This window comes from Beta vulgaris, chromosome 8 (genome assembly GCF_026745355.1).
Source record: "Beta vulgaris subsp. vulgaris cultivar EL10 chromosome 8, EL10.2, whole genome shotgun sequence".
NCBI classification, from domain to species: Eukaryota; Viridiplantae; Streptophyta; class Magnoliopsida; order Caryophyllales; family Amaranthaceae; genus Beta; species Beta vulgaris.
The window spans coordinates 31,174,145-31,246,233 of NC_079209.1; the positions used below are offsets into that span (position 1 = coordinate 31,174,145).

Below are 72,089 nucleotides of genomic sequence, written 5' to 3' on the forward strand. Positions count from 1 at the left end.
GACGGATGCTAGGGAGTACCTGGAAGCCAAGAAGGCAGCCACTCTTTAGCGTTCTCCCTCAGGGTCTACCCCTTATATGAAGGATCCTCCATTAAGGCTGCCATCCAAAACTGAAGGAAGAAGTCAAAGACCTTCGGTTGTCCAGCCGAGGCAAGAAAAAACAGTATTGCAACCTATGGTGTATAGGCGTCAAGGCCTGGCTAACACCTTCTCGAATTTGGTGTTAATGGAATATCGTCGAGAGCACATACCTAGTGAGGGACATGCTGGGGTACTCAAGATTAACTGGCCGACTCCATTCTCGGCCAAAATCATGGAGTCTCCCCATACCCAAAGGTTAAGCTACCCACGGTAGAACCCTTTGACGGAACTACTGATCCAGACGATCATCTATCAACATACAAGCATCAGATGTATGTCCAAGCAGTCGATGATGCTACTTGGTGTAAGAATTTTCCAGCTACTCTGAAATGAGTAGAACGAAAATGGAGTCTCCCCATACCCAAAGGTTAAGCTACCCACGGTAGAACCCTTTGACGGAACTACTGATCCAGACGATCATCTATCAGCATACAAGCATCAGATGTATGTCCAAGCAGTCGATGATGCTACTTGGTGTAAGAATTTTCCAGCTACTCTGAAATGAGTAGAACGAAAATGGTTCAATAACCTTCCTCCTAACTCTGTGAACAACTTCACATAGCTTAATATTCTGTTCACTGGTCATTTCGTAGCAAATCGGCAGGAACAGAAAACCAGCATGCATTTGCGGAAGGTCATCCAAGGAGAAAATAAAGCTTTAAGAAGTTTTGTGAAGAGGTTCAACCTAGAAGCATTGTAGTTTCAGGATCTGAACACGGGAGTGGCTTTTGACGCCTTCATCAGGGGTCTAAGGCAGGAAGTTTCAAATTTGAGCTGGTGAAAAAGAAGATTACCACTCTGACCGAAGCCCTTCGGGAGGCAGAGGCATTTATCCATGCTACGGAAATATGCGCAGAAGCGAAGCATCCTGAAATAAAAAAGATTGAAACTTGGGCATCGACTTCAATGCCAACCTCATCCAAGAGAAGCAAAAAAAGTGAACCAGCAGAAACTGTGGAACCTATAGAATTCAGGAAAGATCAATATTCCATTCTTATGGAGATAAAAGAGCAGCATGCACTAAAGGCGCCTGCTGAAATGAAAACTCCCTACAGAAACAGAGATGAAAGCAAGTTTTGCCACTTTCATAAAGATTGTGGTCATGAAACAAATGAATACAAACATTTGAAGAGAGCTTTGGAGGATTTAGCTCGTAAGGGGAAGATGAACTCATATCTACCTCAAGGAGGAAGAAATTTTCAGAAGCGGGATGACCGTCAGAACCGAAGAAAAGAAAGTGAAAGCATTATTGACGAAGATGTAGTGCTTGTCATATCTGGAGGTTTTGCAGCAGGAGGTGCAACCAACCGGGGACATAAGAATTACTTAAGGGAACTTGGCCAGATCATGCTCACCAATCAGGCAGAGTTTGACCCCTTCCCTAAGGTAATTGTCAGTAAGCTGGATCGCGGGAAGATAAGAACCCCCCATGACGACCCTTTGGTTATGGAAATGAAAATTGCCAATCTCAGAGTAAGAAGGATCCTGATTGATAAGGGGAGCTCAACCGATATCATCAGTGCAGATTGTTTGTCAAGACTAAAATTCAATGAAAATGACTTGGTCCTAGTCCACCATCCCATCATAGGGTTTGGAGGAGGAGTAATCCACCCTATGGGAACTATCACCTTGCCCGTTAGGGTACGAGATAAAGAGGCATCCGGAACATTGTTTGTTAAGTTCTCGGTGGTACTAGATTTGACGGCTTACAAAGTTATTTTCGGGCGACCCACCTTGAACCACATCAAAGCTGTTATTGTGACTCATTTGATGTTAATGAAGTTTGAGTGTGATGGAGGGAAGATTGGATCCCTATATGGAGATCAGCAAGCAGTAAGAGAATGCTACCTCACCACTCTTAAACCTTCATCATGGAAGGGAGAAAAATTAGAGCAGCCAAGGCAATAGATGAACAAAAGGTCGAGATGGTGAACAGTTTGATAAGTGACTTAAAGAGCGAAGTAAAAAGAATTCATACGAAGCCCACTCAAATGAGTAAGCCGTCTGTCCTCTTGTCGAGCAAGAAGAGGAAGTGCATGGCCACCAAAGAAGAAAAGGCTTCGTCAGAAGAAGTAATGACCATCATGGGAATTGGACTAGAGCGGCCGAAGCCAGTAGAAGTGCCGGCAGAAATTTGTTTGGATGAAAGACGTCTGGAGATGACGCTGAAAATTGGGTCTGTTCTAGATCCTTGGATCAAAGACGAACTGATCAAACTGTTGAAAGAATTTGAAGATGTTTTTGCTTATTCGGTAGAAGTGATGCCGGGAATAGATCCCGAGGTTTCCATTCATAAGCTAAACATAGATCCTAATCAAAAGCCAATCCGGCAGAAGAAGAGGCACCTGGGTCCGACCAGAAATCAAGCTGTCGATCAAGAAGTCCATAAGCTGTTAAAATAAAAAATCATCCGAGAAACTTATTACCTGAATTGGATAGGTAATGTAGTCATGGTCCTTAAGCTAAATGGAACTTGGAGAATGTGTGTGGACTACACTAATCTAAATAAGGCTTGTCCAAAGGACAGTTTTCCTCTGCCAAAAATAGTTCGGTTAGTCGATTCCACGATTGGGCATGCACTATTAAGCTTTATGGATGCTTATTCTAGTTTTCATCAAATTCCAATGTGGCCAGAAGATCAGGACAAGACTCCATTCATTACTGAAAAAGGGCTCTATGGCTGGCTGAGGATGCCCTTCTGCCTTCGCAATGCACCAACCACTTTCCAGCAATTAATAAACAATGTTTTCCAGCCACAGTTGGGACAGAACATGGAGGCTTACATTGATGATATGATTGTCAAATCCGAAAGGAGCTGAATCATATTGAGGACCTTCGAGAAACCTTCCTGACACTTCGAAAGTTCAAGCTAAAATTGAATCCACAGAAATGTGTGTTTGGAGTAGTGGCTGGAAAGTTCTTGGGATTCCTGGTCGACCAAAGAGGAATTGAAGCAAACCCTAATAAGATTCAGGAAATTCTAAGCATGACATCCCCGTCCAAAGTTAAGGAATTTCATCGTCTGACAGGGTGCTTGGCGGCCCTAGGGCGCTATCTTTCCAAATCAGGGGACAAGTGTCATCATTTTTTTTCAACAATCAAGAAAAAGGCAAAAAATTTGAATGGAGACAAGAGGCGGAGCAAGCTCTCAAGCAAGTTAAGGAGCATCTCCGGCAATTGCCTCGATTAATAAGCCCGGCCGAGGGGGAAAAAGTTATTTGTCGATTTGGCTGTTTCACCACATGCACTGAGTGTCGTCCTCCTGGTCGAAAGAGATTCAGTGCAAGTTCCCGTCTACTTTGTGGGTCATGTGTCGAAAGATGTCGAATGTAAATACTCGCTGGTGCAGAAATTCGGCCTAGCATTGCTCATGGACAGCCAAAAATTAAGGCCATACTTTCTGGCTGATAGCATCCTCATCTACACTAATAAGCCCCTAAAGCAAGTTCTGCATAAGAGGGATGCTTCTGGGCGAATGCTAAAATAGGTCGTAGAGCTGAACATGTTCGACCTACCATTTGAGCCCAGAAAGGCAATCAAAGGTCAAGCCTTAGCTGATTTCATCGTAGAGCCTACCCGGCCTACGGTTGAACCCATCCAGGATCCAGCTAGGGGAAAACGGCATTGGACCCTTATGGTGGATGGGTAATGGTTGCGGGGCTGGAATAATCTTCCGATCTCCAGAAGGGGACAAGTTTGAGTATGCGATCAGATTTCAGTTTCAGGCATCAAAGAATAAGCGTAATATGAGGCGTTGTTAGCCGGCATTAAAATGTGCAAAGCGGCTGGAGCCTTAGAAATAGAGGCAAAAACATATTCCCTGTTGGTTGTTAGTCAAGTAACTGGCGATTTCGAATGTAAGGAGGCGTCCATGAGTAAATACATGACGTTGATTCAAGAAGAAATAAAAACATTAAAGTGGTTTGTACTCGACTAGATTCCAAGGTTTGAGAATCATCAAGCCGATGCTCTCTCAAAACTAGCCAGTTCGGCCAAAGGGGATGTGACGCGAACTGTGTTTTGGGAGGTAAAGCCAGCAAAGAGTATTGATCAAGAGCAAGTTATGTTCCTCAGTCGAGGAAATGTTTGGATGGATCCCATTATTGAATTCAAGAAGACTGGACGCCTACCCTCAGATCCCTTCCAAGTCAAGTAATGAAGGCAAGGGATAAGTGGTTCGAGCTTTCGGATGAAGCCTTGTACAAAAAAGCATTCAACCGGCCACTCCTGAAGTGCATTACCAGGGATGACGGGTTGGCTGTCTTGAAAGAATAGCATGAAGGAGCTTGTGCCTCTCCCATTGGGGAAGAGCATTGGGAGAGAAGGCCTTAAGGACAGGGTATTTTTTGGCCCACCTTAAAGGAAGGCACCTTGGTCTACGCGTAGAAATGTGATAGCTGTTAGAGGCATGGCAACATGTATCAGAAGCCGTCCAATTGTCTGACTCCAATTCTTTTTCCCCTTCCCTTCTCCAAATGGGGGATGGATATCTTGGGGCCGTTTCCTGTAGCGGTCAGCCAGAAGGAATTCGTGATAGTAGCAGTAGACTACTTCACTAAATGGGTCGAGGCTGAGGCTATGAGAGGGATCACCACTAATGATGTAAAATGTTTTATCTAGAAGAACATCATTACAAGATTTGGTATGCCTCAGTCTATTGTCTTCGACAATGGACCGCAGTTTGAGACGCCTAAGCTCAAGGAATGGTTGGTCGATCAGGACATTAAAGTTGACTTTGCTGCCGTTGCTCATCCTCAGGAAAACAGAAAAGTAGAAAAAGCTGGACAATGCGAAAGCTTTATGGGTAGAGGAACTACGGTTAGTTCTTTGGTCAATTAGAACTACCACTAAGAACTCAACTAGGGAGACTCCATTTATGCTTGTCTATTGCTCAGAAGCCGTCCTTCCCATTGAAATAGAAGAGCCCACTCTGCGAGTTATACTATATTCAAAGGAAGCCAACTGGGCTGCCCTTCGCACGGCCTTGAACCAAGTTCCAGAAGTCAGGGGCAATGCTCTATTAAGAATGCAGCTATATAAATTGTTAATGGCTCGTGAGTTTGACAAGAGAGTGGCCAAACGACCATTAAAGGTGGGGGATCTTGTCTTAAGGAAAATGGAAGCAGTCGGCCGTGCCAAAGAAATGGGTAAGCTCACGCCGAATTGGGAAGGGCCTTACAAGATCGTCCAAGAAGTCCAAAGTGACACCTTCCGTCTGGAGGCTATGGATGGCAGTCCCAATCCTAGGACGTGGAACTCAAACACTTTGAAAAAGTAGAAATGTATGCATATATCTTGGCTCTCGGCCAAGCAAAAATCATATAATACAAATCTACTTTCGCTCTATGACTGTCTCTTTACTGGTTATGCCTTGCTATTTGATTAAGGGCACCCTATCACCGGCCAAACCGGTGGTCTAGAACAAAATCTTCAATAAAGAACAACAAAGCAAAAACACCTCTATTAGGAGATCGGCCAACATGTTATAACCCATTAAGGTTTACACATGATGAAAGCCACCAATTGATAAACTTATAAAGTTAACATCAATATCCTAAACGAAGACGGTCGAAACTAACAAACTTTAGTAAAGGGGTCTTACTTTTCGTCCAAAGGCCACTCACCGTAATAAGCACCTTAGTAAAGGAATAAGTTATTACAAACTTTAACAAGGACAGACGGATTGCCAAAATCCTAGATTATTCTGCCTTGCAAAGTATATCACTATCACGTATGATCTTTCTCCTTCCCAGGACGAAGAACTTACCAAAATCTCTTCATCCAAGAAGGGGGGAGGGAACCATCACATAGTCAATACACTAAAGCAAGTAGCAAATCGTCCTTGTACAGAGAAGCAAGCCCTTGTACGATTTAGGGTGAGTTCTGACGAACAACTCTAGCATTTGAGGCCGAACAACTTTGGCACTGGGTGTTATAATTCTTATGCTTGGATTAGTTTGTCCATGATTGGACTGTCCGCATCTTAGGCCGAACAACTTTGGCACTTGTTCATATAATGATTAGATTAAATTCATCTGTTGTTGAACGCGTTAAAGTTATAATTCTCTTCGGCTAGAGCATAGATTGAATTGTTTAAGTTATGATTCTATTCGGCCAGAGCATGGATTGAATTGTTTAAGTTATGATTCTCTTCGGCCAAAACAATTTGCTCGTAATTGTTAAAGTTATTTGGATTGAATTATTGTAGTTATAATTCTCTTCGTCTAGAACAATTCGTTCATAATCATTCAAATATAACCAAGTTTGTATAGGACTTGGTGAAAAGTTTGAGCAAGTTGAAAGCAAGAGACAATAAGTGAAAAAATTATAACAGTATGAAGAAGATTACAATCTAGGTTGGAAAAAAAAACCTATGCTAAGTACAAAAGGCCCGTGGCCAAGATTTAGCAGAAACAAAACTAAGTGTTCAACTCGGGAGGATCGTTGGTGTTATCGGCTTGAGTCTCTTGATCGACCGCCTCCTCTCTTCTTCATCGTCTGAGGACTCTTGAAATATTGGGAGCTCCCCTCCGGCCATAGTAGCTTTGTGAAGGCTTTCCTGAAACTCTAGACGACGTTCGTATCTGGGAATGTCGTCAGCTTCGGCCAGCATTTCAAATGCCTTCACAGCCCAAGTCTTAGAGGTATCTATCACCTCACTCAAAGCCTCCTTGGAAGACTCAAAGGCCTCAGTGGCCTCCTTCTTCAGCTCATGATTTTTCTCTCGGAGATAGCAATTCTCTCTCCAAAGCTCAACGACCGTCAGAAGGGTCGTGTTCCTTTTGTCGTTGAGAGTCCCCTCAAGGGCAGCCTTCTCGTCCAAAAGTTCGGTAAGCTGAAGGAGATATTTTTTGTTGGTCGATTCCAGCTTGGCTGAACGCTTCTCCCAAGCCTCTCTCGACTGGCGATGCAGTACCTCCTGCTCGGCGATGGCGAATTGAGCCTTGTCCCATGTAGTTGTAGCATCCATGACGAGCTACTTGTTTTCTTTTCTGAGCAATCTTGCCCAGTCCTCAGTTATTATGCTGCGAGCAAATAACTGAAAAATGGAAGGTCAAAGCATGTCAGGACGATCATAACAGAAATCAAATTGACAAAGTATGAAAGAAAGACGATAGAAAGATAAAGGCTATATCTCAGCAGCTATTTGGGACATGTAGCCTACATGCCTAGATGAAGCACCTCTTATGCCTTTAATGTAAGGCTCATAAAAGCATTTTAAGAGCTTCTGTTTGAGCTTCTCTCGATTGGTCGAACTCATCCTCACAAAAGCGACCAAGGAGTCATCGTCCGATAGAGTCGGAGAACCATCATGAGCTGCTTCAGCTGCTTCTTTGCCTTTATCCAAAATGGTAGATTCGTTAGTATTTCTGACAAGGATGACGACAGCTAGTCTATTAGACGGACTTATCGGACTCCCGCCAATGCGCAAAGTCCTAACAATGTTAGACTAATAAGACTCACCAGAAGATCGAGAGGCCGATCTATAAGCCCGGGGCATCTGCGATACTAGCTCCGCTACTCGCCCGGAAAAAGTCGAGCCGTCCAAAGCCACGTCCGGCTGAGAAGATATTTTTTCCGCCCCTTCGGCCTTGTCCAGAATCATAACCGCGTCCGGTTGCTTAGTGGCAATGGGGGGTGTCAAACCCGTTTCGCCAATATAAGGGGCCATGGCCGTCTCCTTAGTAGAAGGAGGAATTTCGATTTTCGGCAGGGAAGGCCGTTCAACCTTCTTCTTTGTCGTGAAGCCCTTAGATTTCTTTGGAGGAGGAGCATCTCCTGTAGTGGCCAGCCTCTTCTTTGTGGCCGCCTTCTCGGCCAACGCTTTAGACGTTGGAGCGTTTTTCTGAAAAAAGGCAAGTTAAATATGTAAGCATCAAGAGAAAAGGTAATCATCCTAAGAATAACAAAACCCCAATTTGGACAGGGCCTGCCCGAAGAAGGAGATCGGCAAGATCCAACTAAGTTGGCCCGTGAACGAGGCCCTACTAGAAAGGGAGACCGTCATCGAATTCTTTCTAGCTAGGTGAGAGTTCGTCCAAGGAAGTTAAAAAGCGTTATGGACGACGCCTCCCCCAGGAAGAAAATTGGCCACCAAAGATTAGGTCGCCTTTCTCTTGGAAGCTGCGAGCATCCATAAGAAAGAGCTTGTCTAGAAAATCAATAAAAATATTGATTCTCAAGTTGAGAACCTGCAAAAGAAGGAAACCGACCATATGAAGTTTGGCCGTCTTCCTCTTCGAAGTAGGGGGCGTCCAGATGTGGTGGCTCGTCAATGAAACCAACACTCTGATTCCGTGGAAGAGCCTCATGGGTTAGGGAACACCGGCCTGATGCTTCTTGGAAGCCTTTCGTTCTAGAGAAGGGTTCATCCAAGAACGAAGCCGGTCAAACAAAAAAAAAAAGGAAATTTTTACTTACCAAGGTGTCCGTCCTATTTTCCGAGTCGGACTTACTGTACTCTTTCCATAAAGAGCTGGTGAGTTTTGACATGCTAATGTCTCCCGTCAAAGATTTCTTCGGTACGACTCGATCAGAGGCTGCACAAGGAGAGAAACATTGATTAGATAATCATAATCATTGAACGAGGACATTTACTTGGAAAAAGCAGAAGTATACCTCTATCCTCGGCCTGCGGCAAGCCTGCAGCAACAGGAAGTTATCATTGTCAAACATCTCCTTAAAGGAAATCCAATTGGACGGACCTTTAAAGGAGGAATTGTTTGGGGTGGAACATTCTGAAGTATTTCATCATCTCCTTAGCTGAACCGTCCTCCAGCTCTAAGTAGGATGTTGTTCGTCTAGTATTGGTAGTCGCCCGGCTATAATACCGGTATCGTCTAGCCACGGCTTCGTTAGGGGATTGGACGAACAGGAATTATGCCCTTCAGGCATGCATCTTGGACGTCTTATCCCAAGATGTCAAGAAGCCATGACGGTTACATACACTAAACCAGGCTCCGTCCACTAGGAACTTTAGATACATAATGTATCTGGGAGAAGGCGGTCAATGAAGGGGTGACACCTTTCAGCTCGCAAACGGCCAAAAAAGTCAAGATGTTTTGCCAGGAATTTGGGGCAAGATGGTTGTGGTCGGTGCTGTAATACTGAAGAAGTCGGCTTATAAATGGATGCAAGGGAAATCGTAACCCTGCATTCAAAACCAGCCGATAGACAGCAAAATGGCCGGATGGGGCACTAAGTAAAGTATCCTCTCGGACGGGAAGAACAAAGCGGTACCCCGGCATAGGCATGGCCGAGGAAAAGTGTTTAAGGTCTGGGCCTACCTGTCCACGCCTACTATTGTCGGCCAGGATGAACCTAGGGGTCTGACAGAGGGCCTAGGCGGCGTCTAATTTCGAAATATGTAGTGGACGGCTCCTCCGAGTCATAGGACGGGTTGGAGGAAACCTCCACTTCGTTGGCCCCGTCCATCATCATACCTTGTTCGGACGGGCTGGCTTCCGAAGCTCTTTTATAGATTGTGTCGTCCTAGACGTTTTCAGGAGAAGAGGTTATGTTTGCTGGTCAAGCGCTTTGAACTTCGCGCTCCCCCTCAGCAGGAATTTGGCCTGTTGATGCCTCTATTTTCAAGCTAGAGGCCGGGAGATTCACCCCTCGTCTAATACAAGTTGTTTGCTTGACGCGCGCCAGATCACCCTGCATAGGTAAAGACTGGGTCGTCTGATTTTACCGTCCATGTCCATAAAAATAAAATGCATGATCGGCTCGAATAGGACCAACCCTTAAGCGGCCGGGAATGTTTGATGAAGAGGACGAATCCATTGTTCTTAAAAAGAATGTGAAAGAAAAGCACAAAGTAATAATTAACATAAGAGAGGGATACATGTTAAATTACTTGGACGGATCGAGAAAACTTAACGAGACCTTGGACGAATTGAGGAAACTTAATGAGATCGTGGATGAAGGCTCTTTCTCTCTCTAAAGTTCAATAAAAAATGGAGCAGTCTATCTCTCAAAAAAATTCTCTCAAAGATGTGAAAGTGATTTCAGAAAGGAAAAGGGGACATATTTATAGGGAGGTAAAAATGACCTCCCCCTCCGGTAAAATAATCGTTGTGTCCCCAAAAACCCTTGAAGGTTGACCTGTTGAGACCGGCAAAATGGCGCCCTTTTCATCTTGAAAAAGATAGGGCAGTTTCCGTCGGTTAAAAGAGAATTCCAACCGTATAAGGGCCCAAATGGTAAAAATCCTCTTTTAAGGGGCAAATGTTGTAGCCTAAAAATAGTAACGGCTATAAATGAGACACTTGGCTCCATCGCCACCCTACACGTAGCACTTTGCTGCTGCAGTCAAGTACTTGGCCCGAAAAGGTACATGGTCTAAAGTACACTTTTTTTTATAAAGAAGGTTGTACTAGCCCTCTTCTGGCCTAACCTGTACTTAGGTCCAGTATAAGCAAAGAACATCTTTATAGAATGGATGATGTGTACTCTCCAATCAATGATCACCACGTGTCATAGTATTATTGCTTAGCCAATCAGATGCTCGCAAATTAGGATGACATCAAGGTACAACAGTCTTTTTAGACACTATAAATAGTCCTTGAAATCAGGGGAAAGGTACTTTTTTTAGAGCAGTGTACTGTTATTTTTCCATAAATTCTCTCTCTCTCTAAAAGTTTCATTTGCACTTCTGATACCTGACTTAAGCTTCCGAGGGGGAAATACCACCCAAACCTCCAGGGTGGGTCCCTTTTTGCAGGTGAAGGCGGAGCTCAGGTTCAGGTTTTGAGTCCAAGTATTGTTGCACAAGTCTCTTATTATTAAACTTGCTGTTGGAGATAGTAGTATTAATTTACGATTTTAGCTCTACGTAACAAAGAGCATCTTCTTTTAATTGTTCTTCTTCATGAGATAAGATCAATTAAAACTAGGGGAGTCCCAAGGGAGATTTTCTTTTGATATGGTGTTCGAGGAGTAAGAAAGAAATTTGAAGTTCTCAGTAGGATTATTTAGTTCTTATTTTTGCATAAATATTTGTTATGGATGATGATTAGATCGACCTATTTTTACTGCCAAATTGATAATAGTATCTGCACAGGTTTGTAGTCATAAACTCTAATACCCCAAATTTTTAACTAATTTTATTATTTACTAATCATGTTTATTAGCTTAATTTTGTCCTAAATATTTTCTGAAACGATCATGGTAAGATTATATTATAAAATATACTACATTTAGTTTAATTATTTTAAAAGTTATGTTATGATGGTAATGATTTACTTATAATATAGTGTATAGTTTTCATATCTTCTTGACTTTGGAAAATCACCATGATCACACATTTAATCTTCTTCCTCAAGCTCCATCTCCTTGCTCTCCAATGCTTCTAGAAGACTCTGTTCTCCAAGTATTCTTCACCATTAAGTCTTCATTATTTTAATGGAGTTTTTCTTCCTAAAATCAATATACATAGTACCATTTCTTACCCACTTGAAAATTACAAACTATAACCACAACCTCCATTTCACCATCAAATAAAAATCTGAATTTCCATTGATGTGTCTTATTCTTGTTGAGTACCCATGAGTGGCCCTAAATACCTACTCTCTTTCTCCTTTGATTTTAGGTTGTCATACTATTTTTCCCCAACATCTTCTTCTTACTGTCATAATTTGCATATACTTCCTTAATGAAATTTATAGATCGCGTAAAGTATTGAATTTAGACCCAAAAATCATCTAATTTGGAGTTCAGAGTAAAGAGTTAGACCCTCTGTAAGTTTTATATTGTTATAAAGTTCACTCTACTTCATGAAAGAACCATACAACCTAATTATAGTTTTAAATAGATTAAGACATAGTCACTATTACTACACCTTAACTACTTGAATGGTGTTTTTGGTTAATAAACCTATAGTTTCATGCTCACATAGTTGTAACTTAACTCATGTATTATAAAGTAATACTAATTTAGCACACTTGGATTGTAAGTATAATGTTAGTAAGCTTATTTTATATACTGAATAATTATATTTCCACTTTTTAGCTTAATGAAATGGATATCACTTCTTAAGTTGTAAATTAAGTAAGTCACTTATACATGGACACTAACTTGTAGGAATATCACTAATACAAGCCAGAGTTCAACAATTAGTTAGATAATCACTTGACTATTAAAAGTCTAACTAAAGCATAAAAGTTCTATAATCATACCTTCAATAAATTAAACATGAATTTCCATGAATTCTATAAGTAGTGGTTGTTACTAATTAAATAGTTTCACATAAGTTAGTAACCCAGTTACCAAAGTCAAGAATTATAGTTTAAATTATAAATGCTGATAATGAGGTTTCATAACTATTAATTTCATAAACTCGCCATAAAGTCATAATAAAGAACTTTCCATAATAGGCACATGATGGAAATGGATCATAGAGTTTAGATCTAGAATAAAATATTAATAAGTCGTCCTTTATTAATTCTTGAATAGATTGGAAAGGAAAAGGGATATTACAAGCCTCCCCCGGCTATCAAGTATAATAATCGCGACTCGAGGTAACGTCTACTGCTAACACCCGCACTCCCCTTCCAACTACGTTTTATGACGCTTTTACATAATGTTTTGATGATATGTGTTTATGGATTGTAGGATATGAAATGTTTTGTCAACTGATATTTACGATATAAATTGGCTTTCATGATGCTTATAAGATATTCTATGAAAAAAACTTTAAAATCACGAAACATGATAAATGAAAGTGAAAGATGGTTTATGGCAATAATATGTTCTTTGGGCCGTGCATGTGTCATTCTGTTATATGGCGGCAACGCAACCTTCTGATGGGGGACAACGTCCTCGGTGGTACCGGCATTATGTTTGGCATTATATGCCACCTTCTGATGGGGGACAAAGGTCCTCGGTGGTTTTGCCTTATGTTCTGATGTATGGCTTTATGCCACCTTCTGATGGGGGACATATGTCCTCGGTGGCTTAGCAATTTGTTGTACTCGCCAAGTAACCAAAGGAAGAGATCTGATAATTAATATGATATAATGATGAACGACAATACGAATATTTCTTTTGAATTCCTGGTATCAATTATTAAATGGTTTAACTATATTCTCTTCTCTCTGTTTGCAAATAAAATGAGTTGAAATGAATTTACGCTGTTAGAATAGTATGTCATTGGGCCTCGGCTCATGACCTTTTGTTTTATGCTTTAGGTATGGCAAAACATATGCAAGGGTGATATTATAGATTATGTTGAAGTGACTCTACATATATTTGGGATATTTAGAATACTATGTATTATGAGTAATCATTATTACTCTAGTTGAGAGGTTATATATTTTTAGAGACCATTTTAAGGCTATTATTTTATTTATGGGCCCATAACCCACATCTTAAGTTCGATGTTCGTTGAAAATCATGAGCAATTAAGGTTATAAATTTGCGAGGCATTACATAGACATATATATTTACTAACTACATTTTGAATATAACATGGGCAGTGTAGGCGTGATTTTTTTGGTTATGCGGTGTAAGCGTGTATTTGACTATCCTGTTGTTAAAGTTTTTTTAAATATGTTTTCGAAGTCACCAACAAGTATTTAAAGAAAAACTTATAAACCCAATTGGATATTTAGGAAACTATAAGGATAAATTAGGGACTTATCCAATGTACCCTGTCATGACTCCATAGATGGTCAATGAACCAAATATTGAGTTCAGGCGTGAGGGTACGAACGCGGTCAGGAACCATGTCACCCATTGTTGGCCTTTACTAAATATGATTCATATAAAGTTTTAGGCAAAAGAATAACCACATAATATTTTTCATGCCTGTTAAAATATTAGTCTATGTTGGTTTAAAAAAACACAAAAAGACTATTTTTTTAGTGACAAATTGTTTAGCAATCATATTACTGGGTTCCTAGCAAGTTGTCCATATTATCTGATTTAGTTAGAATAATTATTTAGGTCTTTATTAACAATAAATAAAAGGTGATAAATATTTCAATCAAGCATAAAAAAATAATATGTTCATGAAAAGAAATAAAAATGAGAAAAGAAAAGATTGCAGGGAGTTAGTATAATATATAATACTTACAGTAGTGAAATATGTTAACAATATACATCATATATAGAAGGTTAGCGACTTCAAAAAAAAAATAAAAATAAAGAAAGAAATAAAATAAAGGTGGTTAATTTAGTTGACCCTCATAAATCATACTACTGTCTGAGGTCTTTGATTTGTACGAATCTTGGAAAATTGAACGTGGGAACGAGCCTTTAGAAAAAATAGTGGTTATTGTATTGCATTATATATTACGTGTGTTGATGCTTTACATGAGCTTCACAGGGATTTGGAGAATTTTGGTGGTGGAAAGATTTGGTGTCTCGTGTATTACTTTAAGTGGAGTAATAATTGTACTGAAGGGATGAAGGTCTCTTCTATGTCAATTTGTTCATTGCCTTTATTAGATAGTCATGAGAATTATAAATTTATTTTCTTTAAGGCGACGACTGTGATTTTTATTCATTTTCACAAATGCAAAGTTAGAGAAAAATAAATACTCGTTTATTGATTGAAAATTATGAGTACAAGCAATAAGAGGAAAATCTTATATTAGACTTGGCACATTAAAGAAATAGAAAGAAAAACAGAAAACGAAACCTTAAGTCTAGACTCCTACGTCGCCTGATGATACAACTTTGTTCCTTTGATTTTCATGAGGTCTCTTTTTAAATGAAAAGAGAAAAGATGTATATTTCCATGCTAATTGGATCTAAGCGAGTCCAATGTTTTAGTAAATATATGTTATTGGGGCTGGAGATATGTCTACGGTGTCTGGATCTGATAGCAATTGAAGTATTTTGTCATCGATTATATCTTGGATAATCCCCTGAAGGCCCTTACACCCTTCAGTATCTTGACCTCTTCCCCTGTGGTATTTGCAATAGGAGTCTTTACCCCATATCGAATTTCTTTCCCCTTTAGGTGGATCTTCTAAGGGTCCAATTGGGAGATCGCCCCTTTAGCTCGGAGTTATTGAAAAATTTGAGTATAGGTCATTTTTAGTGGGATGAAGGTCCTTTTTCCCCGTCGGGGTTTTAAATAACCCTTTTGCCACCTATGAAAAGAGGCGAACTTTCAAAGACTGTTTTGATGGAAGGATTTATCAGCGGACTGTTATAACACCCCGACAATTCTCTATTTTCCAAAAATCCTTTTCAATATAGGCTTCGAACCATTGCTGTGTAGCAGCCTTATAGGCTTCGAACCTTAGTTTCTTAATTGGTTGAACCCAAATCTTCCCTCATTACCACTCCCATTACCTATCTACTCTTTTCTTTGCTTGGTGAAGCACTCATACTCTCTATGCCCCTTCTTTTGGCAGTAGTTACAGGTTACTAGGTCTCCCTTACAATCTCTACCAGGGTGGTTCTTGTCACACTTCTTACAGTTGTAACTCCTTTCCGACTGACCCTTATTATTATAGCCTTGACCATTTATCCTTTGAAAATTCCCATTGCTATTTCTATTTTTCTTAAAGTTCCCCTGATTTCCTCTAGCATTGAAATGCTTTCGTTTCTCACCCACTACAATATTATTCTTGTGACGCCTCGACTGAAGACCATCCATACACAATATCTAGGGATGAAAATGTCTCACCACCAAACCCCAGTTTGATTTCCTTAGTCAAACCTTGCTCAAATCTTTGAGCATTTAGCTCTTTAGTAGCCTTTTAGTATTTAGCTCTTCGGTAGGTGCAAACCTTGACAATACTATGAACTTGCTATAATACTTAGAGAGAGTCATACTCCCATCCTAAGGTTTATGAACTCTTGAGCCTTTTGTTCCCTCATGAAAGCAGGATAAATTTTTCCTCTTAAAGCAACAATAAAGGAATCCCAATTAAACCTTCTGTTGAACCCTAGTTTTGATGATGACAAAGAAACAAAGATGCAAACTAAGTAGTGAACTAATGAATTATTTAAGTGTATGATGTTTAAGGTATCAATGAAAGGAACTGGGAGAATACGAAGTCAAGGAAGAAGTCAAGAGAGGATTTCAAAGGCTAAGTAAAGAAGTTTCTATGTTGATACTGGAGCAAGCATTGGATCAAGAAGAATAAAGCTAGGCGTTTTATTTTCTAGTTCCAATGTAAAGGAACAAAGAAGAATGGTAAGGAACGTGGCAGTTATTTGAGAATGAGAGTTTGTTCCTTTTAAGGAACAAACTAAGTGGCACTAAACGAATTGTTAAAGGAACTTGTTATAAAGGAACTAGACTTAGGCGTGCAAAGTATAACGGTTAAATATGATTGAGTAAGTCATGCCTAAATTATAGGAAATTAGTTTTATCTAATTTCAAATGTATAAAATCAGTTTTAAAAAGAAAATCTGTTTAAGAAAGATTTTTTTTCGGAAAATAAAGAAAATAATATCCGGTTTTAGAAAGATTTTTTAAAAGATATTATTTTCTTAAAGATTAAAAATTCAGTTTTAAAGATAAAAAGTGTTTTTATAAAACTGATTTTCGGATAAAGCTCAAGGAACTCCTATTACTTAGGAGTAATGTGCTAAATATATCCACGTTCATTTAGTTCATGGGATCATGGGACATGATGTAAAACGTGTTCCTTAGGGGAAGGAACATCATGGGTTAATGGACTTAACATGTAATCATTTTAACTCCCACGTTCTTATGATTACACTATAAATATGAAGTCTAGATAAGTTCCAAATGTGTCTGACTAAGTAATTAAGTGAGTTTAACTAATTAAGTGTCAGTGCCTTCATTCTCTCATAATAGCCATTTGTTCTTTGCCTTTTACTCTAATTCCACTAAGCTTATTTCGATCAATTGTATTTTGGTTTTTGGGGTAAGGGAACTTTGAGTGAAGTTCTGTAAGAGAGAGGCTTTGAGTGAAGCTTGTATGTGAGAGAAAACTTCGAGTGAAGTTGAGAGGAACTGCTGTTAAGGGAACAGTGGCTCAGGAACTTGAGTTTAGGAACTCAAGGTGTGGCTCGAGTTAGAATTAGGTTGTAACAAAGTTGTTTGGCCTAATTAGTGAAAGGGTTGAGTTTAAAATCCCTAGTGGTCGAGGTTGTTTCTTCTTGTTGGGCCCAAGAAGTTTTTCCTCGTAAAAATCCCTTGTGTTCCTTAGCTTGTTTATTCGTTTAAGTTTTAATTTACACAAAAATTACGTTTATTTCTACACCCACAATTCACCCCCCTCTTGTAGTGTTCCTAGAGAAATAACAATTGGTATCAGAGCTAGAACTCACGTAAGATAGGAAACCCTATTGAGAAAAAGACCAAGGAACAATGAGTACCACCGAGAAACTTGAAGAAGGTTATTCCACTCAAAGGCCTCCTATGTTCAATGGGAAGTACTACAACTATTGGAAGAACCGCATGGAGATATTCATCAAGCTGAAAACTATCAGGTATGGAGAGTCATTGAAGTTGGTGATTTCGAAGTCACAACTACAAATGACAAAAATGAGGTAACTCTTAAACCCCTCTCTGATTATGACAAATCTGATTTTGAAAAAATGGAAGTAAATGCCATGGCTATTAAACTTTGCATTGTGGACTTGGACCCCATGAACATAATAGGATCATGGGATGCAAATCCGCAAAAGCATATGGGATTTACTAGAAGTAATCGAAAATTGATTTACTTATGAATCAATATGAACTGTTCTGCATGAAATCAAAGAAAGCATCCGAGACATGTTTACTCGTTTTACTAACATTATTAATGAGTTGGCTTCTCTTGGAAAGTTTATTTCATCTGAGGAACAGGTTCGAAAGGTTCTTAGGAGTCTTCCTAAGGACAGATGGATGGCTAAAGTCACGCTCTTCAAGAAACAAAAGACTTCACTAAGTTCAACTTAGAACAGCTGGCAGGGTCACTTATGACTCATGAGCTTCACCTTGATACTGAATATGGTGAAAGCTCCAAATCAAAATCAATTGCTCTCAAAGCAGATGATGAAGATGATTCGGACTTCAGAAGAAGAAGAAGCAGCCCTCATGGTTCGAAAATTTCGAAAGATGTACAGGAACATGAAGAATGGAAACTTCAAAGGTAAAACTAAGAAATTTTCTAACAAAGCTGCTTGTCATAAATGTGGTAGTACAGATCACTTCATCAAGGAATGTCCTCTTTGGGAAAATGACAAAACCAAAGAAAGGAACAAGGAACGCTTTGCTGAAAGGAACAAAGAATCAAAGCACCTTTCTCTAAGGCAAATGTGCGCAAAGCTATGATAGCTGCTTGGGGAGATTCAGAGACGGAAGAAGAAGAGGAACAACCAACTGAAGAAACAGCAAACCTTTGCCTCATGGCAAACACTGACGAAAAAGAAGATGAAGAAAAATTGAGGTAAGTCAACATGGCTTGAGTCAGAACTAGATGGTAAAACTAGGCTGAAATATATGATCTTCTTTATGATGCAATTCTTGAATGTAGAGATGAACGTGAAAAATGAAACAAACGGAACAAGCCTTAAAGGTTTGCAAGGAACACATAGAATGGCTTAAGAAAATGAGAACAGATGTTGAAACAAGATTTCTTTGATTTATTTGATAAAAACTTAAAAATCAAAGAATGTTATGAAAGTTTGAAAAATGAAAATTATCTAATTAATTTAGAGATTTCACACTTGAAGGAATTTGTCCCTGTTCTGAGTTCCTTTGATATAAGATCAACCCCTTTGAAAGGATACAGATCTGAGATTGAAAAATTGAAAAAGAGAAAAATATTTTAAAGGAACAGATCTGTAATCTTAAAAAGGAACTGGTTGTCGCAAGGAACAGAGGCAAAATCATGAAAGTTCCTAAGTGGATTGAGAAACCACAGACCAAAGGAAGGAAGGTCTTGGTTTTGAAAACTACAAGAAAAGGAACAAGACAAAGAAATATGTTGATCTACCTAGTGATAATTTGTATGTATTGTGGCAAGGTAGGTCATTACATAAATCAATGTCAACTAAAATCTGAGATGATTGGGAAAAATGTGACAATAAGTAAGAAAAAATGGGTTGTCAAAACAAATCCTAGTCAAGAACAGGAACCCACGAAAGATGGGGTTCCTACTAACACCTAGTTGATTTTTGCAGGTTGGAGTGAGGGGGAACAACATGGTATCTCGATAGTGGTTGTTCCAAGCACATGACAGGAGACAAAAGAAGTTTCTCTCACTCACAACCTATGAAGGTGGAAGTGTAACATTTGGTGATAATAAGAAAGGTAACATAGTTGCTATGGGTAAGGTGGTAAGTCACCATACACTCCATTGAAAATGTATTTTTAGTTGAAGGTCTAAAACATAATCTATTAAGCATTTCTCAATTCTGTGACAAAGGAAATACTGTAAAATTTGATAAAGAAAAATGCTTGATCATCAACATTAAAACTAAGAAGGTTATCTTGGAAGGAACAAGGAAAGGGAACACATACATTGTGGATCTAGACCTTGTTCCTCAAATCAATTTAACTTGTCTTAGTGTTATTGAAGATGATTCACTTCTTTGGCACAAGCGTCTAGGACATGCTAGCTTTTCATTACTTGAGAAACTTAGATCAAAAGCTTGTTTTAGGATTACCATCCATAAAATTTCATATTGATCAAGTTTGTGATGCATGTGCACGAGGTAAACAAGTAAGATCCTCTTTCAAATCTAAAACGATTGTAAGTACCACTAAACCATTAGAATTAATTCATATGGACTTATGTGGACCCATGAGAATTCAAAGCAGAAGTGGAAAGAGGTATGTACTTGTGATTGTAGATGACTACTCTAGGTGGGTTATTTTTCTCACTAGTAAAGATGAAACTTATGATGAGTTCCTTGTCTTTGCTAAAAGAGTTCAAAACTAAGTGGCATAAAATAATGCACATTAGATCAGATCATGGCAAGGAATTCGAGAATTATAAATTTGATGACTTAAAGCAGAGATAATGGCCTAGATCATAATTTTTCTGCCACAACAAAATGGTGTTGTAGAAAGGAAAAATAGAACTTTGGAGGAAATGTCTAGAACCATGTTAATTGCTAGTGAACTTCCAAGGAACTTTTGGGCTGAAGCTGTTAATACTGCTTGTCACATAATTAATCGTGCCATGATGAGACCTATCATTAATAAAACTCCTTATGAACTTTATTTGGAAAGAAACCAAATATCACCTATTTTAGAACATTTGGTGCAAATGTTATGTGCATAATAATGGAAAATAATCTTGGAAAATTTGATGCAAGGAGTGATGAAGCAACATTTTTAGGATACTCCTCACATAGTAAAGCTTATAGAGTATATAACAAGAGAACTATGTGTGTTGAAGAAAGCATTCATGTAATCTTTGATGAATCTGACAAATAAATCCAAGCATACAGGTTGATGACTATGAGATAGGGTTAGCAACCAAGTAGAACAGCAGATTCACAAGAAGAAGAAGAAGTGAAAGAGGAAAGGAACGAGGAATTTGAAAATAACATCAATGAGTTCCTGTTCCTCAAGGAGGAGAAGATGCTCCTGTTCCTCAAATGAAGGAACTGAGTCCACCGAGGCTAACAGAGGAACAACTGAGCAGAGTTCCTCATCTACTCAAGGAACTCATGAGGAACAACATGTTCCTATAAGAGAGTTTCAACCAAAACCTTGGAGATTCAAAAAGTCACATCCATGGAACTCATAATCAGCGACATATCCAAAGGTACGCAAACTAGATCTCAGTTAAGGAACTTTTGTGCATTTCATGCGTTCCTATCAATGATGGAACCAAGAAATCATGAAGAAGCCTTAACTGACTCTGATTGGATTACTGCAATGCAAGCTGAATTAAATGAGTTTGAAAGAAACAAGGTATGGCATCTAGTTCCTCATCTAAACAACAAAAAGTAATTGGCTTAAAATGGGTGTTTAGAAACAAACTAGATGAATATGGAACCATTGTAAGAAACAAAGCTAGACTTGTAGTAAAAGGTTATAATCAACAAGAAGGAATGATTATGAAGAAACCTTTGCTCCTGTAGCTAGATTAGAAGCCATTAGAATTTTAATTGCATTTGCTGCTTACATGGGATTTAAATATATCAAATGGATGTTAAGTGTGCATTTTTAAATGGCTATCTAAACGAAGATGTATATGTTGAACAACCCCCGGCTTTAAAATAATCTCCCAAATCATGTCTACAAGCTTGATAAAGCTCTTTATGGGTTAAAACAAGCACCTAGATCATGGTATGAGAGATTATCAAAGTTCCTTTTAGAAAACTTTTAAAAGAGGAAAGGTTGATAAAACCTTGTTCCTAAAATCTAAAGGAACTGATATTTTGCTTGTTCAAATATATGTTGATGACATCATATTCGGAGCTACTAATGAAACATTGTGCAAAGAATTCTCAAGTCTCATGAGCAATGAATTTGAAATGAGTATGATGGGTGAGTTAAATTTCTTTCTTGGACTACAAATCAAACAAACTGAAAAGGATAATTGTTCACCAACAAAAATACATAAAGGAACTATTAAAGAAATATGGCCTCGAAAATTCAAAGATAAATCACACTCCTATGGGAACTTCAACTAGATTAGATGAAGACTCCATAGGAACAAGTGTTGATCAAACAAAATAGAGGAATGATTGGTTCACTTTTGTATCTAACTGCTAGTCGTCCAGACATAGCTTTCAGTGTTGGTTTGTGTGCTAGATTTCAAGCAAATCCAAAGGAGTCTCACCTACTGCTGTAAGAGAATTCTTAGATATCTTAAAGGAACAGATGATCTTGGACTCTACTATCCAAGAAGTGATACATTCGAACTAAAAGGATATGCAGATGCAGATTATGCTGGAGATCTTGTAAATAGGAAAAGCACCTCAGGTATGGCACAATTCCTTGCATAGTTTAGTTTCTTGGAGTACCAAGAAACAAAACACAGTTGCTTTATCCACTGCTGAAGCAGAATATGTAGCGCTGCTGCATGTTGCTCTCAAATGCTTTGGATAAAACAACAACTTAGTGACTATGGAATAAACTTTGAATGTGTTCCTATTTATTGTGACAATACAAGTGCTATAGTATTCTAAAGATCCAGTGCATCATTCTAGAGTAAAGCATATACATATCAGACATCACTTTTTAAGAGAAAATGTTGAAAAAGGTTTGATTAAACTTGAGTTTTGTCAAACTGAAATCAGATTGCTGATATCTAACTAAGCCTTTGCAAAGGATAGATATGAAAAATTAAGGCTTGAGTTAGGGTTAATAAAAATTAAGTGATTGTTCCTATGTCATTCCCCCATGTTTGAATCAATTTGAGTGACTTTGTGTGCTAAAAATAATTGTGTTTAATTGCCTAAGACCATTGCAAATTGGAATGTTGCAAAACATAAACATGAATTCAAAAAAATTAAACAACTCACAAATGTCACATAATACTCCCCTTACTGTTCCTAAGGTCAAGAAACATGCATGATATGAAGGACATTGATATGTAGCATTAGTTGTTCCTATAGCACAAGTTCCTTAGCATTTATTTTCTTTCAAAAATTAAAATCATAAAAATCCGAAAAATCCAAAAATAAAAGGGAACAGTTTAATTAAATCTTGTTCTATTTATCACCTTTTCGTTTTCTTTTTCTTTTTATTTTTATTTGCTTTATTTTTTCCCGCGTGTCATAAACTATTACATGCAAAATTCCTCTTAATTCACATTAAAAACCGTGTTCCTCTCAACTTTATCTTCACCATAGCCGAAATCATCACACCTCTTGATACTCCATAAAAACCTCCAAACTCTTCTCAAATCATGGCAAAAACTTCAGAAACTCTCCTTTTCCAACATCAAAAACACCAACACTTCAAAAATGGAAATCTTCTTCTCCAACACAAACCCTTGAAACCGACATAATTCAAGAAAACCCCATAGAAGAACAACAATTAGAATCTCCAGAAGGAGCATGCATAGAAGAAAATTAATTGGGGAAGATGATGAAGAAGAAACCCCGGAACAATCTCAGGGGGAAGAAGAAGAAATCACCTGTTCCTTCCAAAGGAACTGTTTCTTCTCTTCCAAGAAACGGGTCGAACGAAGTGAATCTAGGTATGTTTGGGTTTTTGCGTCGATTTAGAATGGGCAATAAAGTGAATTTCAGAATTAACTCCATTCTAAAGGAACAAGGCATGGAATTCTTGTTTGAATTCGCCTTTAACAATGCCTTGTTCCTTAGCTATGGATGAATTTTGTGCAAATTTTTAAACTAATGGTCTTGCACAACTGAGGTTAGAGGAAAGAAAATTAAGGTTTAATCAAGCCACTTAGGCAAAGTTGGGAAGTTCCTTGCAAAGGAACTGATTTGTACTTTAAACGGAAAGGAACTGTTTCTTTTCCGAATTTTCCTCAAGACAAAATTTAGAATATTTTGGAGGAACTGCTGGCAAAACAAACTAACCATAACCTACTCTCTCCCCTTCACAAAGTACTATTTAACTTGGTATGGAGAGCACTCATTCCTCGAACTGAAAAGAGGAATGAAGTGGGTCTCTTGGATATGTGTTAATGTTTTGCTTAGACCACCACATTCAAATCAATTCCCTTCTCTTCTTATCAACATCTTACTCACTGTATTGAAAATATTGTGTGATTGGGTAGGTGCTTTGATAACTTCTTACTTCATCACTTTGAAGTAAGACTTCACTGGTTGGACTACATAGGAGTAAACAAGGGAACATTTAATGAGAGACTCTAAATGGACTTGGTCTGTCTGTCCAAGAAGGAGTATCATTCAAGGGAGAATAGCTCCAGTTCCTCAAGTAAAAGAAAATGCCTAAGATTGACATAGAGAAGAAGATAATGATGTTATCTTGGAGGAACCTGTTCCTAAGCCGGAGGAACCAAACCAAAGAGGCGCAAACACATTGCTACAAGCCTAGATTTCCTGTTCCTCAGAGGTGAGGAAGAGCATCGTTAAAATTGCTCCTATGTTTCTGTTCCTTCCAACAGGACTCTCCTTTAGTCCTTTCGGATGAGGAACAGGAACCCTCACTCTCAAGGAACCACTCCACCATCTCCAAACTCTTGTTCCTTTCACAAAATGACCTCCATTTCCCCTCATCCTTCTCTGTTCCTTCAGTTTGAGCAGTTGAAGGATGAAATAAAAGGACCAATCCTTTTGCTTCCACCTCCACAACTCTTCCCCAACACCACCATTCTCCTCCAATTTACAATCCTTTGTTTCGCTTTCCATTCACCCCTCCAGTTCCTTCCAAAATCCACCTTCTGCCTCAGGTTCCAAGGGTAAGGAACAAGAATCTCCGGATGATGTAGCTGGGTAAATGATGTTTGTCTTCCTTCAACACATGATCAAATTTTATAATCACTTCACTGGACTTTGGATGCTAAAACTGATAAAATGAGAGATCTTATGAAGATCTAAGTGATACGTGGTTGCGCAACAAAAGAAGATGGACTCTATGGCCCTTGCTTTGAGGAGTTGAAGGAACAAGTTGGACTCAACCATGGGGTGGTGATGAAGAAGCTAGAGGATGTGGTGAAGAAGAGTTGTAGAGGAACACCATTCCCCTTCCCTTTCTTAGTTTTTTTGTTGTTGTTCCTGTTTCCTTTTCAAGAAACAGACTTTTGTTTAACTTTTTCTTTTCTTTCTTTGTTTTGTTATGGAACAAGTGCTATATATAAACAATGACTTTTGCTATTATGTCTGAGTTTCCGAATGTTTATGCATAATTTCTTCCTTGGAATGGCTAGTATTATGTGATTGATGTTTGAACAAGTTTCCTCTTTGAAAATCTAACTTAATTGTAACAGCCCGCACTTCCGAGCTGCTAGCTAAACATACTTAAGATTCACTAATTACAATTAACGTTTAATAACCTCGAATAATATTCACTCACCTGTAACATAATCTATAAAACGATCCTGGACCTGTGGGTTAGGCCCACAACAAATCATCCTCAATAACCAAATAACATATTACATAATACCTTGCTCGACTCTTAAAGCAATATAATAATTTATTCATAAATAAGGATAAATAATACCAAATACAACCTCGGAACCCTTACATCTCATTATAACCTTGATACTTAAATTCTTCCTTTTACTCCATTCCGAGCTTTCCACATACCAACCTGCAAGATCACTAACAATGAACTATGCCCCCACCAGGGCAGGTTCCAAGAACAAAATAAGGAAAACTGAGTACACACTGTCCAACCAGAACATCTTTTCAGTGGCTTAAAAACGTATTTACAGATTTAAACTTATCTTATAAAACAATGGTAATCAAGATTTTTTCAAGGCATTTGCAATCAAGATACATCGAAGTCATAAATAAAGAAGTGTATAATAGATATTTGAACACGGTTTGTAATGCTACTTCCATAGAACTAATACGATCCTTCGAAGTCAACTCTAACATACCTTACGTCAATAATTCTCTCCCACTTCTGTGGATCATACACAAAGACATTCAATCCATATGATCCAAAAACCTTTAATCCATATGTATATCATAGTTAACTCCTGCATAAATTCCTAACAAGTTCCTTGATAATCATTTCCAATATTGGCGCATGAACTCTAACACTTGGGTGAGTAAAACATTATTTCAGAAATTAAAGTTAGAAATAACTTTCCACAAACCACTCGAACACTCATATACATATTCTATTTTCTTTCAGAAATCATATTATACTGGAGAAGAGAACACGAATAGAGTTGCCTTTCAGGTGAATTCTCTAAGCTTTATACAAGGGACATCTCCCTCTTCCATTTTGTACTGCTTGCAAGACTTTTAGGTCATGACCCTCACATAACGGAGCAATATCCGCTCGATAGCAATACCCGCTCTAACACATAATGAGCAAACCTGCTCCACAAATGTTGTACGTCACTGCTTTAGCAGCTTCTTCCCCTCATAAAACAGAATCATAAATTAATATTTTCGAAAATTCATATTCATAAATCTCAAATTGTCATAATAAAATCACTTTCGGGTATTAAATATACCCAAATTAATTTGCTTGCATAATATTTTAGTAACTTGGTATAAATCAGCCTTTATAAAAAATTCTTTGCCTAATTCTTTTTCAATACCGACTTTAAAGAAGCTATGCTTCATTTCCATAAAGGATTCTCCAAAACAAAACATTGCTTACCCAAAAGATCATGTCTCCAATTTAGAGTTCATTATTCTATATAAACTTTATATCTAAAACACAAATGCTCTTTACCAAGAATAACCTTTCCATTTAATCCTATTTAGCAATCCATCAAACTTATAACCATCTCCAACATGTATTTCCTATCTTACAAAATCCATTTTCAAGGATTCAAAATTCTCTAAAGACTATATCTCAATAATATGACATATCCTTCAGTCTGAAGTTCTCTTCCTCCCAAAAACACATTCAGAAAAACTTACTTATAACTTTACAATTTCATATTAAATCTAATATCCCAAATGGTTTATTGCTGGCTCCAATAATACCGTAAATTCCCAATGTATACCAAAACCAAAGTAGTTTCTTCCAGAGAATGTCTAAAGGTGCTTTTCAAGAATATAATTTACTCATAATCTGGATGTCTTTTCCTCGCAAACATATAACACAATAATTAGTTTTTTTTTTTAACTTAGAGAAACCGAAAGATAAAATCCTCAAAATTTATATCAGAAACTCCTTCGTTTTGAAGACTCATATTATAGTCATAATGAATCCCATCACAAACATCTATCTATGATTCACAAACATAATCTAAATTCCTAATATCTCTAATAAATATATCGATTATATTTGATATCTCACTCTAGAATCAAATCCATTTATAACTTACATGTACTTGAAATAAGTCATACGCCTACTTTAGTGAAAACATACAACATATAACATAACTTATAGACAATAGAACTTAACCTGCGATTTAGTTCTACCTTTGTCTTAAAACACATAAACATGTATTTCACAAACCATATAGTACACAAATCACATTTTTAATTCAACAAAAGTTTAACTTATGAAAACATATCAAGATCAACTTATATAGTTTATATGATCAATCGGAATATCAATAATATATTTGGAAAGTGAAAGGACATGTGTGTACCTCCTTCATTTCCCCAAAGAACGCTCGATTCCATTATAATCTTCAAGGGTCCGACATCTCTAAATTCTTTATCAATCTCCAACAATCACCTCACAACAATATGAACAACAATTAACATCCTTACTACCAATTAGATAAAGAAATTAACCTTCTCATACCTTCTAACCTCTTTCATGAACTACCCACAACTCCTTATTTACAAACCATTCTACCAATCCAATTCACTATATCAATCTCTAACTCCAATTAACCTCATTCTAATTCACAGATGATACTATCAAACAACATGGCTTATGATAATTTGACTTCATAAACTAACTTAAGAAATATAAATACAATTTATAAACCTCAACCCAACCCATTAAATAAATAGGAAAGGTTTAATCTTTAAGTTGAACAAACTTTTATCATATCTGATTTTCGTAACAAGATCATCAATTTGCTCTTACAAAACTCACTTGAATCCATTGAAAAGAAAACACAGCAAGTTACTTGTTTGGAACATGATATCCATCTTGATTATTAGTTCCACTATATTCGGAATTATAAACATCTTCTCTTAAAACTTGTTATTGTTTATAAGTATACAAATATACTTAAAACTTCCTGACAGAACAAAGTAATTTGGAAGCTACAATGTAAAATAAAAGTTTACCAACATAAATCATGATCAGCTTTAACAATTTGAATTGAATCAAACAACAATAATTATATCTTTAGAAAATCATATATGATTTTGGAATTCACAAACAACAAGACACAAGAACTCAATTCAGCCAATCAACACGACGCGCACAACATCGATGGTGGTAGCTCGCCGGCGAAGAGGACCGGAAAACAGTAGCAGCACCGATGGGACAGAAGCAAAAGAAAGAATTCGTTGACAACAACAACATGCAACAGCCACAACACCAACAAATCAGGTGGCAGCAGTATCCACGAAAAAGAGGAGAGAGAAAAACTCTGAAACAGTGGCAGCAAACAACTACAACTTCCAGAGATCATAACTCCTAGCTCCGAACTCCGATTGAAGAAATTTTTCAGCCTAAATTCAATAACTCGAAGAGATCTACAACTTTGATGAAGGAACAAAGACCAAAAAATGAGAGTATGCTGCTTGAATTTGACAGACAGAACAGAGGATTGAGAGATATCACCGTGAATGAATAAGGAGAAAATTGGGTATGAGACTATGAGTTCCTTCTATCTTCAATGAGGAGTTGTGAAAATTTGATAACAAAGAAATAAGGTGGCATTCCCAACATAAGCCACAGAAGGTGCAACATTTTTTTTTTAATTTGTTTTTATCATTTCTCTTTAAAAACTCAATTTGTTTAACAAAATACATCAAGGTATACTAGAATATCATGATTAATTTAAAACAAATAACTAGCTTTTACTTAAACTTGCTTAAGATATTTGGGCTGTTACATTCTACCACCCTAAAAATAAATTTCGTCCTCGAAATTTAGAAAAATAAAACTTTAAATCATTTCAAAACGAATACATCACATAAAACATTTTCACAAAAATTAGCTCAGAACTCATAACGAACTATAATATCTCAAAAGAAAATTTTCCTAACTTTTTGCAGTCTCAATCAATATAATTCAATCTTTCTCTTATAGCCACTCAAATCTAAAACCCAATAGACTTTCCACTTTTGCAAATTTCACAACACTCAACCTTTAATTTCTTATTTTCAATTAACTAATAACCCAAATCAATTTCAAACATTCCCAAATATCCTTCTTAATCAATATGTCATGATATGGAGATCACGACAACTCCGAAACAACCATGCTCTGATACCACCTGTAACAGCCCGCACTTCCGAGCTGCTAGCTAAACATACTTAAGATTCACTAATTACAATTAACGCTTAATAACCTCGAATAATATTCACTCACCTGTAACATAATCTATAAAACGATCCTGGACCTGTGGGTCAGGCCCACAACAAATCATCCTCAATAACCAAATAACATATTACATAATACCTTGCTCGACTCTTAAAGCAATATAATAATTTATTCATAAATAAGGAAAAATAATCCCAAATACAACCTCGGAACCCTTACATCTCATTATAACCTTGATACTTAAATTCTTCCTTTTACTCCATTCCGAGCTTTCCACATACCTACCTGCAAGATCACTAACAATGAACTCTGCCCCCACCAGGGCAGGTTCCAAGAACAAAATCAGGAAAACTGAGTACACACTATCCAACCAGAACATCTTTTCAGTGGCTTAAAAACGTATTTACAGATTTAAACTTATCTTATAAAACAATTGTAATCAAGATTTTTTTCAAGACATTTGCAATCAAGATACATCGAAGTCATAAATAAAGAAGTATATAATAAATATTTGAACACGGTTTGTAATGCTACTTCCATAGAACTAATACGATCCTTCGAAGTCAACTCTAACATACCTTACGTCAATAATTCTCTCCCACTTCTGTGGATCATACACAAAGACATTCAATCCATATGATCCAAAAACCTTTAATCCATATGTATATCATAGTTAACTCCTGTATAAATTCCTAACAAGTTCCTTGATAATCATTTCCAAAATTGGCGCATGAACTCTAAAACTTGGGTGAGTAAAACATTATTTCAGAAATTAAAGTTAGAAATAACTTTCCACAAACCACTCGAATACTCATATACATATTCTATTTTCTTTCAGAAATCATATTATACTGGAGAAGAGAACACGAATAGAGTTGCCTTTCAGGCGAATTCTCTAAGCTTTATACAAGGGACGTCTCCCTCTTTCATTTTGTACTGCTTGCAAGACTTTTAGGTCATGACCCTCACATAACGGAGCAATATCCACTCCATAGCAATACCCGCTCTAACACATAATGAGCAAACCTGCTCCACAAATGTTGTACGTCACTGCTTTAGCAGCTTCTTCCCCTCATAAAACAGAATCATAAATTAATATTTTCGAAAATTCATATTCATCAATCTCAAATTGTCATAATAAAATCACTTTCGGGTATTAGATATACCCAAATTAATTTGCTTGCATAATATTTTAGTAACTTGGTATAAATCAGCCATTATGAAAAATTCTTTGCCTAATTCTTTTTCAATACTGACTTTAAAGAAGCTATGCTTCATTTCCATAAAGGATTCTCCAAAACAAATATTGCTTACCCAAAAGATCATGTCTCCAATTTAGAGTTCATTATTCTATATAAACTTTATATCTAAAACACAAATGCTCTTTACCAAGAATAACCTTTCCATTTAATCCTATTTAGCAATCCATCAAACTTATAACCATCTCCAACATGTATTTCCTATCTTACAAAATCCATTTTCAAGGATTCGAAATTCTCTAAAGACTATATCTCAATAATATGACATATCCTTCAGTCTGAAGTTCTCTTCCTCCCCAAAACACATTCAGAAAACTTACTTATAACTTTACAATTTCATATTAAATCTAATATCCCAAATGGTTTATTGCTGGCTCCAATAATACCGTAAATTCCCAATGTCTAAAGGTGCTTTTAAAGAATATAATTTACTCATAATCTGGATGTCTTTTCCTCAGAAACATATAACACAATAATTTGTTTTTTTTTTTTTTTGAACTTAGAGAAACCAAAAGATAAAATCCTCAAAATTTATATCAGAAACTCCTTCCTTTTGAAGACTCATATTATAGTCATAATGAATCCCATCACAAACATCTATCTATGATTCGCATACATAATCTAAATTCCTAATATCTCTAATAAATATATCTATTATATTCGATATCTCACTCTAGAATCAAATCCATTTATAACTTACATGTACTTGAAATAAGTCATACGCCTACTTTAGTGAAAACATAAAACATATAACATAACTTATAGACAATAGAACTTAACCTGCGATTTAGTTCTACCTTTGTCTTAGAACACATAAACATGTATTTCACAAACCATATAGTACACGAATCACATTTTTAATTCAACAAAAGTTTAACTTATGAAAACATATCAAGATCAACTTATATAGTTTATATGATGAATCGGAATATCAATAATATATTTGGAAAGTGAAAGGACATGTGTGTACCTCCTTCATTTCCCCAAAGAACGCTCGATTCCATTATAATCTTCAAGTGTCCGACATCTCTAAATTCTTTATCAATCTCCAACAATCACCTCACAATAATATGAACAACAATTAACATCCTTACTATCAATTAGATAAAGAAATTAACTTTCTCATATCTTCTAACCTCTTTCATGAACTACCCACAACTCCTTATTTACAAACCATTCTACTAATCCAATTCACTATATCAATCTCTAACTCCAATTAACCTCATTCTAATCCACAGAGGATACTATCAAACAACATGGCTTATGATAATTTGACTTCATAAACTAACTTAAGAAATATAAATACAATTTATAAACCTCAACCCAACCCATTAAATAAATAGGAATGATTTAATCTTTAAGTTGAACAAACTTTTATCATATCTGATTTTCGTAACAAGATCATCAAATTGCTCTTACAAAACCCACTTGAATCCATTAAAAGAAAACACAGCAAGTTACTTGTTTGGAACATAATATCCATCTTGATTATTAGTTCCACTATATTCTGAATTATAAACATCTTCTCTTAAAACTTGGTATTGTTTATAAGTATACAAATATACTTAAAACTTCCTGACAGAACAAAGTAAGTTGGAAGCTACAATATAAAATAAAAGTTTACCAACATAAATCATGATCAGCTTTAACAATTTGAATTGAATCAAACAACAATAATTATATCTTTAGAAAATCATATATATGAAAACTTAATTGTTATACCTAATTTTTGAATTCACAAACAACAAGACACAAGAACTCAATTCAGCCAATCAACACGACGCGCACAACATCGATGGTGGTAGCTCGCCGGCGAAGAGGACCGGAAAACAGTAGCAGCACCGATGGGACAGAAGCAAAAGAAATAATTCTTTGACAACAACAACATGCAACAGCCACAACACCAACAAATCAGGTGGCAGCAGCATCCACGAAAAAGAGGAGAGAGAAAAACACTGAAACAGTGGCAGCAAACAACTACAACTTCCAGAGATCATAACTCCTAGCTCCGAACTCCGATTGAAGAAATTTTTCAGCCTAAATTCAATAACTCGAAGAGATCTACAACTTTGATGAAGGAACAAAGGCTAAAAAATGAGAGTATGCTGCTTGAATTTGACGGACAGAACAGAGGATGGAGAGATATCACCGTGAAGGAATATGGAGAAAATTGGGTATGAGACTATGAGTTCCTTCTATCTTTAATGAGGAGTTGTGAAAATTTGACAACAAAGAAATAAGGTGGCATTCCCAACATAAGCCACAGAAGGTGCAAACATTTTTTTTTAATTTTTTTTATCCTTTCTCTTTAAAAACTCAATTTGTTTAACAAAATACATCAAGGTATACTAGAATATCATGATTAATTTAAAACAAATAACTAGCTTTTACTTAAACTTGCTTAAAATATTTGGGTTGTTACATTCTACCACCCTAAAAATAAATTTCGTCCTCGAAATTTAGAAAAATAAAACTTTAAATCATTTCAAAACGAATACATCACATAAAACATTTTCACAAAAATTAGCTCAGAACTCATAACGAACTATAATATCTCAAAAGAAATATTTCCTAACTTTTTGCAGTCTCAATCAATATAATTCAATCTTTCTCTTATAGCCACTCAAATCTAAAACCCAATAGACTTTCCACTTTTGCAAATTTCACAACACTAAACCTTTAATTTCTCATTTTCAATTAACTAATAACCCAAATCGATTTCAAACATTCCCAAATATCCTTCTTAATCAATATGTCATGATATGGAGATCACGACAACTCCGAAACAACCATGCTCTGATACCACCTGTAACAGCCCGCACTTCCAAGCTGCTAGCTAAACATACTTAAGATTCACTAATTACAATTAACGCTTAATAACCTCAAATAATATTCACTCACCTGTAACATAATCTATAAAACGATCCTGGACCTGTGGGTCAGGCCCACAACAAATCATCCTCAATAACCAAATAACATATTACATAATACCTTGCTCGACTCTTAAAGCAATATAATAATTTATTCATAAATAAGGAAAATAATCCAAATACAACCTCGGAACCTTACATTCATTATAACCGTGATACTTAAATTCTTCCTTTTACTCCATTCCGAGCTTTCCACATACGAACCTGCAAGATCACTAACAATGAACTCTGCCCCCACCAGGGCAGGTTCCAAGAACAAAATCAGGAATACTGAGTACACACTGTCCAACCAGAACATCTTTTCAGTGGCTTAAAAACGTATTTACAGATTTAAACTTATCGTATAAAACAATTGTAATCAAGATTTTTTCAAGATATTTGCAATCAAGATACATCGAAGTCATAAATAAAGAAGTATATGATAAATATTTGAACACGGTTTGTAATGCTACTTCCATAGAACTAATACGATCCTTCAAAGTCAACTCTAACATACCTTACGTCAATAAATCTCTCCCACTTCTGTGGATCATACACAAAGACATTCAATCCATATGATCCAAAAACCTTTAATCCATATGTATATCATAGTTAACTCCTGCATAAATTCCTAACAAGTTCCTTGATAATCATTTCCAATATTGGCGCATGAACTCTAAAACTTGGGTGAGTAAAACATTATTTCAGAAATTAAAGTTAGAAATAACTTTCCACAAACCACTCGAATACTCATATACATATTCTATTTTCTTTCAGAAATCATATTATACTGGAGAAGAGAACACGAATAGAGTTGCCTTTCAGGCGAATTCTCTAAGCTTTATACAAGGGACGTCTCCCTCTTCCATTTTGTACTGCTTGCAAGACTTTTAGGTCATGACCCTCACATAACGGAGCAATATCCGCTCCAGAGCAATACCCGCTCTAACACATAATGAGCAAACCTTCTCCACAAATGTTGTACGTCACTGCTTTAGCAGCTTCTTCCCCTCATAAAACAGAATCATAAATTAATATTTTCGAAAATTCATATTCATAAATCTCAAATTGTCATAATAAAATCACTTTCGGGTATTAGATATACCCAAATTAATTTGCTTACATAATATTTTAGTAACTTGGTATAAATTAGCCTTATAAAAATTCTTTGCCTAATTCTTTTTCAATACCGACTTTAAAGAAGCTATGCTTCATTTCCATAAAGGATTCTCCAAAACAAAACATTGCTTACCCAAAAGATCATGTCTCCAATTTAGAGTTCATTATTCTATATAAACTTTATATCTAAAACACAAATGCTCTTTTCCAAAAATAACCTTTCCATTTAATCCTATTTAGCAATCCATCAAACTTATAACCATCTCCAACATGTATTTCCTATCTTACAAAATCCATTTTCAAGGATTCGAAATTCTCTAAAGACTATATCTCAATAATATGACATATCCTTCAGTCTGAAGTTCTCTTCCTCCCCAAAACACATTCAGAAAACTTACTTATAACTTTACAATTTCATATTAAATCTAATATCCCAAATGGTTTATTGCTGGCTCCAATAATACCGTAAATTCTCGATGTCTAAAGGTGCTTTTAAAGAATATAATTTACTCATAATCTGGATGTCTTTTCCTCAGAAACATATAACACAATAATTTGTTTTTTTTTTTTTTGAACTTAGAGAAACTGAAAGATAAAATCCTCAAAATGTATATCAGAAACTCCTTCCTTTTGAAGACTCATATTATAGTCATAATGAATCCCATCACAAACATCTATCTATGATTCACATACATAATCTAAATTCCTAATATCTCTAATAAATATATCGATTATATTTGATATCTCACTCTAGAATCAAATCCATTTATAACTTACATGTACTTGAAATAAGTCATACGCCTACTTTAGTAAAAACATAAAACATATAACATAACTTATAGACAATAGAACTTAACCTGCGATTTAGTTCTACCTTTGTCTTAAAACTCATAAACATGTATTTCACAAACCATATAGTACACAAATCACATTTATAATTCAACAAAAGTTTAACTTATGAAAACATATCAAGATCAACTTATATAGTTTATATGATCAATCGGAATATCAATAATATATTTGGAAAGTGAAAGGACATGTGTGTACCTCCTTCATTTCCCCAAAGAACGCTCGATTCCATTATAATCTTCAAGGGTCCGACATCTCTAAATTCTTTATCAATCTCCATCAATCACCTCACAATAATATGAACAACAATTAACATCCTTACTACAATTAGATAAAGAAATTAACTTTCTCATACCTTCTAACCTCTTTCATGAACTACCCACAACTGCTTATTTACAAACCATTCTACTAATCCAATTCACTATATCAATCTCTAACTCCAAACAACATGTCTTATGATAATTTGACTTCATAAACTAACTTAAGAAATATAAATACAATTTATAAACCTCAACCCAACCCATTAAATAAATAGGAAAGGTTTAATCTTTAAGTTGAACAAACTTTTATCATATCTGATTTTCGTAACAAGATCATCAAATTGCTCTTAAAAACTCACTTGAATCCATTGAAAAGAAAACACAGCAAGTTACTTGTTTGGAACATAATATCCATCTTGATTATTAGTTCCATTATATTCTGAATTATAAACATCTTCTCTTAAAACTTGGTATTGTTTATAAGTATACAAATATACTTAAAACTTCCTGACAGAACAAAGTTTGGAAGCTACAATATAAAATAAAAGTTTACCAACATAATCATGATCAGCTTAACAATTTGATTGAATCAAACAACAATAATTATATCTTTAGAAAAATATATATTGAAAACTTAATTGTTATACCTGATTTTTGGAATTCACAAACAACAAGACACAAGAACTCAATTCAGCCAATCAACACGACGCGCACAGCATCGATGGTGGTAGCTCGCCGGCGAAGAGGACCGGAAAACAGTAGCAGCACCGATGGGACAGAAGCAAAAGAAATAATTCTTTGACAACAACAACATGCAACAGCCAAAACACCAACAAATCATTAGCAGCATCCACGAAAAAGAGGAGAGAGAAAAACGCTGAAACAGTGGCAAGCAAACAACTACAACTTCCAGAGATCATAACTCCTAGCTCCGAACTCCGATTGAAGAAATTTTTCAGCCTAAATTCAATAACTCGAAGAGATCTACAACTTTGATGAAGGAACAATGGCTAAAAAATGAGATTATGCTGCTTGAATTTGACGGACAGAACAGAGGATTGAGAGATATCACCGTGAATGAATAAGGAGAAAATTGGGTATGAGACTATGAGTTCCTTCTATCTTTAATGAGGAGTTGTGAAAATTTGACAACAAAGAAATAAGGTGGCATTCCCAACATAAGCCACAGAAGGTGCAATAATTTTTTTTTTAATTTTTTTTTAACCTTTTTTCTTTAAAAACTCAATTTGTTTAACAAAATACATCAAGGTATACTAGAATATCATGAGTAATTTAAAACAAATGACTAGCTTTTACTTAATCCGGTTTAAGATATTTGGGCTGTTACATTAATCAATAATGGTGCTTGCTTATGGTCTTAAGGTGTTAAATCAATTCATCAATTCATGCAGAGTCTATTCTTTTTTAGGATGACAAAGGGGGAAAGGATTTAAGAAACAAACAGTACATAAACTGAAAAACTACATAAACTGAAAATCTGTGAAATTAAAAATCAAAAATCAAAAATAGGATAAGGTAAATCAAAAATCAAAAATAGGTTAAGGTAAATGAAAAATCAAAATTCAGTTACTTACATAATTGTGTTTTATTTTTCATTTTCCAAAGTAAATAAAAAATCAAAAATATGTTAAGGTAAATGAAATCAAAATTCAGTTACTTACATAATTGTGTTTTATTTCATTTTCTTCTTTTTATTTTATCATTTTCATTCACTCTATATATGTTATTGTTATTTAGTTGTACTTTGTTTCATCATCAAAAAGGGGAAAATTGTTGAACCCTAGTTTTGATGATGACAAAGGAAACAAAGATGCAAACTAAGTAGTGAACTAATGAGTTATTTAAGTGTATGATGTTTAAGTATCAATGAAAGGAACTGGGAGAATACGAAGTCAAGGAAGTAGTCAAGAGAGATTACAAAGGCTAAGTAAAGAAGTTTCTATAAGTTGATACTGGGCAAGCATTGGATCAAGAAAATAAAAGCTAGGTTTTTATTTTCTAGTTCCAGTGTAAAGGAACAAAGTAAGGATGGTAAGGAACAGTGGTAGTTTTATTTGAGAATGAGGTTTGTTCCTTTCTAAGGAACAAATAAGTGGCACTAAACGAATCTGTTAAAGGAACTTGGTTTATAAAAGGAACTAGACTTAGGCGTGCAAAAGTATAACGGTACAATTATGAAATTGAGTAAGTCATGCCTAAATTATAGGAAATTAGTTTTATCTAATTTCAAATCAGTTTAAATGATAAAATCAGTTTCAAAAAGAAAATCTGTTTAAGGAAAAGATTTTTTTTTCGGAAATATATAGAAAATAATATCCGGTTTTATAAAGAATTTGTTTAAAAGATATTATTTTCTTAAAGACTAAAAATTCAGTTTTAATGATAAAGCTGTTTTTATAACTAACTGATTTTTGGATAAAGCTCAAGGAACTCCTAGTACTTAGGAGTTGTGGCTAAAATATATCCACGTTCATATTGAGATCATGGGATCATGGGACATGATGAGAAACGTGTTCCTTAGGGGAAGAACATCATGGGTTAATGGACTTAACATGTAATCGAGTTTTACTCCCACGTTCATTGTGATTATCACTATAAATATTGAAGTCTAAATGAGTTCCAAAGTGTGTCTGACTAAGTAATTAAGTGAGTTTAATTAATTAAGTGGCAGTGCCTTCATTCTCTCATAATAGCCATTTGTTCTTTTGCTTTCTTACTCTAATTCCACTAAGCTTATTTCGATCAATTGTATTTTGGTTTTTGGGGTAAGGGGACTTTGAGTGAAGTTCTGTAAGAGAGAAGCTTTGAGTGAAGCTTGTATGAGTGAGAGAACTTCAAGTGAAGTTGAGAGGAACTACTGTTAAGGGAACAGTGGCTCAGGAACTTGAGTTTAGGAACTCAAGGCGTGGCTCGAGTTAGAATTAGGTTGTAACAAAGTTGTTTTGCCTAATTAGTGAAAGAGTTGAGTTTAAAATCCCTAGTGGTCGAGGTTGTTTCTTCTTGTTGGGCCCACGAAGTTTTTCCTCGTAAAAATCCCTTGTGTTCCTCTAGCTTGTTTATTCGTTTAAGTTTTAATTTCCGCCAAAAAGTTACGTTTATTTCTACACTACAATTCACCCCCCCCCTCTTGTAGTGTTCCTAGGGAAATAACACCTTCAACAACACTAAGTCTAGTACCATTCTCTTTCCACCATAAGTCAACTCATCTTTCAAATATAATACAACTTGACCTACTTCCTTAGTTTTAGGACATTCACAACCCCAAATGTTTTTTCAAACTCTTTAATCCAACTCTCTAAGAAGGTAGGGTCAGCTTGTCCCTTAATGTATGATAGCTTAATCTTAGGTAATCTTTCAAACATGTCCGCAGCAGGATCAGGATGCTCACCTCTTTCTTGAGTCAATTTCTCTGACAATAGGCGAACAACAAAATCTAATGCGTTATCGTTGTTAGTCATTCTATTGCGCGGCCTGATAATTAACATAACTCTACTTTAGGTTTCGATACACAATTTACTTGTCATTCTCTACGAAGGCAACAATTGACTTGACCATACAAGGTCGCATCAAAATACAATTCTGATGAAGTTAGAATAGTGCCACAATATAAATCATCATCAATCATATAATCATTCATGAATAATATTTGCATCAATAATATACACATGTGAGGATCAAAAACTAAAATAAATTCTTGCTCCTTTGAATAACTAAATATTTACTTTTATTTCTCAAAATGATGATGCTAATATTTTTGCAATTTATAATAAATATACTTATCCCTTAACAAGATAAAGACATTAAAGAAAGAAATTTAAACCATTATAACTTGAGTACTTATCAAACGATTATTCTTAAAGCATAAATACATAGTCTAAGGAGATACATTATTAGTTGTATCTTTCAAGTCTTCATCGTCCTCATCCTCTTCTGATACAGAAAAATTTGGTTCACCAAAAACAATCCTCATAATGCCATAATAGATATCCTTTCGGGTTTTCCCCTTAGCACGATAAACCTCCTAAATAACCTCATCATCGCTATCCGGATTGCTAACTTTCAAGCCACAATGCATCTCCAAATCTAGGCTAGTGAAGCTATCCCAATCAGAATCAATGGATAATGAACGATATCTTTAACCCCTATTCAGAATTTTGCATAGTTTATATTGATGATGTGCTAGTTTACTCAAGCACGATTGACCAACATTTCAAAAATCTAAAGACCTTTTTCTATCTAATCAAAAAAAATGGTCTCGTCGTTTCAGCAAAAAAGATTTCCTTATTTCAAACAAAGATTAGATTCCTTGATCACTTGGTGTCTTGTGGAACTATTACCCTATTGATAGATCTCTCCAATTCACCAGCAAATTTCCTGATAAAATCCTAGACAAAACACAGCTACAGAGATTTCTTGGTAGCTTAAATTATGTCTTAGACTTTTATCCAAATCTTTGTAGAATTGCCAAACCTCTCCATGATAGATTAAAGAGAAACCCACCACCGTGGTCTGATGTCCATACCCAGGCTGTTAAAACAATAAAAACCCGTGTTTTAGAAATTCCATGCCTTAGTTTAGCAAACCCTAACCTATCTAAAATTGTTGAAACAGATGCCAGTGACAAAGGTTACGGAGGTATCTTAAAACAAGTCGACAATGGAAAAGAATACATTATCAGGTTTACCTCAGGGCACTGGAATGATACCCAGAAAAAATACTCTACTATAAAACAAGAAATGTTGTCAATTGTTCTTTGTATTACTAAATTCCAGTCTGATTTATTAAATAGAAAATTCCTCTTACGAGTTGATTGTCAAGCTGCTAAAGCTGTTTTAAAAAAGGATGTCCAAAACATTGCTGCAAAACACATTTTTGCCAGATGACAGTCTATTTTAAGCATTTTTGAATTTGAGATTGAGCATATAAAAGGAGAAGAGAATTCTATCCCTGACTTCTTAACCCGTGAATTTCTTACAGAAATGCCAAAAAAGACAAAAGATAAGGAGAAGTCCCGACCTCCTCCTGAGAAAACCATATGCACCACACAAAAGCCAATAAAAACCTGGTACGACGCAGTTCAGAATATGGAAAGTGAAACCTCCTCCATTGATAGAACTCATGAAGTTCAAGACTGGCTCCTTTCCATCTCTGAGCACCCTTCTTCTATCCTAAAACACCCCCAAATACTCCAAGCTTTCCAAAGCTCAAAGCAAAGCCAGGAAAACTCCAACAAAGCAGTCATAGAAGACAAAAATAACGCAGGTAAAAATATTACAGTTACTTCAAAACCAGAGGAAGGAGAATCTTCCCAAAAAACCCTTCCTCAAAAACAATTTGTTAAAACAGGCAGCTCTCAGGTTGTTTTGGCTCAACCAAAGAAAAATGAGACTTCCGAATATTTTGTAAAAACTGCTTCTCAAAACATTATAACTATTGAACATGGGTATCATGATGATGATCCTTATGTTTCAATTCAAAAGATTTTTGGGAAAAACTGGTTCTACAAACCATGGGATCGTACTAAAACAACAGATTATTACCAGACGATCCTTGAAACCACTGGCTCTGCTGAATTCAAGCATTTTTTCTATAAAATGAACATACTGAGCCTTCTTATTCAACCATCAAAATCCTAAAGGTTCTCAGTCCTCACGACTGGAATCAAGACCTTTCAAAACACAAAGCCTTCCCTATTAGCTTCAACAACACTTTCCCACATTGTAAAAGCTTTAATTATTGGGATTACCAACAGGCTTGGTTCTCCACCTTCCTAATACAAAACAATAGATTATCCCATTCTTGGTTAATCTACTTTAACACTAAAACCATACAGCCAGAAAAATTGCCATCTTGGTTTACACATTGGTGGAAATTCTATGGCTCTTCTACAGAAATCCTTCACCCTGAAGTCACAAAAAGCTATAATACTTTTACAACCCAATATCAAATATTGAAAGGCGTTTTCCTGCCTTATGTTTATTTTCAATGAAGTTCTACCTCCCTTGGGTTTGTCAATGGTTCCTCGAAATCAACCAAGATCAAGGGGGCATGGTCCTACAAAGAAAATTTAAAACTAGATGGTGGTCAAATTTCAATGCTCCGCAGTCTATTCTCGAACCAGCCATTAGAGAATGGCTAAAGAAAAATAGTAACACAGGTATCATGACATCAGGGGCAGAACAATCTCAGTTCCTAGCCCGTAAATCACAAGCAAATTCCTTGCTTGCCTCAGCTAAAACCCCCGAAGATTACGCACGGATCCTTCGACAGCTAGCTAATAGCATGTCTGAATCCTCCATAACCTCGGACAATGAAACAATAGCAGACTCCTCCATCCACCTGAGTGACGATGAAGAAGATGCTGGTTTCCAGACTTAAAAAAAAAAAAAAAAAAAAAAAAAAAAAGATATCGCTCACTATCTTCAAAGCAGCAACAGGTTTTACGCAGCAAACAGACAAAATGCTTCAGAACTACAGTCTTACTAGTAATTTTGAACAGCAACAGACAAGTTTCTCAACAGTATAAAGCTACAAAACTATTCATCAACAGTATAAAGGTTCTACAAGACAAAATTGTGAACAGTTTAAAGCAGAAGACAAATTGTTCATACACAGTAAAACAACGTGACATTACTAGTTCTCCCCTGCCTATATATTGAGGACTCTTCTTCAGTTTAAGGGCAGAGCAAAATACACAAGAACAAAAGCTCCTCAGAAAATCTCTCTCTCTCTCTCTCTCTTCTTCCACAAATAAATTTGTAACTCTCTTTAGTATTTTCAGTTTCATATCAAGACGATTTGTAAGTCTTTCATTTTAAGCAATGGCTGGTTAAACCGCCTTAGTTTTAATTGTTTAATGTTTTATTTTTAAGATTTTATTTTATCTCTGTATTATCTGTTAAAACCCCAGATCCTTGGTTTTATCCTGGTATATATATATATATACATATATGTATATATATATACATATATGTATATATATATATACATATATGTATATATATATATACATTTATGTATATATATATACATATATGTATATATATATATATATGTATATACATATATGTATATATATATATATATATACATACATATATATACATGTATATGTATATATATACATATACATACATATATATATATATACATATATATATATATATATATATATATATATATGTATGTATGTATTAAAATAAATTATTTCTTTAAAAGGTTGATTATTTGAAAGTTAAAGTAATTATTTTAAGGATTTAAAGAAGTTAAAGTATTTTGATTAGGTGCGCTTTTGAAAAACAATTGAAAAAGGAGTCTAAATGGGCTTAAGAAACCCAAACACTATTTAATTAGGAAAAGGACTTATAGTTGTGTCAGGAGATCGAAGCATCAATTTTTACTCATCATTAAACTCTATTTAAGCTTAATTACCTTTTCATAAACTCACAAGAAAAAACACATATATAAATTCATGAAACCCATATATAACTTTTCCCCACACAATATTTTCTCTCTCCTCACTCCAAACAAACCGCTGCCCTTCTTCTCTTCCTTTCTCACGGTTTTTCCTTGTTTCCTTCCCAAGCAATAATTTCTTCTTCAACAAGTAACCTTCCCTCCTTCATCAAACCACCGCGCCAACCACCATGGAACCACCGTGCTGCTTCCACGCCACCTTGACCGATGCCCTTTTGTTCTGTCCTCTTTGTTTTGGTTTGATTACCTTTTTTCCTCCTCAAGTTTTATTTAAATATTGTATTTTTAAGATTTGTTTTTTATTTGATTATGTTTAGAAGTTTTAGTTTGATGATTTGATTATGAATTTAAGATTATAATTTATGTATTGAAGAAATACAAATTCAGATATTTTTTTATTATTTTTGATTATTAAAGCATGTATTTTTAGGGTGTTAAAGATTGGAAAATCATAGTAGTATTTTATAAACTATGGAATTGATTATCCTTATAAGTTTAAGTATGTTTAAGCATGTTTAAAGAGAGTTTTTACATATTATATCTTGCTGAAACTTTAAAAAGAATATTATTGATAGAGCTTTAAAGATTTTAATAATTAATATAGCAGTACTATGCAGAAAGTGTTAGTAATTGAAGTTTTAATGATTAAAAACACTTCTAGATATTTTTAAAGGATGTTTAAAATATTTTAAAGTTGCTGGAAATTATTTGAGTATTGATTTTTGGTTATGTTGATTTTTATTAGGCGGATAATTCGTTGTAGGCGACTTTTAAGGTTGAAAAAGTGGCCACCCAGTTTGTCTACACAAGGTACGTACATACATATGTGTTGATATGCTTAGTATCATGATTTTAGGGATGGAAATCATGCAGTATCATGTATGGGAACTATTTTGAGGTCATATATGGTTCATATTATGTTAGGATTTGCATGTTTTGTGTCGTTGTGTGAAACAAGTTATATATGAGATTGTATTATGTTTGTATGGAAGATTGATGCAAACATATGGTTGGAAACTTTATTTTATTAGTTTTTTCGAGGATTATATATATATATATATATATATATATATATATATATATATATTGGTAAGGATCATGATTGAATCATGTTATTCCCTTTTTTTATTATTTCACTACTCTATGAGGACCAGCGGCATTATCTGTTACGTTGATAATTTTATACCTTTGAAACGTAATTTTTGTTATTGGCTAGGTTCAACAAATAAGGAAGATTGGATTAAAGAAGGAATTAATCTTGGGTTGTTAAGTTGTGTGATCATTTATCTAATCCTAAGATAAAAAATGGTGTATTGTTTGAATATTACATTATTTGTGTTGCTTGTGAGTCATAACAAGTAATAAATGGTAAATCATGTAAAGTGAAACTTGGATAGCAATAATTTTAGGCTTGTGCATGTCTGAATGAAGCGTGGACTAGTAAAGAGTTGGAGTACATGATGGTAGCCGACCCATGGCTTTCCTGGGTTCGGGTTGATCACCGTTCCCCTTTTTTATTTTAAAAGTTCATCGATATCGTAGGTCATTGGAATACGGAGTCGAGCCCCTAATTTGTTTCCAAAGGGAGACTGGTTTTTAGTCAGATTACTCGTTCTATTGTCTATTCCATTTTAAGTAATTGAATTATTGGTTGTGGAATTTAGTTCAGTAAGAGTTATCTACAAGTTGTTATATTATTATTCATTCATGTTATTATGTAGTAGTATCATGTTAGATTGTTTATTTATTTATTATGTAGTACTAAGCTTTGTTGATTACGTGCTTTTGTTTGTGTATGTTGATCATGGCTATGCCTTATTGATCCTGTGATGATCCATTACTGGTGAGCGGAATCTCTAGATCAATAGTGCATTATCATCTACATGTTTGAAGATGATGCATCATTGGGTTCGGGATTGAAGTGCTTGTGTAGTTTATTATCTAATTATCGAACTCTGGTTTACAAACTTTATAGTTGGTTTGGTTTAAGTTAATGTTGATGTTGTTGGTTGACTTTTGAAGTTGACTTTATTGTTAATTAAATTTGAATTCTAAAGTTAGTTATTATGTTTTCCGCTGCAAAATTCCGAATAAGATGATATGTTATCACACAGGTGATAATGCTTTGATGATTATTTAAGTTTTACAATTGAAAAGTATTTTGAAAAAGAGAGAATTATCGGGGTGTTACATAGTCAGTCACAATTGCACCAAAAGTATCTAGTGTCGCGTAATTTGCACTACAATTCTCTTGAACAGCAGTGTGGTTTTCCTCTAGTCTGACGACACGGGCTACAAGATGTACTATTATACTCTTCAACTCATCAATCTTTTCTTGAAGTGCTTTTGACATGTTGTGTATTTCCTATAATGGATCGTCGAACAGGGGATTAGAAATGGAATGATGGTGGAGAGAACGAAATGGAATGAAACAATGTATGTTTAAAAGTTAAGCTTCTAGGAACGAATCTGAATATCCTAAATCCATTTTTTTATTGGAGGCACCTAGACCTAATGTATGTTGCCTGACTCAATCTATGAGTTCGAACCTGTAAAGGCTGACTATATGTCCCGAACAGGGAATCAGATCGCTTGTATGTTCAGGACTACTAAATGCGAAATGCATGAAAGGAAATGGAGAGTGTAGATGTAATGAGACTCCTAAATGCCTATGAACACTAATTATGCATGAGTTATATGAACGGTAAAACTAAGCAATGTAAAGGGACTCTAGTATGAATTTTGCCCTTATTGATATGAAATTCCAATGACTTTATAATCCTAAACTTGATATACTTCTAATGACCTTATAATTTTAAACTTGTTGAAATTTTAAGGATGTTAGACTTCTAATATGCATGAGACTCTAATGGACCTAAACTCCTAAAACTTGCGGAATTTTGATGATCACTCCTATTGTGCAAGGAATTCTATGGATCCTAGACTCATAAGATGAATGAAACTCTAATGACCTTAGAATTTTTAGAAGGGTGAACCTAGACGAGGTTAAGACTCATAACACGATGGAGTTAGATGAGGTTAAAGACTCTAAATGAAGTGAAACTGGATGAGCCTAGACATATGTGTTAAATGGACTTCTAATGCAACTAGAATTCCTAATAAGATGCAACTTTTACAACACAATGGATACTTATGAATGATGCACATTAAAAAAAGGAATGGATGACCCCACGGTAACTAATTGAGACTCAATAAAGACGAGACTCAAATAAGAAAAAGTTTGATTTTTTTTTTTTACTTTCTGGAATTAGGTGAGACCCCTAGTGTAGACACATAATCGTATCTCCCCATTTAATATCCTATGATGATTAATACCCTACTACAATTAGTCCGGATCGAGGAAAGAATAAAGAACGAGTCTAAAATTTGATGTTTTAAGCCCAAAACCATTTTCTAACTATTCTAATTAACTTATTTCCTAAAACCTTTTTTAGAACTGTTTTTAATAAGCACACTTTCTAAAACGTTCTAAAATAACTTTTTAAGGCCCATCTTTGAAAACCTTTTAAAAAGAGTTGTTCGAAAGCCGAATTTATAAAAACCCCTTTTCTAGCCCAAATTAATTAATAAAAAATATTAATTTAATTGATTAGTTTTATTAATAAAATATCATTTACAAAAGTTAAAGATGACCAACAGTACGGGCTAATCCAGCCCATCCAGCCCAGCCTACCTTTGGACCGTGTGGGCTGAGCCCGCGAAAAGTTCAGTCCAACCTGGCTCGAACCATTAAATTGGTGGGTGGACCGTGGGCCATATATTTTTAGCCCAACCCATGAAAGCCCACTTCTAAAACCGCCCAACCTGGTCCACAAAGTTGATTCGGCCCAGCTTATGAACCGGACCAGCTCAACCCAAGTATTTATTCAACCAAATTGTGTATATTTTAATGAAATTGTATATATTTTAATCAAATTGCATATATTATAATTCAATCAAATTCAAAAATAATGAAATTATTCATTAATATTAATAATTTTGTATATTTTAATTAATTTTAAAGGTTTTATGTAACAATAAAAATGTAAATTTTGAAAAAAATTCTCTTATCGACCCGCCACCCCGATCTAGCCCGCAAGGCCCACGAACCGTCAGAACGGCTTCCCGAACTGTTAAAACCCGGTAACATACCGGTGTAGGCCAAGTTTTTGAGCCCGTGGACCAGCCCACCGTGAATTTCACGGTCCGGTAGTAGGGCCCATGTTCTAGCTCGTCTAGCCTACACCAGTGGCCATCTCTAACAAAAATAATCTTTTCCCAAACTTTTTTTAAATATCTTTTATATAACTCTTTTCTAAGAAACCTACTAATTATTTTCTAATATCTTTTTAAAAACCTACTAACTTTCAAAAACCTAGTACAACTCAACTACCTAAACCTACCCTCACTATATAATACACATCGGACATCTCCTCACCCCGCAAAACCCACGGCAGCAACAACACTTAAACTAACACATAACTCCATCACCCTATGATCATCTAATCACTATCAATCCACCGCCATATAATAACATTCATCATCAATCATCATCTTACAATTCATCATCAATCATCATCTTACAATTCATCATCAATCATCAATTCACACCTGATCTCTCCATTCTCCCTAACATCATCCTGATCACCCTTACACGACTAAAACTAATTCCCCAACATCTCGCACACCAGCGCCACATCAAACAAAACTATAATAGTATAATTTAACAACTTACGCCAACTGCTATCAAACACCAATTCATCTAACACAAATTATTCACAAAGACTGCCTAATTATAAGCCCAAGCCCACATTAAATTAAACACAACCCATCCAATTTCTATAGCCCACATTTATACTCCTTTTGCCATGTCAGCATTATATAAACCTAATATCTACCTAAGAATCAGAAAACCACCATTCAATATATATCTCTCTCTCTCTCCTCTCTCTCTCTCTCGAAATGACGGTGGTCTCATCCTTTCTAGACTCCACACTTCTTCATCGCTTAACATTGTGAAATTGCATCTTTTGCACAAAATTTCTTTGCAAATCATCGATTATTGCTCAATTGTTGATCGAAATTTTTTCTCGATCAAATTTCATTACATATGATTGAAGTGAGCTGGAAGCCTTAAACAATGGTGACATGCAATTCTGTTTCCAGATCTTGTTTCACGTGTTCGATCTCTTCAAAATCTGAATGATTTGTAGCTCTACATCAATTTTAGGGTCAACATTCTCTCCATTTAGTTTTCTGTATTGTGTATGTTTTTTATATTATATTAAGTTTTTGGAACCATTTTAAAGTAGAGACTTATAAGAGAGATATATTTTCAATTTATAATACTTTTTTTCAATTTTACTGAAAATTTGGACCTACACCCCAAATTTTCTTCAATTTTCAGTCGAATTTTGATTTCTTTTTTAAAGTCCTTACAAAAATGCGAAAATGGAGCAATTGTTAGTGTTTGTTGTTTTGTAGATAGATTCAATATATGAAGGTTTCGTATCATTTTCATTCAAGGTTGCGCATGATGAAATACAAACTGCTGATTTAATTTCTTCATAATGCACTATTGTTTCAACTGATGTGATTGTATTTGGTATGTGCGTAGACTTTCTTTTCGTGTTTGTTATATTGGTCACTTTTTGTTTTATGTTGGTCACTATTTGCTTTAAACTGGTGTCTTTTGATTGTTTCTCATTTCTTTTGAGTATGTTTGCAGTAGGTTCCTTATTATGTTATCATATTTTATTATTATTATCTCACCATTTGTGACAAAAGAACAAAAGCGCGTGGAAGTTTTCGTAAACGTATCAAAGCTTTAGCGGATAAACTTGTTGATATGAAGAAAAAAGCTGATAATGAAGGAAATTTGCATCAAAAGCAAAAAAAAAAAAATGCAAGGAAGAAGGAATCCACCATCTAGACCGTCCAAAATAATTGCTCAGATAAACACTAAAAAGCCAATTGAGCAACCAATTAGAGAACAAGATAAGGAGCAAGAAGGTCGACAAAGGATACGAGAATTCTCTTAGTGCTGCTTCCAATGCACCAAAGGAATCTGGTTCTTACACTCTCCTTGCAAGATTATCTTGAATTCTATCCTCCACGACTCGAGTGACTCTGATCTCGTTATCTATAGTGGTCACCAAATGGCTTATAGTGGTTATTAAATAGATTAAACTAGTCACCAAATGAATTATTTTAATTTTGACTCATATTGGTGTTCATTTTATGTAAATGGTGTTCCATACACCTTAGTAGTATTCTTTAATAGTTTAATTATCTGAATAATTCAATTTTGTTATCGGTATTTCATTCATTCGAATTATATTCTATTTAATTATATTAGTTTGTTATGGTCAATTTTCATATAATTATTATAATAACTTTGTAGTCATGGTACGATATCTTATATTATTATATTGATAACTATTACATTAAATTGGTCAAGTTGTGACTTTAGAACTTAAAAAGGTAAATTTCATAAGCTTAGTTTGAAAGTGGTGACTTATTATATTAAGTTAGTCACTTATAAGTTTTAAGGGTGACACTTTGAATTAAAACTCAAAAGATGATTTGAATATTTGGATCTTATATATTATAGAATAGCCATTTTGTAACTTTTGTTATAGATGACAATAACAAAGTATCCTGGCAAGTTTTCAAAGAGTTGAAATGTTTTAATAGCAAACAGCCCAATAGGATCACTAACTAACATAAAATAGTCACTTATTTACATAAGTTGGTCAATTGTCAACATATGTTATTCACATTTCAAAATATTATCTCAACATAAAATGGTCACTTATTACATTGGTTTGTAGGTGGTATCTTATATTATTACATTGGTAACTTACTACATTAAATTAGTCCCATTTTGAATTCTCAACTTCAATTTATCGCCCAAAAATTACTTAAAATCGCCCAGAAAAATATTGAAATGTCATTTATAGCCTTCTCTTTCTTTCTCCCTAAACCACCATCTCCACCACCATCCACCACCACCAACCCCATTGCCACAGCCACCCACAGCAGCCTCCACCCTCCTACCCCCCACCCTCCTGCCGCCATCACCACCAACCCTAGTGTCACAACCACCCACATCAAAGAAACATTATGAACAAACAACCCTCTTGGATCACATGTTCTACCACCCACTAATACAGAGAACAAGATCTCCTCCCTAGTTCTAAGATCTCAATTGTATCAGTATATATATGCTCAAGAAAATCAAAGAGAACAATAAAAAACTAATGCTTATATGAACTGAAAAGGACCCTTGAAATTACAGAAATTACTTGGAAGTGTGAAGAAAAAGATAAATCATGAGCAAAGGCAAAAACGAGGAACATATAGAAGGACTTGATTTAGGGATGAACATAAGAAGCCTAATTCAATTGCTTCGAAATTACAGAAGCAAGAAAAGAATTCGAAATTTTTTTTGGTGACCATGAGCGAACGTCTTCGGTGGACGTTCCAACCATGGCCCGAACGTTTGGCCTGGACGTTCGGGCCATGGGTGGAACGTCCACCGCGGACGTTCTCCCCATGGCCCGAACGTCCAGGTCAAACGTTCGGGCCATGGGTGGAACGTCCACCGCGGACGTTCGCCCATGGTCACCAAAAGAAATTTCGAATTCTTTTTAGGTGGGTGGTGGTGGAGTTCGCAGGACGAAGGTGATGGCGGTGTAGGTAGCAGGTGGCAGTTGGGAGGTAGTGTGTGGTGGTGGGGGGTGGTGGTAGTGGTGGGTGGTGGGGGTGGTGGGTGGTGTGGAAAAGAGGAAGGGGTAAAATAGTCAATAAAAATAAATTTTGGGCGATTTTTTGTAAATTTCAGGGCAATGTTTAACAAACCTCTTTTGAATTTAGAACTTAAAAGATGAATTTAGAACTTCAAGCTTGAAACTGGCAACTTATTATATTAAATTAGTCACTTTTAAGTTCAAAGTTGTGATGTTTTGAATTAAACCTCAAAAGATGATTTGAATATTTGGATCTTATATATTTCAAAATGGTCATTTTGTAACTTCATTTGTAGACAACATTAACAAACTAGCATGTCAAGTTTTCAAAGAACTGAAACACTTTTTATGGCAAAGAGTCCAAGAGGGTAACTAACTAACATAATTAAATGGTCACTTATTTACATAAATTGGTCACTTGTCAAGTTGTACACATTTCAAAATATTGCATTAACATACAATGGTCACTTATTAAAATAAGCCCTTTTTGCGTTCCTTTTCGCTTTTGGTACAGGCGTGCAACTTCCCTCTCACTGCCATTCTTTTCTTCAATGTGACTAGTTCATCTGCTGGTATTTTTTTGATAAGGACGTGCTCTTTACCCGTTTAACTAGGAAGGCTAATCTGCATTTTTGTTTGGAATTTATTGTTAGGTTGCCCTCTTAATTGAAGTCTTCTTCTCCTGTAAAAAATGGTGATATTAGTACAAATCGAATATGTAAAGAATTGATAAGTTTAAAGTGGTAACTAATAAAACTAAAAGTCATACATTTTAATACAAACTGGGTAATTATCTAAATCGCATAGCTTTCCTATTATGTGGCGATTTAATGGAATTTGGGTTGAGTTGATTTGCTCAAACAACTTATATGCATAATCAAAACATCACAGGCAAAATGGGAATGAAAGAAGCATTCAAGATACATAATTTCCATGAGAGAAAAAACCTAACTCTCTGATATTTATTGGAATTCCCACTCTTCATGTGAGAAATAATAATTAATGGCACTTCCATGCTTACCAATCAAAATTCCAAATTTCAACACACGATTGGTTACTTTTAGTGCTAAATTGGTTTCTTTTTGTTTAATACTGGCTATGAATATTTCTTAAGCACAATTTAATATTCTGTAAAATGGTCTCTTATTGACTAATACTAGTTACTAATAAAGATTTACTAGTTACTAGGTTTATGGGCAATAATCATCAAAACATTCGTTTACTCACCAACGTCATTAACACATTTGGGTTCAAAGTTGGTTTGCCTAATATATTTTGCTCAATATCCACACTTCCACCGTAATCAATAACACACTTCTCAAATAACTTATTTATTGAAACAACTAGTTAAGCAATAACAACCTAAATTTGACATTATAAGTCTATTAAATAAAGAAATTATATTACAAAACAATTGAAAAAGCTTGTGAAAAACAACAAGCAAATCACATTATAATCAACAGTAAAGGGAAAAGAATGAGAAAAATTAGAGAAAAAAACCTATTAATTAAAGAAATTTAAATATCACCTTATCAGAGCATGTGAGCAATTTCAAATTCATAAAGTGGTCCCTAAATGAACTGAAGTAGGCCCTAAATGGACTAAGCAGTCCTTAAATATTAACTGGAAGTATCACTAGGGGAAAAAATCGAAAGGGCTGCGCAAGTAGGGCTGCGCATTTTAAAAAAGCGCAGCCCTATTGATGAAGGGCTGCGCTTTTTAAAAAAAGCGCAGCCCTTTTGTATGAAGGGCTGCGCTTTTTTGAAACTAGCGCAGCCCTACTATCAAATTTTTTTTTTTCGATACAAACTATGTAGCGCGCCTTTACTTCATTTTCCCACTTTCATTCTCTCTCTTCACTTCTTACTACCCCAAGTGCGATATTCCCACTTTCATTCTCTCTCTTCACTTCTTCGAGTGTTGCACCACCACCACCACCACCACTTTGCTGCCCTAATTCGAGCACCACCACCCCTTCGCGCACAATATTTCGCGCACCACCACCCCTTCGCGCACCACCACCCCCTTCGCGCACCACCACCCCCAATTCGCACCACATTTCGCGCACACCACCCCCTTTGCGCACCACCCCTTTGCGCACCACCTCTTCTCTTCTCTTTTATTTTCTTCTCTTCTCCACCATTTGAGTGGTTAATTAGGTATGGATTAATTTTGTTTTTAAGTTACTTTTGTTTTGTTAAATTGAATTAAATGGTTAATGTGCAATGTGGGTTTTGTCAATTGTAGGAAGAAGAGGCTAAGGAAGGCAAGTAAAGTTCCAAGTATCTCTTTTTCTTCATTGCTCGTCGTTGGTGTTAAGAGGTAACTACTTTAACATGTAGACAAAGTTGATAATTTATTGAATGTATATGTATTTTTTATAATGTATATATAATATATTATTTGTTGATATGAGATTGTATGAAAACGCAATGTGATTTAGCTATATATATGAAAAATATAAGTAGTTGTTTGAATCATCATCATATATGCCTAGATACCCGTTCAAGACTTACTCATTAGGGGTAAGTCTTGAATAGTCCCCGGTTTGGGACTGTTCTTGGACGTTTGATCTCACTTAGGTGGTGAATGTGTGTCTTCTTTTCAATTCTGAGGAAAATCTTGGCTTATCGTTTCGCTACATTGTTCTCTGGGTACATATGTAGATAAGCAATTATCTACATTGTGTACTTGGAGAACTGTAGGGAAATGCTGCCGGATTTTCCTTAGAATTGGAAAGTTGGCATATATTCACTAGTGAGATTAGACGTCCAAGGATGGGTTAGGTTGGAGTGATAAGGACCTTTGACTGCATGCATACAATTGAACATGTGACTATCTTAGCTTGTTGTATACGTGTGTGATTTGAATATGTGAGTGTATGTGTACTTTAATAATGATTGATGCATTATAATGAATGTTGTGTTTAATTATTAGAGGTGGTCTTCTTGAATGAGATGGATCGTACTTGGATGTATGGTAGTCGTGAATCGATTGAGTTTGTGAATGGGGTCCGGAATTCTGTAGAAGTGCATTAGAATATCAAACATCCTCTGGAGCAGTCGACTTTTATTGTCCTTGTTTGGATTGTAGAAATGTGAGCAAGGTTAGTAGTATACATGTGGTTAGGGAGCATGTATTTCGCCGTGGGTTTAGGCCTCAATACCATGTATGGATTTGGCATGGTGAGCAGGGGAGGTATATGGGAAGCTCTGGATTAAAGAATGATGTATGTGAAGAAAAAAAAGAAGGATGATGATGAGTTAGGGGATGAGAATTTGGATGATGAATTTGGAGATGATGATAGGGATCGGGTAGACGAGATGATACACGAGGTTGAAGATCAGTCGTGTAGACGACCTCGTATTTTTGAGTCTATGTCTAAGGCTGCTGAAAAGCCGTTGTATCCAGGTTGTACAAAGTACACCAAACTTTCTGCGGTGGTAACACTGTTCAACATTAAGTCGAACGCTGGTTGGACGGACTCTAGTTTCACATCGTTGTTGGAAGTTTTAGCTGAGATGCTCCCTGAAGGAAATGAACTGCCAAAGTCGTACTATTATGCGAAGAAGTTGATGTGTCCTTTGGGTTTAGAGTACGAGCGGATACATGCTTGTCCTAACGATTGTGTGCTTTATCGTAATGAGTATGAGCATTTACATGAGTGTCCACGTTGTGGATTGTCGAGGTACAAGCGTGAAGGAGCTGGAGGTAGTGAAGGACCACCAGCCAAGGTGTTGTGGTATCTACCCATAATACCTAGATTTAAGCGCATGTTCTCAATGAAAGGAGATGCGAAGAATTTGAGGTGGCATGCAGATCGTAGGAAGAAAGACGGTCTGCTCAAGCATCCGGCTGATTCGCCTGAGTGGAAAACTATCGACAGGGTGCATAAGTCATTTGGTAATGAGGATAGGAATCTGAGGCTTGGATTATGTACGGATGGCATGAACCCTTTTGGCAATCTCAGCTCGCAGCATAGCACATGGCCAGTAGTTTTAGTGGTTTATAACTTGCCTCCTTGGTTGTGCATGAAACGCAAGTACATGATGTTGTCGCTTCTTATATCGGGGCCCAAACAACCTGGAAATGACATAGATGTATACCTTCAGCGCTTGTTGAAGATTTACAGAAGATGTGGAACGAAGGAGTGTTAGTATTTGATGCGTATGCTAATGAGATGTTCACTCTGCGTGCCATGCTTTTTTGTACTATGAACGATTATCCAGCTTATGGGAACTTATCTGGGTATAAGACTAAAGGAAAACAACCTTGCCCGATTTGTTTAGATGACATGAAATCTACACACCTTAAGGGCTGCAAAATGTGTATATGCGCACACGAAGGCTCCTCAGCCGCGACCATCCCTATCGGTTTAAGAAGAAGGCATTCGATGGGACGGTTGAAGAAGAAGTTGCTCATAGACCATTAACTGGTACTGAAGTTTATAATCAGGTGAAGGGCATTGAAACAGTCTTTGGTAAACCTGCTAGTGAGGTTGATAGACCTACAGGATTATGGAAAAAACAGTCCATTTTTTGGAAACTCCATATTGGAAAGATCTAAAGGTCAGACATTGTTTGGATGTCATGCACATAGAGAAGAATGTTTGTGAAGCTATTATCGCGACACTTATGAATATTCCGGGTAAGACAAAAGATGTTAAGGCGTCACGACTTTCTTGGAACAAGAGGGGATTCGACCAGAGTTGTGGGCTCAGAAAAGGGACGGAAGAAAGAAGAAAAGAGGGGAGGAAAGGGTTGATGATGATGAAACACAGAAAAGTAAAAAGGTGGAGGATTCGGAGAGGAATTATTTGCCACCAGCTTGCTACACGATGTCGCGTGCAGAGAAACGGATTTTTTGCGAGTCATTGTATGGCATTAAGGTCCCTACTGGCTACTCATCGAATATGAAGCGCTTTGTTACCTTAAATGGTGAGTTGAAGTTATCGAGTATGAAATCGCACGATTGTCATGTCATGATGCAAGTATTCTTACCGATTGCAATTCGTGGGATACTTCCAAAGCATGTGAGGCACACCATTACAGAACTGTGTTCATTTTTTCATTCAATCTGCAGCAAAGTCCTAGACCCGTCGACCCTCGATTCCTTGCAGACTAGAGTAGTTGAAACTCTATGCAAATTTGAGATGTATTTCCCCCCTGCATTCTTTGACATTATGGTCCATCTCATTGTCCATCTAGTTCGAGAAATTAAGCTGTGTGGTCCAGTGTTTTTGAGGTGGTGCTATCCTTTTGAGAGATATATGGGAACTTTGAAAGATAAAGTTCGTAATCCTGCACAACCAGAAGGTAGTATAATTCAAGGGATTGTGGGTGAAGAGATCAGTAATTTTGTGGCTGAGTATTTTGCTAGTGTTGATCCTGTTGGACTTCCGACATCCCGACACGAGGGCAGACTTGAGGGCAAGGGTACAATTGGTTCAAAATTGATCACACCTTCCGTAGAAAAGCGTAAACAAGCTCACTTATTTGTATTGCATCACGTACCAGATGTCCATCCTTATTTAAGTGAACATATGGAGGAATTACGTGTTAGCAATCCTGGAAAAGGAGTGAGGGCATTGACGCAAATGCATAACAAGACTTTCATTGATTGGTTTCATAAACGAGTACTCAATGATTTGGATGAAAGTGTTCCTGAAACAGTCAATGGTTAGCATTTGGTCCTCGTGAAGCTGTACGCTCTTATGAGGGTTATGATATTAATGGGTATACTTTTTGGACTGAACGTCAAGATCTCAAGTCAAGATCGCAACAAAATAGTGGTGTTTCACTTGTGGCGTCGTCTACACAATATGCAAGCTCGAAAGATAAGTCGCCTGTACATGCTGAAAGCAACTACTATGGGCGAATACAAGAAATCTGGGAGCTGGACTACTGTACTTTTAATATTTGCCTCTTGTGTTCACGTGGGTTGACAATAATCGCCGTTGTGTAAGAAACGATGATCCTTGCGGTTTCACCCTTGTTGACCTTAGTCGTTTACGTGAAACTGAGGAGCCATTTGTAATTGCATCACAAGTGAAGCAAGTATTTTTTGTAACTGATCCTGCTGATCATAAGTGGTCAATTGTTGTACCTGGTAAAAGGAGTATCCTCGGTATTGGTGATGTTGATAATGAGGAAGAATATGATGCATTTGAGGACCTCCCCCCTTTACCTATCCTGAAATTCGTGTGGAAGATGATGTAAATATGTCGGAGAATTATATGCGTGTAGATCACACGGAAGGGATACATGTACTTGAGGATCCTAAGAAAAGGCGGAAGCTCAATGAATCATGAGACATAAACTCAGGTGTGTGTAATTTCTCCAATTTTTAGGCTTCAATTTCTTGTTGGTTGCATTTTGGGAAGAAAAGGCCATTTCCGGCCTATTTTGGCCTATTTTCGCTTTTCGCTCCCAAAATGTACTTATGAAGTGATTTAACCTCAAATTCTTTTTGAACATGATTATATGATGTATAATGTAACTAGTATGTAGATTTTTAGGCTTTAATTTCTTGTTGGTTGCATTTTGGGAACGAAAAGGCCATTTCCGGCCTATTTTGGCCTATTTTGGCCTTTTCGCTCCCAAAATGTACTTATGAAGTGATTTAACCTCAAATTCTTTTTGAACATGATTATATGATGTATAATGTAACTAGTATGTAGATTTTTAGGCTTTAATTTCTTGTTGGTTGCATTTTGGGAACGAAAAGGCCATTTCCGGCCTATTTTGGCCTATTTTGGCCTTTTCGCTCCCAAAATGTACTTATGAAGTGATTTAACCTCAAATTCTTTTTGAACATGATTATATGATGTATAATGTAACTAGTATGTAGATTTTTAGGCTTTAATTTCTTGTTGGTTGCATTTTGGGAACGAAAAGGCCATTTCCGGCCTATTTTGGCCTATTTTGGCCTTTTCGCTCCCAAAATGTACTTATGAAGTGATTTAACCTCAAATTCTTTTTGAACATGATTATATGAAATAATGTAACTAGTATGTAGATTTTAAGGCTTTAATTTCTTGTTGGTTGCATTTCGGGAACGAAAAGGCCATTTCCGGCCAATTTCGGCCTATTTTGGCCTTTTCGCTCCCAAAATGTACTTATGAAGTGATTTAACCTCAAATTCTTTTTGAACATGATTATATGATGTATAATGTAACTAGTATGTAGATTTTTAGGCTTTAATTTCTTGTTGGTTGCATTTTGGGAACGAAAAGGCCATTTCGGCCATTTCGGCCTATTTTGGCCTTTTCGCTACCATGCCCAGCCCACTCCCCATGCCACCCCCCCCACCCCCACCCCCCTTCCCCCACCTGCTGCCCCCCCTTCCCCCCTGCTGCCCCCCTTCCCCCCTGTGCCCCCCCTCCCCCGCTGCCCCCCTTCCCCCTGCTACCCCCTCCCCTGCTGCCCCTTCCCCCCTGTCCCCCCTGCTGCCCCCCTGCTGCCCCCCTTCTCCCTCCCCTGCTGCCCCCTTCCCCCCTGCCCCCCTTCCCCTGCCCCCTTCCCCCCCTGCTGCCCCCTCCCCCCTGATGCCCCCCTTCCCCCTGCTGCCCCCTTCCCCCCTGCTGCCCCCCCCCCCTTCCCCTGCTGCCCCCTTCCCCCCTGCAGACCCCCCTTCCCCCCTTCCCCCCTGCAGCCCTGCACACCCCCTTCCCTGCTGCCCCCCCTTCCCCCCCCCTGCCCCCCCCCCTTCTACATACTAGTTACATTTTTAATTTGCCTTTTTTTTTTATTAATTCGTATGTTTTTTTACCATTTCAGGGACATGGAGGATGTGCATACGGATACGAGTGCGGAACACACTACCGAGGATGAGTCTTTCGATCACAAAAAGGAACAACGGCAAATGGTTATGGCTCGCCGTGAAGAAAAAGGTATACAAACGTCAATTGCAAGTAAGAACTTGCAGACGAAAAAGAGGAAAGGAAGGGGACCTACAAAGTCACTAGGGAAACCCACCCTAATGACTTTGGAGTACGATCAATTGGGGCAACCTTGTGGAAAATGGCGTCAAAAGTATGCCATGCAAATTGGGATTTGCATGCATAAGCTCTCCATTCTCCACTCATGGAAAGAGGTCCCCGAGTCTTTGAAGAAGATGATTTGGGAAGATACTATGGTAAGATTCGCGTATAATTATTTAGAATTTTAACACTTTGGTTAAATATACTATGTAATATTGACTAATTTGTGAAATGCGTTCTTTGTAGAATCAATTCCATATTCCAAACGATGAAGCGAAGAAGAATTTGTTTCTATCCGCAGTTGCCCAAAGTTCCGAGACTTCAAGGCCAAGCTAGTGTCGGGGTGGATCACGAAGCGGAGAAAAGTCGGGGGAACAAAGAAGAAGAAAATCTACGACGGGGAAGCAACACCTTCTTCTGAGGCTTCACATGACACATCATTCGAGGATCCCTCCAAGCTTCCATATCAGATATGGAGGCATATCACAGCTGAGCAGTGGCATGCATTTGTTGCACAAAAAACAACTACCCCAGAAGTTGTTGTAAGAATTTTTTACTAGCTAAGATTTAATACTTCAGATCCAATATTATATAACACCATATCTAACCTTTGTTTATATTTGTGTGTTTCAGGCAATTCGTGAGAAAAATAGCGCGAATGCAAAATCTAGGAAGCACTACACCATCTGGGTGCTCATCGTATGGTCAGGCGAGAGAATCGTGGATGTATGACCATTACCCCACGATTGCGTCGACCACGACGCAATCGGGCACTAGCTCTACGACGACAGCTTGCACAGCGGCAACCAGATAGAGTGCTCGATTGGTGGTGTTCCATGCATGGGGTTGATGCAAAGGGACAGAGAGTCATACCTGATCCCGGAACAAAACAGATAGCTAATGCCATTGTAAGTACATATTATAAGTTATTGATAAGGTTTACATAATAATATAACTTCTGCGCTCACGAGTATTTCTCTCTTATCATTTATGCAGATTGGCTTGAAGGAAAAGGAGGCAGCTGGTGAGTTCACTCCTAGAGGACAAGTTGATGCCTTACACGAGACTCTAGGACGGGACCAGTATGGACGTGTGAGGGGCGTAGGAGGTGTCCGCCTCGGGGTGAGAAAGGTGTATGGTGATCAATACACCTCTACGTCCAGATCCACTACCTCCAGTGTCAATTCATCACCTTCCATAGATGTGGAGGCTATGAAAGCCGAACTTCGGGAGGAGCTCAGAGCGGAGATGACTCAGAATTTCAACGCCATTTTGGCGCAGATGGGCTTACCGACTTTTGGTGCTTTCACGCAGGGCAATGTTCCTATGCAGCCTGTTCCTACGCAGCCTGTTCCTACGCAGCCTCGTCCACAAGGAGTTAACGGTAATTGTTTAATATCACAACTATTGTTCTTAAATATGTTGTTTCATAGACTAACCTTGAATAGAGTTTTTTTTTAAAGGAAGAGACACCATGTGAGCTATGTAATCAAGGAGATGGTCATGGTAGATTCATTATCGTGGCTTATGGATCTGTACAGCCCCCTAGGGACCGGCCACTATTGCACAACCAGCCAGTAGCTGATATTCACTATGTGGTCAGCGTTGAAGACATTGTGCCGGTTTCGAAGCATTTCCTCTTCCGCTGCCGAATGCAGGAGTTGGTCTACAGTTATTGTCTGATTCCATTGGCAGTTATATTCTATGGCCGCGTGCATTGGTGCGGTTAGCATATCAGGTACAATCTCTAACATAAGTTATATACATAGTTTTCTTTTATAGTTCCTATATATGATTGTCAGTAATATCTTTTAATTTAACTAATTACTAGGGTTCGGGGAAGGCCGACAGGAAGGGAAAGAAGGTAGCTTCACCTCAGGGAGGCCGACGTGCCCAAGTGGGAACGAATTCTTCGGCAAAGTATCCACTCATTACGGATATGGAGGTGGTGCAACGCCTTACTAAACCGTGCTTCTGGCTACATGAGTGCATTAGCGATGCAGCCGATGAAGCAATGATTGAGATTAAGTTGTCGCACCACCAATTCCACTACATTGATGAGGAAACATCGACCTTCATTTCTAAGGATGATATTAAAGAATTCTTACTTGGGGAAGAGTTGAATGTTTCCATGATACAAACATTCATGAGGTAATACTTTATTAATTAAGTAGTATTCAATCCAACTAATAATAACTTCCATAATAAGTAAGTTTTATTTTTATCAATATGAATTCTCAGGCTATTATACAATGATGTGAGGCGATCTAGTCAGCCAATCTTTGGTTGGTTATGTCCAAGCTTTGTACGAGATGACAGTTGCGTACAAAACGAAAAAGAGGTGAAAGTATATCTCAAGGATTCTTTGAACGCATGTTCTCGTCTTGGATATAAGATCGTTCTTCTTCCTTACATTGAATCGTATGCTTCTTAAACTGACTTTTTAATTAATTAAATTGACCTATTAGTTGTTCTACGATAACAATAACATTATTTTTATTGTTGTAGGAACCATTGGACACTCATTGCAATATGTGTGTCAAGTAACGAAGTCTACCACTTTGATTCTTTGCGTAAAGGAACAATACGGTCCTTACTAGTCAAATCATTGTTAAATAGGTAGCCTAATCGAAACTATATATGCACACTTAGCTTATTAAATATTAAATGTACATCTAATCTTATAATAATGTGTATTGATGTAGTGTGATGAAGAAGATTACTTCATCTGGACTTCGACAAGGAAAAGCTCCTGTTTGGTATTTAGTCGAGGTAACATGTAATATTTTTTGCATCCTTTTATACAAACACATAATACACATATAACATGTCATTTATTGCATCTTTGGTGAATTTTAGTGTCCGGTACAAGAAGGTGGACTTGCGTGTGGGTATTACGTCATGAGGTTCATGCTCGATATCGTCAACTATTGCAAAGATGTTGTTGATCTTCGAAAGGTATGTAACTTTTAGGTTTCCAATTGTTGTTTGTTGTATTTCCGGCCTATTTTAGCCTTTTCGCTCCCAAAATGTAGTTATGATGTGATTTAACCTCAAATTCTCTTTGAACATGATTATATGAGGCATATTATAACTAGTATGTAGATTCTTAGGCTTTAATTTGTTGTTGGTTGCATTTCGGGAACGAAAAGGCCAATTCCGGCCTATTTTGGCTATTTTGGCCTTTTCGCTCCCAAAATGTATTATGAAGTGATTTAACCTCAAATTCTCTTTGAACTGATTATATGAGGCATATTATAACTAGTATGTAGATTCTTAGGCTTTAATTTCTTGTTGGTTGCATTTCGGGAACGAAAAGGCCATTTCCGGCCTATTTTGGCCTATTTTGGCCTTTTCGCTCCCAAAATGTACTTATGAAGTGATTTAACCTCAAATTCTCTTTGAACATGATTATATGAGGCATATTATAACTAGTATGTAGATTCTTAGGCTTTAATTTCTTGTTGGTTGCATTTCGGGAACGAAAAGGCCATTTCCGGCCTATTTTGGCCTATTTTGGCATTTTCGCTCCCAAAATGTATTTATGAAGTGATTTAACCCCAAATTCTCTTTGAACATGATTATATGAGATATATTATAACTATGTGTAGACTTTTAGGCTTTAATTTCTTGTTGGTTGCATTTCGGGAACGAAAAAGGCCATTTCCGGCCTATTTTGGCCTATTTTGGCCTTTTCGCTCCCAAAATGTAGTTATGAAGTGATTTAACCTCAAATTCTCTTTGAACATGATTATATGAGATATATTATAACTAGTGTGTAGACTTTTAGGCTTGCATTTGATTTTGATTCCATTTCGGGAAGATATATGTCATTTTTAGAAGTACTAACTACGGTAAAATGATTGACTTTTTGTATATGTTTATTCCTTGGTTGTTTTGCAAGGTTTATGCTAGTTCCATACCACGTTTGAGGAACTTCACCAAAGAAGAAATTGACGAAGTTCGGGATAAGTTGGCGTCCCACATTACCGATGATTGCATAGGATGAGATTTTCGCTCCAACAATGTACTAGCTAGTTTCTATCACCTATGTACACTTTTTACATTATTTTAATATATTTGAAGTTAATTATTACCTTTCTCCACTTGTCATATATTATCGTATTGCAATTTGCATTTTTTTTCTTGTCCAAGAGAGGTTATGGGTGGGGGTGGGGCTGGTGTGTGGGTGCAGGCTGTGCTGCTGGTATGTGCAGGCTGTGTGCAAGCAAAATAAAAAAAAAATATATAAAGTGAAGGGCTGCGCTAGTTTAAACTAGCGCAGCCCTTCTTACTTGAAGGGCTGCGCTAGTTTAAACTAGCGCAGCCCTTCTAGCAAGAAGGGCTGCGCTAGTCCTTCACTAGCGCAGCCCTTCTTCTTAGAAGGGCTGCCCTTCTAAACTAAGAAGGGCTACGCTTGTGAAGGAGGCGCAGCCCTTCTAGTTAGAAGGGCTGCGCTTTTTTCAAAAAGGCGCAGCCCTTCTTGCTAGAAGGGCTGCGCCTTTTTGAAAAAAGCGCAGCCCTTCGTCTTGAAGGGCTGCGCTTTTCTAGCGCAGCCCTACTTGAATAATGAAGGGCTGCGATGGAAAGGGCTGCCCTCTAAAAGCGCAGCCCTACATGCCAATTTCAGCGCAGCCCTACTGCTTTTTTCCACTAGTGTATTTACACAATACAAACAATTTCAACATGGTAGTAGCTTGAAAAGAAAATTCTGACCAGTTAATAGTAAAACCATTAACCAAATTCTGACAAGTTAATAAAAGCATGCCCATCAAAAGCTCCTCTGTGCAAGCAATTCATATCAACATTATCAATTTCAACTAATAAACAACCAATCTTCTTCACAAAAGCATATTCAAAACCTAAATCTGTAATTATAGTAGGCCAAAATAGAAATTATATGTTATTTTAACTGATTAATTGTTTAAATGTGTAGCCTCAACATTTATATAAGTAATGTTAACTAAAAAATCGACAATTAAGCTAAATTTAGGTTCGAATTTTACTTTTGAAGTGATTTTCCCTATATAAAACCCTAAGTTTGTCGATTTTAACACATGCATTTAACTTATTGAAGAATCTAAGCTACAAAGTTAATTCAGATAAAAAAGCAACTCAAAAATGAATTTGTGAAGTTGTTTCTAACCTTCTCTCTCTGAATTATCCTACTAAGAAGTGAAATGTGCGAGAATGTGAGCACTATAATGCCAAAAAGTATCTATACCTTCATCATCATCAAAAGTATACAATTTCAAATCACAATCACCTTCAAAAGGTCTATTCATATCCCAAAGATCACATTTACCCTAGAAATTACTGCATTCGACGCCAAATTCTTCCAAATTTGCATTGCGATATCAATTGGAGTTGTAATCCATTTTTCACCTTCCTTAACATTTCCATCCGACAATGTAATCCTTCACCGAAAACAAAAACACCAAAAAGAATTTGTCAAAAAATAGTCGAAAAAGAGGAGAGCGAAGAACAAAAAGGAAGAGAGAGAAACTTGATGGATTCGCCAGAGATGGAGAGCGATTTTCGCTCAAGAACTAGCTAGAAGGAAGAGAGAGAAGAGAAAAACGAGGGTTACTACTTTGTTTTGTTTTTTAATTTTTTTTGCCTTTTTTTTATTTGGGCTGTTTGTGGATAGGGTTATTTGTGCTGTTTTTGGTAGTGGGTATTAGACTTGGGCCTGCCTAATTATAATGTTAAAATTAGACGGTCTCTTACAAGACGAGCTGTCTAACACAAACTCACGCCTAGTATATTAACGGTAACTCGTTCACGACCCATTCTACAGCGTGAAATAATCCCCTTCCAAAATGCATACACTAAGGACCGCTCAATTCATGACAATCTTCTCATCGCCTAGGAAGCCCTAGACACTTTCCAAAAGTCCAAAAATCGAACAGGTTGGTGTGCCTTAAAACTCGATATGGAAAAGGTCTATAATAGAATTGAATGAGACTTCCTTTGGGAAACACTTCGCTTTTGGTTTCCCTCCCACCTGGATCCTCTGGATCAAAGAATGCGATCCTAATGTCTCTTATTCCATAAAAGTATATGGTCAAATCACACAATGGTTCCGACCATCTCGGGGGCTGTGGCAAGGTGACCCACTCTCCCCGTACTTGTTCAACCTTTGCATGGAAGTTCTAATCCGTAAATTGACAATTCAATCCCACATACGGGAATCGGGGATCGGCTTCAAGATCCATCCATGTACTACCACCAGTCCCTGTCTCATATTTGCCGACGATAGCCTTGTTTTTTGCAAAGCATCTGCCACAACCTGTCAAAATTTTAAAAATTCACTTAAGGAATTCTGCAATCTTTCCGGCCAACTTGTTAACTTTCACAAGTCCTCCATCATTTTCTCCAAATATGTCCAACCACTACAGAAATTATAGCTGGCAAGCCACTTCAATATGCTCCCCTCCTCCTCCCTTGGTCGTTACCTGGGGGGTGCTTTTTTAGCTCCTTCCACCCCATTAAAGTAGATCGGCACACCATTCTTGCCAAAACAAAACAACGGGTCAACCTTTAGGAGTCGGGCTTCCTATCTAAAGCTGGTCGTCTCACCCTAATACAATCGAGTCTCGAATCACTACCGTCCTATACGTGCGCCTTAACTCTTCTTCCTTCCGACTTGGATAAATCCATAGACTCCATGCACCGGACTTACTTTTGGCGTCAAAACAAAGATAAAAATAGTATTCCAGTAATTGCTTGGGATATAATTTGCACCCCCAAAGCATATGAGGGCCTCGGTCTACGCAAAATCTTGCCTTTAAACAAAGCTTACATCGCAAAATTAGGATGAAAAAATCTTACCGGCCCAACCAATATATGGGTTCAACTAATAAAAGCAAAAAATTTGCACGATGAGTCCTTCTTCAATTACTCACCTAAACCTCATAATTGTCCTATTTGGAGAAACATCCTCAAACAACGACCCTCCCTACGCAAAGGTATCCGATGGAAGATTGGAGATGGTACACATACCTATTCTGGTTGCACAATTGGGGCTCTAGTGACAGTCTCCTCAACATGCTTCTCCTCTCACTGGATCAAGTCAACATTTCTCTGTGTCTAAGCCATTTCATCCTTCCCACCAGACATTGGGACCTTAAAAAACTTTCCAACCTTTTTACCGAACATATCCTCAAGATCATAAAAGGAATTCGTTTGCCAAAGCATCCCATTCCCGACGAGCCGATTTGGGGACCTTCATCATTAGGAGAATTGGCAATCAAATAAGCAACTTGGTTAGCCCATCAACTACCTCCTCACCAACCCAAATGGGAATATCGATGGATCTGGAAACTACAAATGTAATCCCCCATAATTTTATGAATTTTATAAATATATTTAAAGTATATTTATAAATGATTATAATATTTTATGAGTCGAATTATTTATATGTTTGACTATTTTGAGGAGTTAAAAGAGTTTTATGGTTTTTATTTCTTAAATTAAATAAATGTTTCATTAAGTGGAACTTTAATTATTTAAAGAGTAGTATTTAAAGTATATTTAATTATTAAATTAAGCTTCTGGGTTGAGGATCCCAATTTGTAGCCTTTTGATCCCATTTAAAAGCCCAAAGGACTAATTCTTTTCCTAATAAGACTCCTATTCTAATGAACTCCTAATTCTACTAGGATTAGGGAAAGGGAACCTATAAATACTTCATTAAACTACCCATGATTCAAATTTTCAGATTTGGCTTATTCCACTAATTCTCTTTTTCCTCTTTCCCTCCCCTCACTCGACTTTTGCTCGGTTTCTCACTTGTTTTTCTCTCATCCCAAATCTGATTGTCTCGATTTCTCATAGTTTTGTTTATTTTTCGCCACAAATTCCTTCTGAGAAATTATAGATCTCGAAAAGTTATTGAACTTAGACTCAAGAATAACTCGATTCTGATTATTATTCAATCAGTTATGGCCTACGCAAGTTTTGCAATTTTGCTACCATATGTCCCTCGCGATTTCGGTATTGATTTAATATTTCTAAGTATTATTTTGTTAAATTATTGTTTGAGGATTGTATATTTAATTATTTCAGATTATATGTCTCATATTATTAAGCAAAAAAAATTCTGAATTAATATTTTATGTTCAAGGTGAGATTTAAATATTAAAGTCTTGATCTTTGAGGTTTTAAAAGCCTATTTTAGTAGTACCATATTTTAGGGTTTGAAATATTTAATTTTTGGTGTCAAAAGAATTTTAGAAAAGGTTTAAGTGAAGTTTTATTACTTTAAATTTATTGGTATATTGATATACCAATGTTTTAATTTTGTTAGGCGGAGATTATTCCCTTGGCAACTTTTAAAGTAGAAAAGTGGCCTATCAATTTGTCTACACAAGATACATACATACGTGTGTGCTATGTAATTTAGTATCATGATTTAAGAAGAAAAGGTTGTAGTATCATGTATAGGAACTTTATAAATTCATATGTGATTTCTAGTATGATTGGATTTTACAAGTTTTATGCCTGTATGCAAGCATGTTAATTATGAGATTATTATGAGTTAAAGATTGTTATGTTTATATGAAAGTATTGATGCAAGCATGTGGATGGAAACTTTATTTATTAATTCACATGGGGAAATTAATATATTATTGAGATTGAATCATGTTTATTCATGTGTTCCCTTACAAGTATTATTTTCACTACTTTATAAGAATTGTGGGCCTTATCTGGTAAGTTGACAAGTATGCCTTAAAAAAGGTAAGATTGATTGTTGGCTAGGTTCAAAAAAATAAGAAAGATTGAGATTAAAAGAAAGCAATCTTGGATTGTAAGTTGTGTGATCACTTATTAAATCCTAAGATAAAAGAGAAGTTCAGTTGTAAATGTTTGATTTAATATTCCTGTGTTACTTGTGGGTGTGTATCATAACAAGTAATAAAATGTAAATTACGTAAAGTGTAACGAGGATAGTCATAGACTTTAGACTAGTGCACGTCTAGAGTTTGACATTAGCAGTTAGAGTACATGGTGGTAGCCCATGGCTTTTCCTGGGAGATGGATTGATCACAATCCCTATTATTTTCAGAGGTTCCTCGATATCGCAGGTCATTCTGGAATACGGAGTCGCACCCGTATTTCGTCTTCCTATAGGAACAAATTATGGCAACAAAAATTTGAATTGTTGATAGATAGCAACATAATTATTTTTTGTTACCTATTATAAAGTGACGTTTTTTACTCTAATTTTTCAACAAATAAAAGCAACATATTTTTGATTTGTTGCTATTGGAAACTAGTTGTTTTACTATTTGTTGCTAGATAGCATCGTATTTTCAATTTGTTGTTATATAATAACAAACTACGACAACAAATATTTGGTTTGTTGTCGTTAGAAACAATTAATTTTAGTATTTGTTGTTAGATGGCATCATATTTGCGATTTGTTGTCATTTAGCAACAAATTACGACAACCAATTGTGGCTCTATTGACATCAGGAACAATTAATTTTACTAACTGTTATTAGATGGCATCATATTTCCAATTTGTTGCAATTTAGCAACAAATTACCAAAACCAATATTTCATTCGTTGATCGCATTAGAAACAATTAATTTTATGATTCGTTGATAGATGACATCATATTTTCATTATGTTGCTATTTAGAAACAAATATGGAAATAGATATTTGATTTGTTATCGTTGGAAACAATATATTGTATTATTTGTTGTTGAAATAACATCAGTTTTTCCCAAAAATGTGTCCCACATCGAAGAAAGATTAACCAAACTACCACTTTATATATCAAGAAATTTCATACACTATTATCAATTTCCATTAGTATCAGTATGCAAATATCATTCAGAACTGTAAGTGGACTGACTCTCCTTCTCTTTATTGATTTGCATAAATGTATTTATCAAATTATCAAACAATAAACAAAAAATATAAGATTAACCCACGTTGTATGAAGAGTGCATTAGTTAAAGTGTAACTCTAGAACAATCAAAAGTTTCTTTCTATTTTTAGCAACCAATATCAATAATTTGTTACTAATGTCTAGCAACAAAACATTAATAATTTGTTGCGATAAGTCGCAACAATCATTTATAACTCGTTACTAGAGTTGCCAACAAATTCGCCAAATATAGAAACCAACATGGCAACAATATTTCAATGGATGCTATGTGGCAACGAAAATGTTTCAGATTTTGTTGCTAAAATCATATGGAAACAAGCCTTTTAGCAACAACTATTTTTTGTTTCCAATTTGTTGCTAACGCAAGTTAGCAACAAATTTCTCATGAATACCAACAATTTTTTACTGTTGCTAAATTGATTTATTTTTGTAGTGCTACGTGAAGGCAAGCTAGATAAGACAACTCAAGTCCAATAATAACTATTCCATTAAAGTAATAAAAAGATGTTTACAGTTTAGTTTAGCAGAAGTTGTCTGCAGAATGTTATATTGTTATATTATTATTTATCCATGCATGTTATTTATTAGTATCATGTTAGGAATATTTATGTAATACTATGTAGTACCCAGGTTTGTTGATTACGTGCTTTGTTTGTGATTGTTGATCATGGCTTTGCCTTATTGATCCTATGATGACCTATTTTGGTGAGCAGATTCTTTAGAGCATTGACATTTACAGGTTCGTAGATGTTGCATCATTGGGAATCTGGGAATGGAGAGCTTGTGTAATCTAGTATATCATATTTTTTGCATTAGTAGGAACGTGTTATAATAAGTGTTTTGAGTAGACATATATAGAGTGTTTGATTTTTAAAGTACTTATTTATTTATGATAATAAAGTATGGAGTTTAATTAGATGTTTTCTGTTTAAAATTTTTGAATAAGCCGGTATCTTATCACACGGGCGATAGTACTTGGGTAATTCTCTAAGTTTTATATTAAGAAGGTATTTCTGGAAACATAGAATTATCAGGGTGTTACAAAGTGCTATCAGAGCTTTAGGTTATCAAAACTTTTAGGCACCTAACTAACTTACTAGTTATTTGAATAAACTTTAGAATTTCTCCTACTTATTCGTTTTGAAAAACTTGTAGGAATATATTATTATATGTATATTCCAGAGGACCAAATTTTTTTTTTAGGGTCCGATTTCTTTATCATTGTCCGGAAATTTTATTTTCTCGAAATTTTTTTCTTCGAATTTTTTTGATAAATTCGAAAATTTTAGGATTTCGAAATTTTTTTAAAAGAAAAAAAAAATCATATTGTTTTCCTCTTTCGAATTTTAGAAGTCCAAATTTTTTTTATTTAGTCGAATTTTTTTTTTTAGTTCGACATTTAATTAGTATTATTTTATAAGGATGCCTGCATTATTTTTTTATGCCTTCAAAGTTTTAATTGTTGCATTGTGAGAATGGGTAGTATAGGAAGGGCATATAAGATAAAAATATTATAGGCCTGCATTGAATAGGTAGTTCAACATGTTATTGTTTTTTCTTTCCTGCTAACTATTCATGATTATCTTTCTTCCCTGCTAACTGTTTATATCTTTCTTCCCTGCTAAGTGTTACATTTTTGTGTCTATGAGTTAATTGCAACTTTTTATTATTGTTAAGAAATAAGTTGGTATTTTTGATTGGAAAATATTCTTATTATCGTTTGAGGATTGAAGGATATTATTTAGTTATTTGAGTTGAGCGAGAACATATTTTAGTACGCGAAAAGGGGAATTTTTTTTTATTGTGATTGGTTTCATTTGATCCTTATGTGATTAAATTTTTGTAGTTTCCACGTGTATGTTTTGATGGGAATATTTTCTCATGGATGATTATGTGATTGCTAGAGAACATTTCATGTTGTACCTGGAGCTATTTGAGAAATTCTTTGTTGAAGCGATCTTTATGGTCAAATCAAATGTTGTCTTCGTAGAGAATGACAAGTAAGTTGTGAATCAAAACCAAAGTAGAGTTACGTTAAATTTCAGTCGCGAAGTAGAGTGTCAAACAACAATAATGTGTTAGCTTCTGCTATTCGCCTGTTGGCCGAGAAATTGACTCACGAATGAGCTGAGCTTCCCGATCCTGCTAGGGACATGTTTGAGAGACTAGCTAAGATTAAACCATCGTACCTTAAGGGCTAAGCTGACTCTACCCTCTTAGAGAGCTGGATTAGGGCATTTGAAAAGATTTTCGAGGCTGTGAACTATCGTGAAGGTATGAAATTAGGTCAAGTTATATTGTATCTGAAAGATGAAGTTGATTTATGGTGGAGAGATAGTGGAGCTAGATTAAGTGCAGTGGAAGGATTCAATTGGGATGCCTTTGTTATTGCCTTGAGAGGGAAATTTTACTATGCTTTTATGAGAAAGCAAAAGGCCCAAGAATTCATTAACCTTAGGATGGGTAGTATGACCATCTCTGAGTACTATAAGAAATTCATAGCCTTGTCCAGATTTGTACCTGAGGTTGTAGCCACTGAGGAACTTAAGGCTCAAAGGTTTGAGCAAAATTTAACTGATGAGATACAGTTGGGATTAGAAGGTGAGACCTTTACATCCCTAGATATAGTGTATGGGAGAGCATCCCATATTTATGGACTACAATCAAGAAGAGATAAGAAAAATGCAGTAGTAGATGAGAAGAGGAAAGATTTTAATGCTGGGGGAAACCAAGGGAATTTCAAGAGAAACTGGAATGATAATGGGAATTTTCAAGGGAGAAACAACCAAGATAACCGCAATAAGGGTAAACCTGAGAGAGTTCATCACTGCAAGAGCTGTAACAAAAATCATCCTGGGAGAGACTGTAAGGGAGACCTAGTGATTTCCAACTACTGCCAGAAAAAGGGTCATAGGGAGTACAAGTGCTACTCTAAGCATGGTAAAGAGCAGAAAGGTCAAGGGAATGGTATTAGGTCAGATCAGGGTTCAACCAGTCTAGAAACCATGGTCCTAAGCTTATAGGTCAACAGAACAACTAGGGGAACTATAGCAAGCCTACAAGTGAGAAATCCAGCCAAAGTAAGCCTGCGAGCAAGATGTTCGTGATGAGTCGAAAGGAAGCTGAGAAATCTGGTGACGTAGTTTATGGTAATTTTTCTATTAACTCAGTCCTTATTAAAGCATTATTTGATTCGGGAGAAACTTATTCTTTTATATCATCACCTGTCTTAAAGAGTCTGGGGTAAGTGGATTATGAAGAAATTGACTTGTCTATTAGTATACCTATTGGAGAAATCATAAGGTGTGCCAAGTTATTTAGAAATTTGCCTTTAAAGATAGGAGACTGTGTTTTTCCATCTGACTTAATAGAATTTAATTTGGGAGACCTAGATGTGATTCTTGGGATGAATTGGTTAGGTCTTTACAAGGCCAATATCGACTATGAGATTC

General features: G+C 36.2%; 1 protein-coding gene and 2 long non-coding RNA genes across 6 annotated transcripts; 1 reads left to right on the plus strand and 2 right to left on the minus strand.

Annotated features, from left to right (window-relative positions):
- Positions 1–25,138: 25,138 nt before the first annotated feature.
- On the minus strand, positions 25,139–33,426 carry LOC104884906 (uncharacterized). 4 transcript variants are annotated; one of them, XR_008967322.1, is made up of 3 exons: positions 31,340–33,426; positions 27,249–29,419; positions 25,139–25,273 (listed from the first exon to the last, which is right to left on the minus strand). It is a non-coding gene; the product is annotated as an uncharacterized LOC104884906 (long non-coding RNA). The 4 variants fall into 4 exon arrangements; XR_008967320.1 differs by having other exon boundaries at positions 25,139–25,295; XR_008967323.1 differs by lacking the exon at positions 25,139–25,273 and adding an exon at positions 25,496–26,013.
- Positions 33,427–33,689: 263 nt separating this feature from the next.
- Positions 33,690–36,070, minus strand: LOC130589695 (uncharacterized). The gene is made up of 2 exons (XR_008967324.1): positions 35,445–36,070; positions 33,690–34,282 (listed from the first exon to the last, which is right to left on the minus strand). It is a non-coding gene; the product is annotated as an uncharacterized LOC130589695 (long non-coding RNA).
- A 23,470-nt stretch (positions 36,071–59,540) lies between these two features.
- Positions 59,541–61,844, plus strand: LOC130589881 (uncharacterized). The gene is made up of 8 exons (XM_057391507.1): positions 59,541–59,643; positions 59,732–60,144; positions 60,347–60,473; positions 60,567–60,886; positions 60,977–61,156; positions 61,244–61,354; positions 61,441–61,507; positions 61,595–61,844. The coding sequence occupies exons 1-8, from the start codon at positions 59,572–59,574 to the stop codon at positions 61,706–61,708; spliced, it is 1,404 nt and encodes a 467-aa protein (XP_057247490.1). The 5' UTR covers positions 59,541–59,571; the 3' UTR covers positions 61,709–61,844.
- The last annotated feature ends 10,245 nt before the right edge of the window (positions 61,845–72,089 follow it).

What these genes read in the sequence shown, in the direction of transcription:
- LOC130589881 (XM_057391507.1), top strand. Translation starts at nt 59,572, where the DNA reads ATGCATGGGGTTGATGCAAAGGGACAGAGAGTCATACCTGATCCCGGA. An exon ending in AACAGATAGCTAATGCCATT is followed by an intron (nt 59,644 to 59,731) that starts GTAAGTACATAT and finishes TCATTTATGCAG; the next exon opens with ATTGGCTTGAAGGAAAAGGA. An exon ending in GTCAAATCATTGTTAAATAG is followed by an intron (nt 61,355 to 61,440) that starts GTAGCCTAATCG and finishes GTATTGATGTAG; the next exon opens with TGTGATGAAGAAGATTACTT.